The sequence below is a fragment of the Nycticebus coucang genome, chromosome 20 (assembly GCF_027406575.1).
Source record: "Nycticebus coucang isolate mNycCou1 chromosome 20, mNycCou1.pri, whole genome shotgun sequence".
NCBI lineage: Eukaryota > Metazoa > Chordata > Mammalia > Primates > Lorisidae > Nycticebus > Nycticebus coucang.
This window is the reverse complement of record NC_069799.1, coordinates 44,138,723-44,199,670: the sequence shown is the minus strand read 5'-3', so window position 1 is coordinate 44,199,670 and position 60,948 is coordinate 44,138,723. Positions and strand designations below refer to the sequence as shown.

Genomic DNA, 60,948 nt, shown 5'->3' with positions numbered 1-60,948 from the left:
AGCATATAATGTATTCTAATATAATATCAATTAACCATTTATTATGTAGATTTACATGTTTCCAGACGTTGTAGCCACGTTGTATATTTATCAGTGTACATCAAATATGTTAGAATATATGTCTATGAGGAATACAGGAGTGGAATTAGAATTGTGGATTAAAAAGAAAAAAAGGAAAATAAGAGAGGGCCTCTGCATGGACTGACATAAAATAAAAGGGTGTGGTGTAAATAGAAGAATAAAACCAGCTCAACTCTTTGTACTTGATTTTGAAGAGGCTGCAGCTTTGTCCTACAAAATGTGATGAAATGGACTTGTCCCACTCAGGGACGCAAATAAATTGGAACCCTCTGGTCTACACAATTTTATTTATTTATTTATTTATTTTTTAATTGAGACAAAGTTTCACTTATGGCCCTCAGTTGAGTGCTGTGACATCATAGCTCACAGCAACCTCCAACTGTTGGGCTCAAGCGATTCTCTTGCCTCAGCCTCCCCAGTAGCTGTGACTACAGACTACAGACACCCACCACAGGGCAATCCACCTGCCTCGGCCTCCCAGAGTGCTAGGATTACAGGCATGAACCACCGTGCCCAGCCTAGTCTACATGATTTTAAAACGATCACTACTGTAGACAATTTTTGTTAAAAGAAAATCCGTTTCACTCCATCTTCACTAAATAATTGTTCAATGAATCTTAAAGACCCTCGGGGTTTAGTATAAAACCTAAAAAACTAAACTTCCGGGCGGCACCTGTGGCTCAGTCGGTAAGGCACTGGCCCCATATACCGAGGGTTCAAACCCGGCCCCAGCCAAACTGCAACCAAAAAATAGCCGGGCATTGTGGCGGGCACCTGTAGTCCCAGCTATTCGGGAGGCTGAGGCAAGAGAATCGCTTAAGCCCAGGAGTTGGAGGTTGCTGTGAGCTGTGTGAGGCCACGGCACTCTACCGAGGGCCATAAAGTGGCCTACAAAAAAAAACAAACTAAACTTCCAGAAAAAAAAGCATAGCTCAACATTTGTGTGACCTTGGCATAGGCCAAAATGTCTTACATATGGTGCTACAAGACTGATGATCAAAGAAAGACCAAAAAAATGTATAAGTTGGCTCTCAACAAAATGAAAACTTTTGCTCTTCAATAGGCATCACAAAGAAAAAGGGGAAGCCATAAACAGAGAGAACGTTTCTGTGAATCATATATATGTTAAAGTCCTCGTGCAGAGAATATATAAAGAACTCTCAAAAGTATTGAACACAAATGTCAAATGTCTTAACACTGTGATTAAGTAAATGAGGTGAAGGCTGTGTTAATTAGTAGGATGTAAGCGCTCCGATTTGTACAAAAATCAACACATTGAATCCCCCAAAATTAAAGTGTTATAAAAATTTTTTAAAAAGATACTTTAACCATGTCTTCCAAAAAACAAAAACAAAAACTCACAAAACAACCCCATTTTTGAAACCAACCTAGTATTCGAATAGATATTTCACCAGAAGAGAAACGTGGATGGCAAATGAACCCGTGAAGACATGCTCAACTTCACAGTAAGAAGATGCAAATTAATTAAAGCATTAAAGATATTGAAATGCCACTAATACTTATTAGAATGGAGAGGGGACAAAATTGTGATAACATCAAGTGCTGACAAGAATATGGACATATAAGGAACTCTAGCACATTGCTGTGGAGATGCAAACTGGTACGGCCACCTTGGAACACAGTTGAACAATTTCTCTTAAACACACACTCACGGTATGACCCAGTGATCTCCCTCCTAGGTATTTACCCAAGTGAAATGACAGCTATGTTCACACAAAAACCTGTGTGCAAATGTTCCTAGCACCTTTATTTATAATTGCCCCAAACTCAAACAACTCAAAGGACTCTAGTAGTGGAGAAGACAAACTAGGGCTCATCCGTACAATGGAACTCTAATCAACAAGAAAAGGGAACAACATAAATGAAACTTAGCCGAAAGAGACCCAGGCCCAGACTCAAAAGGTAATAATTGTATTTGCATGCTATTCTGGACAAGAGAAATCTATAGGGGTGGAAAAACAGTCAGTGTTTCCAGAGGCTGGTTGTGGGGAAAAGAGGCTTGGGGAAGTTTGGGAAAGATGATGGAATATTCTGTATCTTAATTGGGTTGGCGGTTACATAACTACATATGTTAGCTATGTCAAAACTCACAGAACTGTCCACTGAAAATGTTAATTTTACTGCATTTGAATTATACCTTAGTAGAAAAAGGGTAGGAAAAACAGAGGCCATTAAGCTTGTAGGAACACCAAATCCTATGGCATTAAAGGGTACATGCCTGTCTCCAGCAGATCAGAAAGCTGCCAGCCTACACCCTGCTCGCTCTGGAATGTCTGCCCCTGCCCTGCTGAATTCTGACAATGAAGCATTCCCCAAGTATTGCTGAGCATCTGGCTTGGCTTTCCTCATCCCCTACCCTCTTTGGCCCACTCCCTAAACACACACACACACACACACACACACACACACACAGGCTGCCCTTTCCTTCTTTCTCCCTCCCCGCTTCTCTGTTGCCCAAGCTTTATCCAGACACCTGCTGGGACAGGCAAGATTTGTGGGTGACCCAAGACCCTAAATTTCCACCAAGCAGAGCTTTGTTTTACAGAGAAATAGCCCAATTAATAAAGAACATTCAGTACATACCCTGGTCCCTAAGCTGAGAGCTGTGTACAGTGTCCTTGGAACTCCTATCAGGGTTGCAAACTGGGCCAGGGGTACAGGGCCAGCAGAGCCCTGAATGTCATTCCATCCTGACTTGATTTTCCATCCCAGGTAAACTGTGTAGTTGATGGAGATATAGCCTTTTCATTCTGCTTTTGCACTGCTATGGTTGGAATGTGTCCCCCAGAGTTCATTGGGCATCTTAATGCCCAAAGCAATGGTATAAAGAGGTGAAGCTTTCCTCATCCCCTACCCTCGTCCCATTATTGTGGGATGAGTAATTTATTTAGGGAGTGGATTCTTGACAAGAAGAATGAGCTGCTGTCTCTGTCTCATGTACTCATTTCTGTCTTCTGCCTTTCTGCCATGGGATGACCCTCACCAGAGGCTGATGCCATGCTTTTGGACTTCCCAGCCTCCAGAACCATGACCCAAATAAACTTCTTTTCTTTATAAATTTCCTCGTCTGTAGTGTTGTGTTATAGCAGCATAAAAGGGCCCAAGACACCCACTTTATTCCCTGAGGTATCCAGCACAGTGGTGTTTTCTCTTTGCTCACTGTACAGAATTTCTTAGAAAGTCTGATGAAAACTCTTCCACATGAAGCTGAAAATCCTCATAAGAGTAAAGAAAGGACTCCAAGGACTTAATTTTTATTGGTGGGGGGGAAGCTTCTCATTTCACAGTTGCAGGACTACCTTTTACTAGTGGAGTGATGAAGGTTTTTTGCAAATCTAAAATCATCCAACAGGTATTTGGTGGAGCACTGATTCCCCTATGTATAGAAGAATCTCTGCCACCCCACCCCAGCCTGAGCCCCTATTCTCTATGGACCTGGCCTCAGCTTCAACATCCTTTCTGGTACCAAAGTTCATCATGAAGCTGTAAACACTGAGGCCACCAATAATGACCAGGGTCCAGCCTGTTAACCTGTTAACATGAGCTGAATGTTTTTAGTGGTACACTATTTAACAGGTCTCTTTATCTGAATAAGCCCAGGGAAGTGTCTCAGCCTCCTATGAGGGCATTAAGTTTTTTAGACCACAGAATGTAGCTCTAAAACCACAGCAACTTCTCCTGCCAGGAATAGTACTGGTTTGAATTCCTTGGCTCTGGGCTGGCTGTCCTGCCTGCCCCTCCACAGCCAGTATCCTAGGCCCTAAATGTCCCCATCCCTTGGCCTAAAATGTTCCCTCCACCATCACTCCCTCCTTGCAGCCCGGTCCAAGCTTCCTCTTCCCTCAATGCTTCTCTCCCTGCAGGTGGGGCTCACTCAGCTGCCCTGTCCCATGTCCTCCCAGGGAACTCAACACAATACATGAAGCTGGTCCTGATTACTGCACCCTCCCCTGCACTGCCACCTCCAAACAGTACAGGAAGCAGTGCCACAAACCAGCATCTTTCATCTGTGTCCTCAGATAGAAGTGCATCCTCATCAAACAGGTCTTTGAAAATAGGTCAGACTCCCCCCTGCCTACAACGAGCCTGCCGGAAAGCAGGGGGATGGCTGAGATGACGTGTCAGCATTGAACTGAATCCAGTCAGACCACGAGGAGCAGGTGGTCCCTGGTGAACTAGCTTGGAGGAACAAGCAACCTCCCTTTAATCTTGGATTTGTCTTCATCTTCTGAGATTCTCCTTTAGTAGAATCGTCCTGGGCAGGCATTTCATCTCGTGTTTGTGAAACATTCAAGGGTGATGTCCAGATCATGTGGGCCCTCTGCAGGCTGTGTCTGCGTGGAAGGTCCTGTCCACACCCAAATGTCTGGGCCATCAGATGCACAGAAATGAGCCACAGGGGATTTCTAAATGAAGTCACTCAGTGAGTCATCAGCCACAGCTTAGGGGCGTGACAGGAGCTTCACTTTTGCTGTAAGATGTTTCAGCTCACTGTGGATGACCTACAACAAAGGAGAATTTTAGAATGTCTATGTTTGGGCCAACCCTGCCCTGGATGCCCATTTTGGGGCATTTAAACAAAGGCCTTAAGACTTTCCAGACAGGTGAGGTCAGGAGAACCAGCAGCTGCTGACGATACCTGCATTCAAGCCATGGAAGCTTGACCATGCCCCCCACAATCCTGTCTACCCAGATGGCCAAGGCTGGACCAAAGGTTTGGCCGTGAAACTTAACTGACTCTGGAGGCCAGGGTTAGTCCCAAGAGTGGAGGGATTAAGAGACCCTGGTGTTTGAAATCTCAAGGAGCTCATAGACTGAAGTCAACTTGACCTTCACCAAGACCTTAATCTCTCCAGGCCTCTGGGTTCTTCCTTGTCTGTGGTCACAAGGGAGTAGATGACAATCTTTAAGATAAAATGAGAAAACTTATATGAAAGCAACTCTGTAGCATGACAGGGATATAAGCCACTTTCTGAGTCCCCATCCAGTCCCAAACTGGATGTTTCTGAGAAATTCAGATGTAGTGGGGACAGCAGCTTGGTGACTTGGCAAAAGGAGTGTGAGCCAAGCTAGGGCTGGAACAGCACCTGGTGGGGGGGTTGGGGAGGGTGGGAGGGAGGAAGGAATTGGATGGGAACAAGTCATCTTCCTAATGACACAAGCACACAGCCATCATAAGGGGTGATGTGGTCACTCAACATGAGTTGAGCACCATAGAGAAATGTAAATACATCACACCAAGAGCACGTGAGGTCCTTGCTGTCTGAGATGCCTCCTTGGGAAGTTGGGTTCCTTCACTCCTAAAATGTGAATCCACAATGTGTCTTTCATGCACAGCAAAATGCTGCAAGCCTAGAAACAAACACATCGTGCTGGGCGGTAGGCACAGGGGACTGCAAGGTAGCAAGGGCTTCATGAAAGCAGTTCTGGGCTCATAGTGCAGAAACACCTTGGACACTCAGCTTTGTTCATCTCTCACCAGCAAGAGGATTGCAAAGAGGACTTCCCCAAATTCCCAGCGCTGAGGGGGAGGGGAGAAGGGTAAAGAAGCCACAGAGGTGGTCCAGTGGTTGGGGAGGGCTGAGCTCTGGCTGAGGTGGTGAGGCCTTCGGTCCCTCCAGCCAAGATGTCCCTCCAGCCAAGATGTCCTTTCAGGGAGCCTGCTGCTGGCTATGAGAGCTGAGGGAGGGCATACAATAGCTATACCCTCAGGAAAGACAAATGTCCACCAGTTTTTCAGGTGGGGGAGAAAGAGACTTCTGGGGATGGAGACCAAGGTCAAATCAGGAAAGGAACAGTTAGGATGCGAGTGTCTGGCTGTATCCTACACTCCAAGGCTGCCAGGGTGGCAGGACCCAGAAAGTCCTTATCCCACTGGGGGGAAGCTCTCCCTCTCGTTTTCGTTTTCACAGATCTTTTCCTTTGTAACTCGTGCAAAGAGTTGCTGGAGTTTGCCTAGATTTTGACCACCCATGGCAAATGTCCTAAGCTTGGTTTGCATCTCACATCCCTATCTTGAAAGCAATTGTATGGTCAGTTTTATTTTTATTTTTGTTTTTTATTCACTGATGTTTTTTTCCCCCAGCCATGTCCCTGGAGGCTGTCTACTATCCCAGAGCCACTCAAGGATAGTGACTAAAAGGGAAACTTGGTTGCCTGGGGTTTTTCTTCATTTCTGTCAGTCATTTCCCCTCTGGAGCAAACCTAGAAAAATGAATGTCTGGAGCCGGGACCGCTGAGGACCCCAGAGGGCTCCTGCTCATCTGATCTCTCAGTCTCCCTCACTCAATTCTTAGATTTATCCAGAAATAAGCTCTTTCCCGTCTGTCTGTGGACTGATTATATAAATGTAACATTTCGTCTACATCAGCTCCTGGGGGCCTTGGCATTAGCTTGACTTTAATACTGAAGGAACAGAACTCGATCCATTTAGGAGACCAGGAACATCTCAAAAATGTCCTTTCTTCCCGTCCCAGCTGCGCCATGATGACATTTACACAAAATGGGATGAGATAATAACATTTTTTGAGAACCCCGATTCTCTGGCTCTGTGCTACAGAATGAAATTAGCTCAATTTAATTACGGATAACAAATGGCCGTGGTCATCTCCTTGATGGACGAAAGTCCCAAGAGTCCTCATGGGGCGCCCCCTCCTGATTTCCTCCGCTCCCCCCAGTTCCCCAGGGACCATTCTGTGGGGGCCACCCCCAAAAGGGAATGAGCTCTGATCCAGGCTTCCCCTTCTGTTTGTTTATGTTGATAACTGTTGCTAGGGACAATGGATTTAAATGGCTGAAGTGAATCAGAGAAGACAGAAATAAAGCGCCCCAGAGAGCATCTAGGGCTCAGGGCTCTCAGCCCACTGCTCCAGAGCGTGTGAGACCTTTCCAGGGCACTGCCTCCCTGCCCCCTGTCACCTGCTGTAATCTGCAGCTGCCTCATCCAGTGTGACCCGACCCTGAGAGGCCCTGGGGAAGACATGGGGGTCCCTTCTGCCTTAGCTGTGGCCACTCTTGCCACAAAAAGGCAGTGGTCTCCTGGTTCAGTCATTCCGAGCCTGTGCCCTGTCTGTGAGCCCAGGGTCTCTCCGAATTTGCCAGATATTGATCTAGCATATTCTCTGAGGCAGGCCCAGCATAAGTACTCGGGGCTCAGAAATAAGGAAGAGCGGCCAGTCACCATCCTCAGAGAGCTCACAGTCTGATTACCTCAACGGGAGTGTCCAGCTGGGGGCCAGTGGGTGGCATGCTGATTTTATGAGGACTATTTTTGCTTATCTGTGGTAGCAGATATCATGAAAGTATGCACGGACTTTTTTTTCCTTTTCTTTCTTTTTTTTTTTTTTTTATTTTGCTAATCAGTTTTCGTTAGTGTTCATGTATTTACAGTGTGGGCCAAGACAAAAAAAAAAGGTTGGACATCCCTGGATTCTAAAAGAACATACGTGGTAGCTGCTGCTCTTGCCCTCGAACAACCCAGGGCTGTCCTCAAGAGTTTTGGGTCCCTCCTTTTCCAACTGCAGAAATATCCTTGGATGCAAGAGGCTTCTGAGCCGCCGAGTAAACGTCCAACAGCTTTGGGCTCTGTGTTCCCCCTGAAGGACATGAAGTCAGCACTTCCCCCCATGGGAGCAGAACAGCTAAATACAAGCTCCTGAGTAAGGAAGGGGAGGTCAATGGGAATGAGGCGTCCCCCACACAGGAGAAGCCACCTGCTAATAAACAGGGGCTGTGGGGAGAGAGGGGCTCGCTCCCTACCCTGGCTCTGCAGTGTGGGCCAGGTTCCCCTCCAAACCCAGGCCCAGAGAAGCTGAGAATACTCCTGGTAAGCCCAGTGAGAGCGGACAGTCCTAGTGGGGAAGGCAGTTTCTTGAATTAGAACTATTCAGAGTTAATAACTTTGATTTGTCTGTGGACCATTGACAGCAGTTATTTCGCTGGAAGACACAAGATGTGCAGGATCCACAGAGTGAGAAGAAATTTCCCTCCTCTCTGTACATGTCGGTCATTTCCTCTGGTTTACTGTAAAATTGCTTGGTGGACGTCAGCTTGCTGTTCTGTGCCCCAGATGCAACTGCATGGGTGTCTGGGTGGGGGTGAGGTGGGAGTGAGGTGGGGGCAGGGGCCGCATCCTTTCAGGAGCAGCAACCTAGAGAATGCAGATTTCAGGGCTCCAGGAAGTGAATTTTGCCAGAGTTCTGCGTGACTCCCTGGGGCAGAACTGAGTTCCTAGGCACCCGCTCCTCCCCCACCCCCAAGTGAAATACCCCAACATGAAAGCGGGGTGCCCTGCAAAGAATTAGCCTGCCTTCCCCAGTGTTCTTCCCTTTCCCTCCTCGGCTGATGTGAAGGAGCAACAGGGGACCTCTGGCCGTGGAAGGAGGGCAGAAAATTCCAGCTCCTTCCTTGCCTTGAGCAGCCGGGAGCTGGGTCCTGTTTGTCACCAGAACTTGCTGTCCTGCTGGGTATCCCCAGGACGCTGGGGAGACCAAGAGCTTGGCTGTGACCCCCACCTACACACATGGCAAGCTATGTGGACACCCTGCCACCTTCCCCAGGCTGCAAGCTGGAAGAAGTGACATAGGTCATCTCAAGCCCCAAAGCCCAAAGATGCCAGCATGAGACTACCAGCGAAGGGAACAGGAACCGGGTCCTGGTCCCTAGATTCTGTTCCAAATTTCCCCAGCAAATCTGGCCAAGGTCTGCAGCTCTGTAAGTCTTGGTTTCCTGGTCCAGACAACACGGACTAGGAATGTAGGTAAGAAGCAAAAGCTGGGCTAGTCGGGGCTGGTGGTTCTGCTCCATCTGCCCCTGGGCCCCCAGCTGGCCCTTCACTGGGGGTGAGTTGAGGTCACATCCATTCTGCTCAGCCCAATTCATCTTCATTCCAGCCTTCCCCAGGGCAGGCCTGGCCCCAGCCACAGGCTCTGTGATTTCATCTGCTTCTTAGGCAGCCAAGGGGGAGATGCTGTCATGGTTTCCTTCTCGGAGAGCTGAGGATACAGCACTTTCTCGGCTGCTAAACCAGGAAATGTGTTCCTGGAAATCTTGACGTTTTCTCGGCGTCCTCCTGCACCTTCCTCGTCTTCCTTTTAACAGCCAGGTATGACTGCCAAGGCTCAGCCATTCCCATTTGCCACTGATCACCATCTTTTCAGAAAGTTACTTCCCAGAATCTACTGAAATTCAAATTGTGCGTGTGCTTTGATTTAGTATACCTGAGAGTATATGTACTAGACGGTTCATTACAACATTGGTTACTGTTATGAAAAAGGAAACAATTTATATATTCAATTGGGGAGCAGTAGACAAAAATATACAATACACCCATACTATAAAATCCACACTGCACTGTGAGGTATTATGCAATTACTGGAAAAGCAGGTTAGAGCCACATATATTTAACTATAAACAGGTTCGTCGTATATTGAAAAGAAGCAGAAAATACTACGTATGGAAAGATTTTATTTCTGTCAAGAAAAATTAAAAGTGGATGGGGAGGCAGAAGTTTGTGTATCTCTGAATGATTCTCAAAAAGAAGGCATGAAAGAAGCTGGGTGCGGTGGCTCACACATGTAATCCTAGCACTCTGGGAGGCTGAGGCAGGTGGATTGCCTGAGCTGAGGAGTTGGAGACCAGCTTACGCAAGCGCAAGACCCCATCTCTACAACTAGCTGGGTGTACTGGCAGGTGCCTGTTGTCCCAGCTACCAGGGAGGCAAAAAGATCACGTGAACCCAGGAGTTTGAAGTTACTGTGAGCTATGATGCCACGGCACTCTACCAGGGCAACAGAGTAAGACTCTTGTCACACACACAAAAAAGAAAGGCATGAAAGGAAACATAGCCAACCGTTAATATTAGCTTGCCCAGGGGCATAGCCTTGTATGGCTTGACACGTCAAGCAAGCATTTTGAAATTAAAAGATCAACATAGTAGAAAAGTTCAATGAAAAAAAAAAGTGGCAGAGGCTGATTGCTGCCCCCCTCGAGGCTCATTCACACCTTCCTGCACAACAGGTCTCTCAGTATGTGAGTTGGGGGCTGCCCTTCTCTGCCTTCTCTGCCACCTGGTGATTCTGCTGGCCAATGGGATGTGACAAAAAAGAGTGTGCAAGGTCTGGAAAAAGATCTGTTCAGGGAAGGGGTGAGGCCTTTCCTTCCCACCTTCTCCCTCCTGCTAGGTCAGAAATGAGCCCCCAGGACAGCTGAGCAGGTGGCCTGGAGAGTCTGGTCTGGCTTTGACCACAGAGCTACTGAAGTCTCTTCATAGTATAGATCAGTGATTTTCAACCCGGGTGCCATGGCACACTGGTGTGCCATGAGAGGATCTTAGGTGTGCCACGAAGATTTTTAAGGACCATTAATTAAATTATTTAACAAAGAAGTTCAAAGCACAGTAAGTATATTCTTTTTTACTCTTTGTGTGTGTGTGTGTGGAGGGGGAATCAACATAACTTAAGTGCACCATGGAAGTTTAACTACGGGTTCAAGTGTGCTATGGGATTAAGAAAAAGGTTGAAAAACACTGTTCTAGACTTTTATAGAAGGAAAGAAACAATCTTGTTTAAGCCTCTGCTGTTTGAGATCTTCATTACACACAAGCCAGATCAATCCTACCTAATATAAGAAACAGAAAAATTCAGCTCCTTCCTGGTCACGAGAGATTCTGCTCTGACACCACACCCAGGGACAGAGGGGACCACATCCTGGAACTTGAAATAGTGGAGGGCAACAGGCTGTGTCCTACAAGGTGAGAGAGAACCTGAAACTATGACTACTCAGAGGTCCACTAAGGGCCACACGCTAGGAGATGATTGAACGGCCCAGGGCACAGGATTCTGGGCTAGCACATGGTCTTGAGCTATGCTGCCTTCAGTCCTAGCTGGCCACCCTTCCTGGAAGACTGGGCTGGTGACCTTGGGCATGCATGGGGCCAAAGATAGCCCCATAGGAGAAGCATTTCCAGGCGTGTTCATAGAGAGGGTTTAGATTGGGCCCAGAGGCCTGCTCATGGCCTCTAGCTCTTTCTGCTCCTAACCTCTGGAAGGAAAGGCCACGTCTGCTGTGAGTTTTAGCTCCTTGCTATTGATCCTCGAGGCTGCAGTTTCACCCTGTTATCTACAAGGTATGGACCCTCTTTCAGCAAAAGGTACTGACTTAGATGCTGGAGGGGAAAGTTGTTCCCTTCTCAACAACAAATTCTCAACAACAAAATTGTTCCCTTCTCTGCCTCTGCAGTTTCTGGAGTAACAGTAGAGGAAGAAAAAGGCAGCATTATCATCGGTCAGACAGCAAAGGCCCAGAATTGCTCTCCCACACCTTACCTCGTATCTCCAATTGCCAACATTCTCTGACACTGGTTTGGTGTCAAACTTGCCAATTCCCTGGAATAAATCTCATTGAACCAGTACCCATAAGACTCCTCTCAGAGTCCTATGTCCACCCGCCATGAAATGTGGGGCTATTCTTTGGGGGGTGGGGTTCAAAGGAAAAAAGATGAATGTTCAATTCCACCAAGTCAGGTAGCCCAATGGAGCTGTGAGGACTGGGGACCTCCCTTCCTCCTCCTGACCTGGTGAGCAATAAGAAGATGTAGCTAGTCACAGACACACTCTTAGCTCTTCCCTTCCCACTAGCAGTTTCATGGAGGGTGGTTGAACAGCAAAATGGAGGTCAAGGTGGCCAACCTTTCCAGCATACAACAAAAATTCCATTATTTGCATGCAACTCATTTGACTCTGGGGACTATTTAAACAGGGGCTGTGCTACAAGTTGCGCGATCTCTGTCTCTCAAAACACAAACCAACAACAAAGATTGTGATCATTTTAGTCTATTTTTTAAAAAATAACTAAAAAATCTTCAAACTCTCATTTGAATATTAGCAATTAATATGCTAGTCACAAAGCATGCTTGGCTGATCATAAACACGAGTCTGACAAGCATCATTAACCACTGGTTCATCTTTAAACTTATTGTGATACAGTTTTTATATCAGATTTTATCAGATTTGAGATTGTCCTCTTTCCTCTCCTGTCTTCCCCTCTCCTAGCTAGTTCAGGTGACTGGGATTAAGAATGTCCATTTATAGCATCATCTCTAGAGACTCCATCAGAAAACCAGGGCCTGAGTGGGTTTTAGAAAGTAAGGGAGGATGAAATATGGAACTTCATCATGTCCCATTCTCCATGCTGCTGCCATGCTGAGTTCGTCCCGTCAATACAGTTTGCCTTTCCGTGTGTTCATACACTTAAACTTTAGATAGGTCAGTTCATGGTGAGAAAGCAAACACCTTGTAGACATAGCCTGTTGCAACCCAACTGCTCAGGGCTCCAGGTTCCAAGGCGAAGGCTGGAGAGTGCAGTCAGACTCCTTTATAGATGTTCTGCTTCTCAGCTACTGTTTATTAGCTAAACCCAGTCTGTGTTAGTTTTCTACATTTCATAAGACATCACCACAAACTTAATGGCTTAAAGCAGCATGTACTTATCATCCCACAGTGTCTGTGGGTCAGAAGTCTGAGGCCTCTGTTCAGATTATAATCAAGGTGTTAGCTGAGCTGCGTTGTCATCTGGAGGCTCAACTGGGGAAGAGTCTGCTTCCAACTCACTCAGATTACTGTCAGAATTCAGTTCCTTGTGAATTCTGGTGGAAATGTGATGGCCCCAGCTATCAGTGAGCTATTGGCTGGAGGCCTCCTTTGTGTTCCTGAGGTGCCCAAAGTTCCTTGACATGTGGACCTCTCCAGCATGGCTGTATTTTTCACTAAACTTTTAAGGAGAGTCTCTACCACCAGTCTGAGAAGAGAGAGTGACATCCCTTTACCTTTGTCATATTCCATCAGATAGGAGCAAGTCACAGGTCCCACTCAGACTCAGGGGGTTATAGGTGCCACAAAGTGCTGAACACTCAGACTGCCTCAAACTTCTGGCCTTAAGCAATCCTCCTGCTTTAGCCTCCAAAATTATTAGGTTTACAAGCATTGGCCACTGTGCCCAGCCTTCTGCATTTTTTTATCCTGTTCCTCAGACTCAATACTTTCAATTGTCTTATCTTTAAATTTGCTGATTCTTTCTTTTTCCTGCTCCAATCAGCTATTACACTTCCTCAGGTAATTTCTTTTTAATCTTAGTCATTGTATTTTTAAGGTCCAAAACTTTTTTCTTTTTCATAATTTCTATCTCTTTTTTTAGATTCTCATTTTGTTCACATATCATTTTTCTGATTTCATTTAGTTTCTTGTCCATGTTTTCTTTTAGCTTTTCGACCATATATAAGACAGTTGTTTTAACATCTTCATCTAGTGCTTCTAATGCTGGCTTCTTCCAGCAGAGCTTCTTTCAATTATGCTGTTCCTTTGAATGAATCATGTTTTCCAGTTTCTTTGTTTTGTTGTTGAAAATCAGGCATTTGATATTATAATATGGTAACTCTGGAATCTGAATTTTCTTCTTTCCTTACGGTTTTCTGTTTTGTTTTGTTTTGTTTTCCTCTTTCTTTGTGGCTACTGTTGAGGCTGTAGTAATACTTTTGCTTTGAAATTTGTTTCAAATAACTTTTGTGTAGACTATGGCTTTTTATTTGTAATCACTGACGTTTCTTTTTTATTTAGAGTGCACCACAAAGTCATAAATCTTTGTTTTAGCAAAGATTTCCAAAAATGCTGGGAGCTGAAATGAACAAACAAAAAGCATTCCCCAAAATAAACCGAAATGATATCAAAGCTGCCTCTTCCAGTCTCTGCAGATTGGCTCTGTGCTACAAGCGCTCCCTCATCACTTAGCTAGGCCTGCTTCGAGCCTAGTGATCTGGCCAGTATAACAGCTTGATGTCTTCCAGGATGCTTCTAAGCATACATCTCGCCTGGTCACAGGCATGCGTGTCTAAGTTCTCCTGCACACATGGCTATTTTTCAATATCATAATTTCCCAAAGAGTCTAACCCCAGTTCCTTCTCCAAGCCTTAGGTTGTCTACTGTGTGTCGCCACCAAGAATCTCTCACCCGGGACATCTCGGAGTTTGCAATTGCCTTGTGGCTTTTACAAGCAGCGCCTGCTGGTTTCCCACATGTATTGTGAGTTATGCAGAACAGAGATGAATGCATTACATCAGCTCTTCAACTGTCCCCCAGACGGATTAGAACAGATGTCCACAATAACGTATAAATAAGATCCGCTTTGCTCCCTCCGGTTCATGGGAGTAATTGGGACCTGAGATGCTGCCTGCTCCACACCGAAACCACCATGCAATGGTAGATAGAAACTGCAAAACGTTTCTTCCACTTTGAAGATAGCTTTTGCTTGATTACGCATTTGTTGTTGGGTGCTGTAAACCTCTGACTGTTTTCCAGGGCTCTTACAAAGTTGGTTCGGACAGCTTCTGGGGCTTCATTTTGGCTTTTTCTTTTCTTTTCTTTTCTTTTTTTTTGAGACAGAGTCTCACTATGTCACCCTCAGTAGAGTGCAATGGCATCGCAGCTGACAGCAACCTCCAACTCCTGGGCTTAAGGGATTCTCTTGCCTCAGTCTCCCAAGTAGCTGGGACTACAGGTGTCTGCCACAAGGCCTGGCTAGTTTTTGTTACAGTTGTCCTTGTTGTTTAGCTGGCCCGGGCCAGGTTCGAACCTGCTAGCCTCAGTGCATGTGGCTGGCACCATAACCACTGTGCTACAGGCGCAGAGCTTTCATTTTGGCTTCTTTTCTTTTTTATTATTTTTAATGATGTATCTTTGGGCAAAGGAAAACTTAGAACTGCCTTGTCTGCCATTTTGATGATGTCACTCTTGGCTACAAGACAATGGACGCAGGTGCTGAGAACCTGAATCAGACGGGAGACAATAATATGTGGAGTTTCTAGGAGTCAAGAGGCTAGAAGCAAAAAGGGCTTCTCAGGGGCAAGTTGTAAGTAGGCAGATCCTTAAAGACGAAGGGGAGGTAAAGGTGTTGCAGGGAGAGGAAAAATACGTGTCAAGACATAAAATCAAGAGAGAGTTTACCATCTTCAAATAACTAAATGAAGCCCATTTGTTCCAGCTACATGTGAGGCTCTGAGTCGTGAGACGGACTCCAGGATCCTGAGCAGAACCAAAGTCAGCTGGATCTTTTAAGCCATGTTTCACTCTGTTGTCCAGGCTAAAGCACCGTTGTATTAGCTTAGCTCACAGGAACCATAGCTTAGCTCAAGTGATTCTCCTGCCTCAGCCTCTTGAGTAGCTGGGATCCTCCTGCCTCAGCCTCTCGAGTAGCTGGGACTCCCTGTTGCCTGCCACAATGCCCAGCTAATTTTTCTATTTCTAGTAGAGATGGGGTCTTGCTCTTGCTCAGGCTAGTCTCCAACTCCTGAGCTCAAGGGATCCTCCTACCTGGGCCTCCCAGAGTGCTGGGATTACAGACGTGAGCTACCGTGCCTTGCCTATAAAGCAGTTTTAAATGATCATAAGAGCAATGGAGAGCCACTGAGGGGTGAATAAAGAAATGCCATGAAAAGATGAGGATTTTAGACAGATTGCTTTGGCTGCCTCATGGATAATAAGCCAGAGGGTAGTTAGTTAGGAGCTGTTGCAATAATACAGGCAATAGAGGGTGGTGATGTCACTTTGGATGGTTACCATGAGAACAGAAAAAGAGTGAATGGAATAATTTGGAGATGGAATACATATTTTGGAGATTAGATTGGACTGAGGGTTGAAAAAACAGAAGGGGACAAAAATGATCCCTCGGTTTCTATCTTAAGCAACTGGTGGATTGAAGTGCTATTTACTGAAATAATCTTAGGAGTAGTTGGTACCCTGCCCAGACCACTTTACAGGCCAGTACAGCCATCTGCCAAGTACCAGGGCACTGCCCTCCGCCAAGCAGAAGCTAGGAGCTGCCTCACGTAGGAGGTTATAGCCTCCCACCCCCACTCCAGAGAGCCACAGCCAATGCCCAGCTGGCAGGAGGGTGCAGAAGCCTGGCTCCTTGGCCTCAAGGCTGGTTCTGTGATGCTCCAGAGCTCCCTGAGGAATCAAGCCACATCTGGACCCCAGCTGAGATCACTCCCTGCTTAGCTCCTTCCCCCAGCCTGTGCAGCTGCCTTTACTCCCTTCCCTGAGTGCCCTCCTTCAGTAATTCCTGTCTTAGACTCTGCTTTTAGGGAACCCACCCTAAGGCAGGTGGTACCAAGAAAACTCTAAATGAGACTCTGGAGTTATCACTCACCAGCTAGCTGGCAACGTGGGCCCCATTGTTCATAGCAGAGTGGAGACCCTGGCCTGATACAGCAGTTCAATTGCTGAGAACCTCACCTACCATGAGCTAAAAGGTGATACAGGTTAAAGGCAATGCACTGGTTTGTGCCATGTCTCTTGCGTTTGACAGGCATGGGGCAAAACGTCACTGTAAGAACTGCAGGATTGATGAAGGCTGCTGAACATCACCGGTGCGCTGTGCTGAACAGAGGGAATGATAAGCTGTGTCTGGGCAACAAGTTACCGACTCAAAGCAAAGTGTAACAGACAGAGGCTTCCTTGGCAGTGTGAAACAACATCTCCTATAGCCAGAATGTGGTAGACCAAGGTGAGAACCAAATTTAAGACCTTACTAAAAATCAAATATCTCGTATTTGGGGCTTGAGACAGATCGAGTGGGACAATGTGGGACTTAGACCAGGAATGGGGTTTACTCAGTAGATGGGCTTGAGAACCTTCAAGTCCCACAGTCCCCCTGAAGTTGTTGGGTTTCCAGAGTGACTCATGCCACCTTGTTCGAGGAGACAGCCTTCCCTTACTGGACACTGTGCAAAGCCTCAAATGACTCAAATGCCCTACAGAACAATATTTGCTCTCTTAGGATCTTCTCCCTTCCTTTCTTCTTTCTTCCTGGTCGCCAGACCAATAACTAGAAGTAAGCTGAAGATGAGCCATGTGGAAAGGGCTTGCTTGTTAAAGGAGAAGTCTGTATCAAAGCAGCTTCAGGATGGGGCTGGAGTGATACTGCGGAGAAATTCTACACTGGTCAATTCAGCCTGTATATGATAGTCACTGCATGTGCCTAACCAGGGGGAAAAAACGCCAAAGCCATTATGCTCCAGCGGCCCACAACTTAACTGGGGACACCAGCTTTCAACTACAAAGATACCCAGAGAACACACAGGCTAAAGGCAATAAGCCTCTGCTCCCAGATTTCTCCTTCTGCCCTGACTTCTGCCAACTTCTAGATCGGGGGGCCTAGGCTGGAGAGACAGAGCTGGGCCGAGTGTGCAGCCCGCACAGAGGCCGTGCAAGCTGCTTGCTGATTTCCAGACGGCAGTGGAGAAGGGGAGAGGTGCACCACGGAACTCTAAATGGCATCGGTGTTCAGGGCAGTGATTTTCAACTGGTGTGCCGTGAGAGGATCTTAGGTGTGGTCCAGAAATTTTTAAAGATCGTTCATTAAATTATTTTCTAAAGAAGTGGTTTCTTCTCAACCATGTAGAGTGTTACAAGATAAAATCTGCCATCTTCAAGTCCCACAGTCCCCCTGAAGTTGTTGGGTTTCCAGAGTTTTAACTCTTTTTTTTTTTTTTTTTTTGATCAACGTAATCTAAGTGTGCCACGAAAGTTTCACCATAGGTTCCAGTGTGCCATGAAATAAAAAAGGTTGAAAAACACCGGTTTAGAGGGGTAGGCAGGAAAAAAAAACGTGGACCCTGAATGGACACTAAGCAAGAATGGCCAGAGGGGAGGCAGAAAGCCAAGAGTGTGGGAAGGGAAGAGTTTTTCCGAGGGGTTATAATTACGTCCCCCCATGGAGCCAGGTGAGTTCCTGCACTCTTCACCCACCACTTCCTCTTTTCTTAACAACCCATCCCACTGCCTTCTTACCTTGGCAGCTCACTTCTTTCCTATCCCCTCCAGCCACAGATCCAGCCCTGTTTCCACTTTGCTGCCTCATTTTCTAAAATACACAGGCAGCAAGTGTCGTCCACGGGAGGGAACTAAGCCTCCAACTCTGCCTTCCTCCTCTCACCTGCCGCTGCTCAGGAGAGCATAGGAGGATTCCTTTGTAGGGCCAACCTCAGGCTCAGGTGCCTCCTGCCCAAATGCATCCAGCTGCCACCATGCCCAAAACACCAGCATTACCATCAGTCCCTTTGCTTAAGCATTATTCTCCCCTTTGGTTTTTGTCTTAATATGTTACTGTGCCTCCAAGGGTGACAGATTTTATCTGTAACAACTCTACATGGTTGAGAAGACCAGCAAAGAGTTAGCTGGTCTTCTCAGCAAAGCAGTAGGGCCAGCTACCTCTTTGGTGGTCTCCTCAAGTTGGCACCAAGAGATGGTTTAGGGCTGCATTCAATCCACAGCTCCCAGGCCATGGACTGGTATGGTATCAATCCATTGCCTGTTAGGAACCAGGTCACTCAGCAGACAAGAGAAGGAAGCTTCATCTGTATTTACAGCCGCTCCCAATCACTTGCATCACCGCCTGAGCTCCGCCTCCTGTCAGATCAGCTGGAGTATTAGATTTTCATAGGAGCAGGAAACTGCACTTGAGGGATCTAAGTTGCACACTCTTTATTAGCATCTAATGCCTGATGATCTGAGGGGGAGGTGCAATGCACTTGAATCTAAAAATTGTCTTTCATGAAACTGGTCCCTAGTGCCAAAAAGTTTGGAAACAACTGGTTTAAGGAACAGGGAGGAAAGGTGGAGGGATTAAGGGTGATTTTAACCCATTATGTAATTTTTTTCTTGGATGAAGCTCACCCCTTCATTTAGGTTTGGGGAAAGGGATAAAGAACTCATTTGTAGCTGAAGCTGTCGGTGCTCCAGTCATATTGCCTTGGCCTCCCTCAACATTAATCTGCAGACATTTTCCAAATAATGGTTGCAGAAGTCAGAAGATCACCAGAGTTAATGTCCCACAGTCACTAAGGGAGGCTGCTTCTGAGGTGTGTTCTAGTAAGTCTCTCAGGGACCCCCGGCAAGAATGTCCCCAACAGTAACCCATTCATTAATGTATATTTTATTGCTCACCTGGGAGCTCTTTCTGGATCATACCTGAAAAATACTCCTCACAAATACTCCTCACACCCAAATTCTTCAGAGTTTATTTGGGGGGTAATGCAAACAAAGTCACCATATACCCTGTTTCCCCAAAAATAAGACAGTGTCTTATACTAATTTTTGCTCCCAAAGATGCGCTAGGTCTTATTTTTAGGGGATGTCTTATTTTTCCATGAAGAAGAATATGGTACACATTTATTGTTAAATGAAAATAAAGGAAATTTATTACCTGTATAGGGTAGGGTAGTACTGTAGTTGTCAACACAAACCAGACAAACTGTGAATCCTACCTTCCGTCATCATGAGGGCAGCCTTGAGCATCAGGCAGTGTCACCAGAGACAGACCAGCACTCACCACCTTCCCCACATCCCCACCGCTCTGATCCTCCTGTTCTTCTTCTACACGCATCTGCGAAAGTCTCCTCCTCTTTCCCGCCCCGTGCTCACGGCTCACTCCGACCTCCGCTCTGCCTCCACACAGCAGTGACGTCAGGACTCTGCGTAACAGTCACTGGTTGCTAGACGCCAGTCGGGCGGCCCTCGCAACCAGTTTACCATAAATTAATTTTCATTCCGAGACAGAGCCTAGGGGGGCTTTATTTTTTGGGGGATGCCTTATATTTCACCCAGAAGGAAACCTGTAAGTAGGTCTCATTTTCGGAGGATGTTTTATTTTCGGGGAAACACGGTATCATGGATCTTTCCCTTTCATTTCCAACACCAATGGAGAAGAAAATAAAGCCACTGGCTCCCAAAAAATCCACAGACCCAAAGTATAGAAATGTATATTAAAATTTTAAATGTGGGCCAGGTGCAGTGGCTCATACCTATAATCCTAGCACTCTGGGAGGCCAAGGTGATTGCTTGAGCTCAGGAGTTCAAAACCAGCCTAAGCAAGAACGCAAGATCCTGTCTCTACCAAAAATGGAAAAATTAGCCTGGCATCGTGGTGGGTGCCTATAGTTCCAGCTACTTAGGAAGCTAAAGCAGGAGGATTACTTGATCCCAGGAGTTCCAGGCTGCTGTGAGCTATGATGATGCAATGGTATTCTACCAGGGTGACAGAGTGAGACTCTGTCTCAAAAAAAAAAAAAAAAAAAAATTAAATGTGCATACAATTGGACCCAGAAATTCTGCTTCTAGGAAACTTAAGAACCTTAATAGACTGAGATAACTAACAAACTGAGTGTGCAAAAATGTCTAAGAATGTGTATCATGATATATAGAAGAAAAAAACTTAGGAAGCAACTTAAATTTCCGGCAATAGCAAATCATTTCATGAATTATGTTATATTATATCCTATGTTGCCATTAGAAATAACGATGTAGATTTTTCTACATCCTTCCATATCTGTGGAAAATTAAGAGAAAATGCAGGTGATGAAATGTCACATGCAGTATAATCCACTGTTGTAAATACACCTACATACATTCAGATGTGTTTGTGTACACAGAATCTGGAAGGATGACCTAAATTAACAACGGTTGTCTTGGGGGTGTGGATTGTTTTTTTTTCTTCTTCTTCTTCTTTATGCCTTTCTGAACTGGAAAAAATAAAGTTCATGATTTAAAAATCTTCTAAAACTTGAAAGAAAAATGTAAAAAGAAATCTCTGGCCAATCTCAGTTCAAACACATAGAACTGAATTCCACAGCTCAAATTCCCGTTCTCCCAACAGAACTATTGGTTTCACCACCTAAGGGAGGCTGAACAGAACCAAAGGAAGGAACTGTCCCAGTTAGCCCAGGCCAACACTTGGCAGGGGCTGTTCTAAGCAAGTCAGCAAACACATCTGCCACCTGGCAGGCCTGGGAGAGCATGTCGTGTCACGTGTCCAGCATGTGTGGCCCCATCTGACGCAGGGGAGCCACGCACAGCCCGGACCCCCGCTTGGGGTCGCGGGTCAAGCTCTGCGGCGCGCCGGACCCCTGCAGACCACCTCGCCTCACCCCTCCTCCCAGAGCCTCAGCCAGCACTCAGAAGGTCCCTTTGCAATTTGTCCCGCATTCAGGAGTTCCTTATTCCCACGGGAAGAACTCGTTGCCATGGAGATGTGAGCCTTCCCAACCCCGAGGCCTGCCGGGGAAGCCAAATCCTTCCCTGCGCGGCCCTGCCTGGCCTCCCTGGCTGGGTGGTGGGCGCCGTGGGCCACTTAGCCCTATGAGAGAGGGGGTCTTAGGCTCCGGATTTTGGAGGCCTGAAGCGGGGACATTAATGAAGAACACGGAGTTAAGAGGGAAAGGAAAGGAGAGAAATGGTAAGATTTCATGCAAACTCCCTGGTCGCTAATTCTCTTCCTTCCATCCATCAGAACGCCCCTCCAGCCCCAACCCCTACCCCTGGGTCAAATGCTGTCTCTGGTTCGGAAGTATTTGGTGACGCTTTTACTCTCTCAACGACTTCCCAGAAACCCATGGAGTCTATTTAAGTTTCTGGAATGAAGCTTTAACCTCCCTGCTCCTTCCGCCTAGGTCTGAAAACACGCGAGGAGCGAGGGGTGGGAACCCGGAGCCGCAGGGCCGCGGCAGACCCTGCAGTGTAAGTGACCGAGCCCTGCCTGCCCCGCTGGACTCAGGGTGCACCCTGCGGAGACGCGTGTTGGGGTGGCCGGGGACGTGTGGGAAGCGACACCCAGCCCACTTCAGGGGCCAGCTGCCACTCCCAAGAAGAGGTCTCAGAGAGGGTGGTCGGGGGCGGCGGCCACCTGCGATCGCGGGCTGGCTGGGCTGGGGTTTCGAAGGCCCCTCCCCTTCCCGGGTCCTCCCCTCGGCTCAGAAGGCCACGCCCCGTCGCCCCAGGGCCACGCCCACTTCTGAAACCCCGCCCCGCTCCCCGAGTGCTAGGCCGCCTGCGCCAAACCGAGACTCCCAGACCTCAGCACTAACCCGCATCTCCTGTTACTCGCCCCAGGGTGGCTGCCCAGGGAAAAGCTCCAAGCATATCACTGACTGGCCTGGAAACCCTTTCATCTTTGCTCCATCAGCAGCAGTACTTTGATTAATTGAGTCTCCAGGCTTTAGAGCCTCCAACTATTACTAAGCTGCAAATCCCTGGGTGCCTGCTGGCTCCGATCTGGGCCACGTGTACACCCAGGTGCGCCCCTTTCCTCGGCTGTTGCCTCCCCAACCCTCAAGCCTTTGGGACTCGGAGTTGCAATGAACCTTAGATTTTTCCAAAGGCGTGGTTTTTCCCTCCAGCGTCTCAGTGCACCCACCCACTCCAACACCTGGCATTTTCCTCAGCTGCACTCTCCCCACTCAAGCCTCCAGCACGGAAGCATGGGCGCGCGCGCGCGCACACACACACACACACACACACACACACACACACACACACGCCTCTTTCCTTCCCCTCCACCCTCAGTGGAGGGAGAAGTTAGCCCACCCAACAGGCAGCAATGCAGACAGTGCGCGCTCAGCGGCCCCTCCACCCACGACAGCGGAGCACTCCACAGCCAGCCCAGGCGGAAGTAGTGCTTTGACAACCCCAGGCATCATATTTCATAAGTGAGCCAAATGTAGAAAGGATTAGCTGTTTCACCCAATAAGCCCACATCTGTAGCTACATTCTGACTGGGATAAAATTACCCTGGTTATTAATCCTTCTGCTTTAGGGTATAAGCTGATCGCCAGCTGGGGTCAGGGAAAAATTTCAGCTCCTTCTCCTCCCTCCCCGGCCCCTACTCCTGGGGTACACTGCTGCACACTTAGGTCTGCAAACCAGGGCATCTCTGAGATGTAACAGCTCCAGGCCGTTCTGAAGGGGATGTCCCTTCTCTCTTGCACTGAGAATCTACTTCGGGCATCCTCAGCCTTCACGGTAGCGGGTTCCAAGAGCAGGAGGCTGTGGCCCTTGCCTTTTTCATGCCCAGAAAAGCTGAAGCGTCTGGTCAGAAACTGCATGTGGTTTGGGGGACTTCCTGCCCTGGGTGGATCAGATGGCCTCAGGGAACCAGTCTGGGTTCCAGCAGTGTTTCCACACCTGCTGCCAACGAAGAACGAGCTATTTCCTTCCACCTCAGTTGTACATGGCCTCTCTGAAAGTTACCAGTGGACGGCTTTGTTCCTGGTCTCTGATCCTTTCTCTTTTGATCCCAAATCTGCAGGCACTAGAGATTTCATGGAGTCTCCATTTCCTTTGGTGGGTCCAAGAGAAGAGGAGCAGATGGACTGCCAGGGTCAGCCTGTTGGATCTGGGGTCACAACACACAAAATGACATCCTAAGAAGCCATTTTCCCTCACTCACTGCAGACCTGGTGTTGTGTGGCACATCCCATGATTCAGCATCCGAATTAGGATGTCTCAATGACAAAGAGAGTTGTCACCATTGATAATTTCATGGAATTTCTGCTCTCTTCCCTGTGCTCACTTGTCCCATTCTGTGGATGGCTCTATCCCTGATGCGGCCCTTCTCCCTACCTTAGTTTCACTGTCCCCTGGACCCAAAGGACCTGTATTTCCACTCTCTAACCTTCGATCAGCCCTCCCCAGGTCTTCTCATTCTTCTTCTGTCCATGATGTTGGGTGGCACCAGAGATCATCATCAATTATGTTCATTAAGTGAATAAATCTGGGTTGACCCCATGACACAATTATGCTTTCTACCCTGAAATATTCCTCAGCATTGCTCAGTCCTTCCATTGGCTTTCTCATCCCAGGTGGTAGAGTTTCAAACTGTTAGGTGCTTACCCCCTTACTCCAATCCTGTCATTAACCATTGCCCCTTATGTCATCCAATTCCTGTCCTCATTTATTCAAGATAGGATGAAAAAAGATGTCTGTTGCAGTTGCAACCCAATTCCTATTACTCCCCAAACCTTCTCCCAATGTATCCCAAACCTGTAAGACCCTATAACACCCATCTCATTTCACTGAGGACAACTGTGGGTCCTGTCCAGCAAGAAGCAGTCCCGGAAGACTGACCTGACACCCTATTGCCCCTTTTAACAAGAGTTGGGAATGTTAGTTGCCTAAACCCTTCTCCTCCCTCCCCTCCCAGAACGGAAGGCCTACCTGGCCCTGCCCCAAGAGTTCTACTGGATAGACCCTAGCTCACCAAAGCCTTCCAGCAACCTGTGGAATCTTCCTGCCCCTACACACTCTATAAAAACAAGCCCCAAACCACTCTCAGTGCAGCTGCCGTCTTTACCCAGGCAGGTCTCAGTCCCCTTTCATTAAACTCGGCCTGAACCTGTCCTGGTCTCATCTCTAGGTACACCGCTGAATCCCTTTCACAAACCTTCTATAGCCCAAATCCCCATGTACTCCCTAACTCATGGTGGAGACTTTACCAAGAGCTACAACAACAACAAAAACAACCAAACAAGCAACAAAACAACTTTAGACTTGCAACAACCTCTCAGACATTCTAAAAACTTCTCCTCTGACCTATGCCAATCTACGGACACCTGTTATTTTATCAACCAGATCCTCTTTGCAATGGAAACTATGTGGCTTTCACCCAATCTTTATGATCCCCATAGTGTTGACATGTGCTTACATAGGACGTCCTGTCCACAGCTGGGCCAGAATTTATTGACCCACACTCCTCAATACGCAAGAAAAGTATTAATGTATGTTACTACAGTAACCATGTTGCTATCTATATGTCTCCCATAACATCATGCACATAAACTTCAAATAGGCACGATCAAATTTCTTTGGAAAAAAAAATAGAAAATTGAAAGTAATAGATGTTCATTTAAAATTTACAAATAAATAGATAAATTCTCGAGATGAACCAGTGAGAACCTTTCTCTAGAATTTTGTGTTTGAGGCCAAGGGGGTCAGTCCAGACTCTTCTCATGGCTGTGGCTGTTGAGAAGTGACGTTTGGAAGTCCAAGACAGCCTTGTTTCCCCGCCAGACTGGAGAAGCAGAAGACCTGCAGGGGCTGAGAGAATAATGAGTCAGGTGTGGAAGAAATCTAAGAGCAACCCAGAAAGAATCCTGGTTTGGGGTGGTCCTGGGATCCAGTCATAAAAAAGCTCTTGACCTACTTCTCAGAGGGAGAATTTCTTCCTTTTGCCTCTGGCTAGTTTTTACTTCTGCACCCTGGATTCAGTCCCACCTGGCTACCTTTGTCCTATCACTTGCACCATTTCCCTTAACTTTTTGGTCCTTTCAGAGACTTGGGTGTTCATCTTCCTGCTCAAAAATGAAATCAACAAAGGCCATCACTTAACTCTGTCCCTCCTCAACTTCTGCCCCTTTCCTTCTACTCATTAGCTCTATTTTCTCTCCTCCTGCTTAATTTCCAGTCCACTGCTGCAATCTTACCCCATCGCTTCTTCCCATTTTCCGAACACCACTCTCTGGATGGATAGCACATTGCACAATACGTCACCTCCCTGTGCTCATGGTCTGCACTTGGCCTCAGTAACCACCTCCTTTTACTCGAAACTGTGACTTCCCTACATGGTTTTCTTCCTGGTGCTTGACCTAATGCAGAAAAGCTTGACCTGCCAAAGCTAAGCCAGCAACAGTCAGAATCTAAAGCTCTAGATCTTTCTAACTTGTCTCTCACCCCATAAAAATGCAACTGGCCTGTGCCTGCTCTTCTTCTGCACTACTAAGAAAGGGCTGACTGATCTAATGAGATCATTGGAGCTAACAAGTTCATGGGTGAATTATTCTGATATTTTGATAACAGCTCTCAAAGACTTAGCTTAGTGTCTCTGAAACTTGGATTATAGTAGAAGTGGGTGGTGAGGAGCAGGGATGGGGCAGAAGGGAGGGGTTGGGGATATACTGTTGAGAGTCTAAGAGTTTTTGAGATATTTAAGTTTTATATTTTCTCTATAATGTTAATCAGTTCTTGATCATGCATTTCAATTTACTGTTCCATTGGCACCCAAGTAATCACCAACTTTTAGCTCAGTATTTCGTAAGTGGGGTGTAATCTCCAAGAATCAGAGACATTTTTCTTCTAATGTGAATCTCTTTGTTCCTGAAATTGGGAAGTGCTGACTTGAGGAATAAGCTCTGTTAAAATGGGAATGTTGTCTATGAGCCTGGCAGTACCAAGCGGGGAGATATAGAAACATCAGACCCAACTTCTGCCCTCATAATCTCACAGGCTTATTGGGAAAACAAAATAGGAACACTTAAGAAATGAAATACAGCCACGAAGTCACATAGTGATACATTATGAAGTGATGCGGATGCCACTTTTACAGGAGATAAGAGAGGTTTCCCTGGAGGAGTGATCAGTGAGGGCTTCCTTAGTTGGGAAAGAATCCCAGTATTGATGTTGGTCTTGGAATTGAGCAGAGCCTTAAATGAAAGTTAGGAATTTTAAAGCCAGAGAAAAAAGAGAGAAATTTTCTAGGCATGAAGGCAGTTCAAGGGTCCATGAAGCCCTCAGCTTGGGGTGGAGATCAGATCAAACTCAATGAGCAGTTCTTGGTAGACACAGTGGCTAACGCTTCTTTACCCACCTCTCAAACTGAACACATACATAGGTCATCCACTAGCAGGGATTCCAAAAGAGTTTTTTAAGCAGCAAGAAGATGTTATGGCTCAGCACCCATTGCTTAGTGGGTAGGACACCAGCCACAGACCCCAGGGATGGAGGGTTCGAACCCAGCCCAGGCCTTCTGATCAACAATGACAACAATAACAACAAAAATAGCAGGGCATTGTGGTGGGAACCTGTGGTCCCAGCTGCCTGGGAGGCTGTGGCAGGAGAGTCGCTTGAGCCCAAAAGTTTGAGGTTGCTATGAGCTGTGATAGCACAGGACTCTACTGAGGCCAACATAGTGAAACTCTATCTGAAGGGAAAAAGAAGAGGAAGAGGAAGAGGGAGAGGGAGGGGGAGGGGAGGGGGAGGAGGAGGAGGAGGAGAAGAAGAAGAAGAAGAAGAAAGTTGTTATGGGAAAGATCAGAAGAGAGTTAGACTTCCTTATACTAATGTTATGACTTTTAATACTTTCAATATTTTTAATTTACTTCTGTGGAAGAGAGAGTAATGACACACCATAAGCATATTAGAGTTTATAACCTCTGAAGGCCGAATACAGGTCTTTAGCAGAAGATCAAGTGGGGTCATAATTTGGGAAGACTTGAATTCCAAGTGAAGCCGGCAGACTTGGCATCACCTTTCTGTGCAGAGGGCTTTAAGGGCAATGACTACCTCAAGTTCTTGGGTCTCTAGAACAAACACCTCGTCTAACATTGAGTTTCAGACCTTTTATTGCATAGTGCACGTTTGTAAAACTACACACTGAGGGTTTTGTTGTTCTTGTCGCAGTGATTATGCCTTTTGGATTCATTACCATTGTTGACTGGCATTGGTTAGAAGAGATAATGTCGCTTTGAATGCAAAGCCTCCTTCGACGAATAACACCTAAAACAACTGGTGACATTAATTGCTTTTATTATCTTAACAGTCTTGAGACAATCTTGATGCTGTTTATATAATTTTTTCATTCCTCCGTGTTACCAGGACACTACTTGGTCGTTAGACATTGTTGCATTCTGCCTGGGATAGTGAAGATCTGATAATGTGTCCTGAGTCACAGGTAGCTGGGAAATGAGTGAATACGTGTGTAATCAAGGAGGATTCACACTAAGAAAAGATATCCTGAGATTGGCTTTTGGAGGGAGGTTGCAATAAACGACACAATTATAAAAGGGACTTTACCTACATATGCAAACAGTGCAGCCTAATTCTTTATACCCTCAATGAACCTGAAACAATAAATAAAAAATAATAGTAATTTTTTGTAATTTAAAGAAAAAAGAAAGAAACGACTTCTAAGCTCTGTTTCAACTCTCAGAACTCTCCTAGCATTGGGGAAGAGCAAGAAGAGTTCTCTTCAGAGAGCAACTTTCTCCCCTGCTTCTAGCACTTTCTTAACAAGATTCCACCACCCTTCTCGGTAGGATATTTCAGTGTCTCCAAGCCTCAGGGAAAAAGTTCTTTCTTGTATCTTACTCAGCTCCTACACACTGCATTTTAAGCCATTTTATCTGTCTCATTCTTCAATGAGAACCATTTTTCTCAGCGTTGTGGTAAGGCAAGAGATGCTCCTCCACTTAAAATGGGTTGCATCTTAATAATCTCATCCTATTTTACAAGAGAGTGCTGAATAGATAGTGTAATTTATTGAATACAACAGCAGTATTGGCTTCTTACCCTCATGGTGGCTTGGCTGCCCGGGAGCTGCAGTTCACTGACTACCCAGCAACACGAGAGTCTCCTACTTAATATTGCTAGCCTAGGAAAAGATCACATTCAAATTTTGAAGCATGGTTTCTAATTGCTTCCACGCCATTGTAAAGTCAAAATTTCCTAAGTCAGGACTATGTTGCTAAAGCCAGTCTGGGATTAAAATCCACAGAAGGACTGAGCGAGGAGGAGGGAGACGCACTTACAGAAAAGCCCTCCAAGGTGAGGGCACCTGCAGGAGGCTGAGGGCCCCAGGGATTCACTGAGGAAGAGTAATTACAGTGAACCCCAGCAGAGCACCAGGCCAGCATCACTGCCCAAAGCATGGCTCTGAATTGCAGGTGGAAAGCTTCAATTATCTGGGCATTGTGATGAATGGCCACGGCACCTGCTCTGGAGGAGCTAAACTAGCCAGAGATTAATCACTTATGGCATCACTGAATGGGGAGTGCTTACAGCCTCGGGTAGCCAGAGGGACAACAGGGTCACAAAAGCAGAGAGGGAAACCTGGAATAATCAGGCCACCATTACAAAGAAATTAACAAGGCCGGGTCAGCATGGTGGCTCACACCTGTAGTCCTAGCACTCTGGGAGGCTGAGGCAGGTGGATTGTTCAGGGGTTCAAGACCAGCCTGAGGAAGAGAGACCCTATCTCTACTCAAAATAGAAAAACTAACCAGGTGTCATGATTGGTGCCTGTGGTCCCAGCTACTCGGGAGGCTAAGGCAGGAGGATCACTGGAGCCCAGGATTTGAGATTGCTGTGAGCTGTGATACCATGGCCTCTACTGAGGCGCCAGAGTGAGACGGAGTACAAAAAAGTAAAAGAAAGAAAGAAGTGGGCAAATAGAACACCAAGACCCATTTTTTTCTTTTTTTAGGCTGAGGTGCATAAAGTTATCAACAACTAAGGTAGCTCAAGTAGGAATGGATGGTGGAATTCAGTCCCAGGTCGTCTCCAGACGAGGGTATGGACAGGGCCTGGGAGGGCCCTCAAGGTAATGCCAAACCAGAGCACGAGGGTCTCAGAGGCAAAAGGAGGGAAATAGACAAAACGGGGCAGGGAAAGGAAGTGAAAACAACCTCCCAAAGGCTTCCAGAAGAAGATAAAGCAGTGTGCAATTCCCAGCCTTTCCTACAGTTTTAACCACTGCTATCATAAGTGGCAACTCTGTTCTTCCCCGGCCACAAATTACTATGGGATGTGTGTGTCCGTATGCACGTGTGCTTAAGTAAACAGAATTATTTTTTCTTTGGCAATGTTTGTGTATGTGCAGCATTTAATACATGGTACATAAAAATGGTCATTGAATTAATAATAATAATAACTAACACTTGTATTGCACTTTGCCTGTGTCAGGCAATATGCTAAATGCCTTACGTGAAAAATGTCATCCACATAGTCGTCCTGTGAGGTCTTTAAAATTCCTCTTTCATGTATTAAAAAGACTGAGACTCATATAAGTGAAGTAACTTGCTCAGCTGATAAGTAAAGAAAAGAAGGGAGAGAAAGAGTGAAAGAGCAAGAAAAAGTGAAGGAAGGAAAGAAGGGAGGGAGAGAGGGAGGAAGGAAGTGAGGGAGGAAGGGAGGGAAGAAGGAAAAAAAGAAGGAAAAAAAGGAAGGAAGTACCTTAAAAAAGAAATATGATAAGTCTCAGGGAATTTCTTTTGAAACTAAATATCTAAACAAAAAAATATGCCTAGCACATGGATCCACTTTAATTCCTCTTTACCACCAGGTGTGGGGTCCTATAAAGTTCTGTGAAAACTAGCACGGCCTCGTTTGGGACTGAAAGAAAATAAACGCCAGGGCAGGGTTTTAAATGAACATAGAAAATACAACACAAGCAATCCTGGTTGTTTGGGCTGCTGACTCCTGCAGCCTTTAGCTACAGGATGGAAACAATGGGCCAGAGAGATGCTCATTTTCCACGTTGCTGATTGTTGAGAAACGATTCTGTGAACCTCAAACAAGCAGATTTTGTTCTGAATAATAACAATTAAAACCACTGAGGAACACAAGGGAGATGTGACTAGGAAAATAAAGGTTGGATAACCCCACAGGAATGCGTAACAAATGATCTGCCTCAGGTGCAAAGAGGCAGGACACAATTTTGACTCTGAGCTACCTAGCAGCATAAGCAAGAAGGGAAATCCTTGTTCAGAGGAAACACAGCTTTTTCAGATGTTGAAACCTTGGATGTTTTTTTCTTAGCCCACACCCTCAGCAGCATCCTGCAATGTTACAATCAGAAAATTTCATGTTTATGTCTTTGGAGTCCATGGTAGAGATTTTAGACCCACGGCAGCAGCAGTAGCAGCATCCTCTGAAGGCAAAAAACACAAAGACCCTACTGATACCCTGGTAGAAAGAAAGGGCCTTTACCTCTGCTGCCATATTGCCACGTTTGTTGTAATCAAACCTCATATTCAGAGGAATGGCAGTGGGTTTCAAAATGTCACCCACGTGGTGCCACTGCTGAGAACTTCAGTGGCGATTGGGCTGGGGCACTATGGCCTGGAGTCAGCGCAGCACACCCCAGAGTAGGAGGGAGCCAGTTACTGAATGAACCAGAGAATGACTCAGGGAGGAAATGGGCAGAAGTGGTCAAAACACCCCTAATGTGTTGGGCGATGTAAATTAAGAGAAAGCAGCTCCCCAGGGGCTGTAGCAAAGCAGAGCAACAAGAGAAAAGGACCTGATAGCTCCGCTCCCCTGCCACCTTGAGTCCCTCAGTGGCTGTTTAGATGGTTAAATGATGGCCCATTTTTCACAGCTGCTGGGCAGGGTCCCACCAATGTCAGAGATGGGATTTTGGACTTGATTCAGTTACCATGGGTTGAACAATTTAAGTATTTAAGATACTGGGTGAGCCACATGTTCCAGCTCTATTCCTCACCACTGACAACACCCAGGTGGGCATTTTTGATTATTCACATTTTTAGTTTAGGAAACTGAGGCTCAAAGAAGGACAGAACACACCCTCGTTGAGTGTCCTGTCAACACCATTCCCGCTGCCGCCATCGGTGTGGACTCATCAACTCTCTTCATTTCCCAGATTGGTGGACACGGATTTTGTCCCCCACTAGAGCAGGTCTTGCAAATCAAAAGAAAAAAGACTTGGCAGGGCATAAACTGACCTTTCAAAACAAAACAGGCAAACGAAAACAAAACTAGTTCTCTAGATCATGAACTTGTCCTTAAATTACTGCACTAAAGTAAGTGGCTTTCTCCTTCCTCCTCCCCTTTTCCTTCCATCCTCCCTCCCTCCCTTCCTCCCACTTCCCCTCCCTGTCTTCATTCCTCCCTTCCTTCCTCTTTCCCTCCCTGTCTTCCTTCCTTCTTTCCTTCCTTCCTTTCCTTCCAGCCCAAGTATTATGAAATATTTAGAGTGTTGTCTTCCTAGGCCATGAGGAGTTTGAAAATGAAAATAACACGGTCCCTACACTCAAGAGCTTGCATTGTTGCAGGATGATGAGGCCAATGGAGAGAAAGAGCACACAAACACCATATTTAAGAGGAAAAAGGCTTTCATTCAGCTGGTGGAGCTAAGGGCATAGATGAATTCAAAATGGCCACACTCCCCCACTCCCCAATACTGGCTTGGTCTTTCCCTTTTAACCTCTTTTCCCTTTCTCACTGATCACTTTGAATCAAGTGAGAGAAGCTGTTCCGGCCCCCACAGGATTTCACAGAAGTGGAAATTTCCAGGTCCCAGGAAGTTAAGTCTACAAATTCCTAAGAGCTGAGTCACCATGGAGAGGACCCTGCAGTTATAACCTTGGGGTCTTCTTGAGAAGACCTCACTCTTCCTGAGTATCCTCTCTCAACATCATGAGGAGATAGACAAGCTGGTGGGTGATTTCCATATACTATCATGGGGTGCAAGTGTGGGAAGCTGTGGAGTGACAGAGAAATAGATGCTGAGGCTAATACGTGGCAAGGGGCCTGGGGAGGGAGGTGCTACCGAAGTAACCAGAGGCCAGGGAGGAGGACCCAGGGGTTGTGCTGCTTCTGAATAGGTGGGGAATTTGTCTAGAGAAAAATGTCCGATGGAACTGAGGTGGGGGTGTTTTGGGGGGATGCTACTGGCATCTAGTGGAAAGAGGCCAGAGATGGTGCTGAACCTCCTACTATTGCGGGAAGACGAGTCCAGTGGAGAGAAAGAGCCATGTTTATAAGACCAAGGGCTTTATTTCAGCCAGCAGCTTATGACATAGAAGAATTCAAAATGGCCACACTCCCCAACTGGCTTGGTCTTTCCCTTTTAACCTCCAGTCAAAAAGTTCCAACCCACAGGTACCTTTCTCACTGATCAGTTTGAATCAAGCAGGAGATGCTGTTCCAGCCCCCACAGAACTACAGGATTTCACAGAAGTAGAAATTTCCAGGTTCCAGGAAGTCAAGTCTATAAATTCCCAAGAGCTGAATCACCATGGAGAGGACCCCATAGGTGTATCCTTGTGGTCTCCTTGAAAAGACCTGTCCTCCTGGACCTCACCCTTCTTGGGTATCCTCTCTCACTATGATGCACAGGACAGTTCCCCATGGCAGTGAACTGTCCAGCCTAGGTTGTCCTCAGTTGACCATTCCTACCCTGGAGTCATGAGGAGCTATGAAAATTTCTGTTACTGGATGAAGAGATTCCAGCTGCTATCACTATCGGTCAATATGCAGAGATGGGGATAGGTCCACCAAACATTTTGTCAGAAGGCCAATGATTCTGGAGAACAGTGAGAGTAACCTGAGACCGTTCTGTTCTTCCATTTTCAAAACTGCGATTTTATACACAAAAGTTCAAAACAAAAACCACATTAACCCTTACTTTAAATAATAATCAGCATAACTCAGTGACCTATTTTCAATTCAAAAGTTAATCTCCTAAATCAATCCACCTAAACTAATCAAGATAGGCAACTTTAGGGTGGAAGCTAAATTTACAAAACAGCAAGAGTGGAAGATAGGAGGTGAAGGTCAGGTAGGATCTAAACTGATCAGACCACCTGTGACCAGACCAGCTGAGTCACCTCGGCCATAGCCTAACTAACTCCATCTTATTCTTATTCTCTCAGTTCTAGGCAGGGCAATTAAATGATTGGAAATGTTTTTTTAGATCCCTTGTCAATATTGGAGAAACTTGGAAACTGCCATTTCCAGTTTTCAACATTCAGGTGGAATGTTTCTGAGAGCTGGCTGCCTGGGTGGTGAGAATCTCACTGGAGGGAGCTGGTGTCACAGCTAGCCCTGAACCAGGTGTCAAGAGTCTGGCCCCACCTCAGCTCCTCTAGCCATGACAACTCCAGAAGCCTCCCTTCTTCACGTATAAAATAGGGCACAAGAATACACTGGCCTTATTCCTATGTTTCTGTGATGAACAAATACAACTATTTATAAAGAGCTTTGTGAAGTGGAAAAATATAAAAGATATTAATATGCTATAAAGAGCATCTTTTTAACAATTATACAATTATTACGTGTACACATATATGCTAATTGTAGTGAAGCAGGAAACAGAGGGAAGAAAAAGCGGAAAATAAAACTCACACGGTATTTCACCATCCAGAAATAATGCCGGTAACATTTGGGTATATATTTTTAGCTTTCCAGGCATATGTGTATGTGTGTGTGTAATTTTTCATTAATAAGTGGAATCACGTTTTTCCCACAACCGCATACATATTACAAATAGCATCTCCTATCAATTAGATGTTTCCACACTATTATTTTGACAAATAGTGTCTTTTATTGTTAGATTGTTGTGTTGTTTCAAATTTTGCACATTTGCCAACATCACGGAGAGTTACATCTCCTTACTGGTTTTAATTCAATTAAAGATGTGGGGCTGGAAAATGCCTTGTGGCAGGGCACACAGCACAGCCAGCACCTGGACCCTGGCACTGTGCCCTTGCTGCTGCTTGTGGGAACTGATAGGAATGAAGAGAATTTTCCCTTCTTTTCCCTTCCTCTCTGAAAATTCAAGTTTGCCGTGAGCTGACAATAGACAGATTAACAGGAAAAAAAGGCATGCAAATTTTGTAATGTGCATAAGCATGGGTCCATACTAAATATGACTCAAGGAAGGATTGGATAGTTGAGGCTTAAATGCTCTTTTCATAGCAAAAAGGGAAGTGGGACATGTGGGCAATTTTGAGGGGATAGCAAATGATTTTCAAGAGACCTAAATGAGCGCAGAGAGTGAACAAAGACCTGGGTAAAGTTCCTCTGAGTTCTGTGGCAGGAGGCTGAAGGTGAGATGCAAAGGGTCACCTGAACAAAGCTTGTCTTATTATTCAGATAAAGTCTCCTAGGTAATCTCTCGGCGCCACCCTCAGAAGGAAAGATGAAAAGTCTATCTGTGTGTGGTGATGACTTTTAGTTTTAGTTTGTTTTTTTTTTTTAAATGGTGATCAACCTTTCCTGATGTGATTTCTAAGGAGAGCATCTTAAGACACTTGCATTTCTTTAGAAAGAAAGAAGTTTTTTTTCAGTCAGATAAGGGAACTTTCAGAGAGAGTCCTTCCCTATGTGTGGGGATAAGAAGACACAAGAGATAATCATCAGAGAAATGCAAATCAAAACTACTCTGAGATATCACCTAACCCCAGTAAGAGCAGCCCACATAACAAAAATCCCAAAACCAGAGATGTTGGCGTGGATGTGGAGGAAAGGGCACACTTCTACACTGCTGGTGGGAATGCACACTAATACGTTCCTTCTGGAGGGATGTTTGGAGAATACTTAAAGACCTAAAAATAGACCTGCCATTCGATCCAATAATTCCTTTACTAGGTTTATACCCCAAAGACCAAAAGTCACAATATAACAAAGACATCTGTACCAGAATGTTTATTGCAGCCCAATTAATAATCGCTAAGTCATGGAAGAAGCCCAAGTGCCCATCAACCCACGAATGGACTAGCAAATTGTGGTACATGTATACCATGGAATATTATGCAGCCTTAAAGAAAGATGGAGACTTTACCTCTTTCATGTTTACATGGATGGAGCTGGAACATATTCTTCTTAGCAGAGTATCTCAGGAATGGAAGAGAAAGTATCCTATGTACTCATCCCTACTATGAAGCTAAATTATAGCTTTCCCATGAAGGCTATAACCCAACTATAGCACAAGACTATGAGGAAAGGGCCAAGGAAGGGGAAGGGAGGGGGTAGGTTAGGGCGGAGGGAGGGCAATGGGGGGGCCACACCTACGGTGCATCTTATAATAGGTGCAGGTGAAACTTACTACAGGCAGAATACAAATGTCTACATACAGTAACTAAGAAAATGCCATGAAGGCTACGTTGAACAGTTTGATGAGAATATTTCAGATTGTATATGAAACCAGCACATTGTACCCCTTAATTGCACTAATGTACGCAGCTATGATTTAACAATAAAATAAATAAATAAAATAAAAAAAAGAAGACACAAGAGAGGGTTAGAAAGTCCTCAGCTATGAGACTGCAGTCTAAGGCCTTTTGATCTCTTTAGTTGAAACTGCTCAGTACGCTGAATCACGACACCTTGGGGTATCACTTTCTGAACCCCAGGAGAACATCTGTGTGGGATCCTGGAGGATCGGGCAAAGGAGGAGCCATGAATACACTGCCCAAGGGCCAAAGAATTGTTTGCACTTGTGCTTTCTTGCAGTAACTTTGCTTCCCGATCAAGAATTGGGGGACATGGGCAGGTGGCCCGTGTAGATAGGCAACTGGTGCATTTCAAAAGTGCCACAAATGCCTCCTAAAATCCATCTCAGCACACCAGCTCAGCCTATTGGGAACAGTGGAGCTGTTACTTGCTTTACTCCAACAGTTAACCCAGAGACTTAGAAACTATAACAGGGCTGGGCGTGGTGGCTCAGGCCTGACATCCTAACACTCTGGGAGGCGAGGCAGGTGGATTGCTTGAGCTCAGGAGTTTGAGACCAACCTGAGCAGGAGCAAGACCCCGTCTCTACTAAAGATAGAAAACTAGCCGGTTGTTGTGGCAGCCTCCTATAGTGCCAGCTACTTGGGAGGGTGAGGCAAGAGTTTGGAGCCTGACCCCAAGAGTTTGAGGTTGCTGTAAGCTATGGTGCCACAGCACTCTACCCAGGGTGACAGAGTGAGACTCTCTGTCAGAAAGAAAGAGAGAGATAGGGAGGGTGAGGGGTGTCCCAAGGTGATACCACAGGTCATAGGAGGGAGGGAAAGAAAAGAAAAGAAAAGAAAAGAAAAGAAAGAAAGAAAGAAAGAAGGGAGGGAGGGAGGAAGGGAAGGGGCGGGGCATAGGAGGGAGGGAGGGAAGAAGGGGGCTCCACCTATACTCTCTGGCCCCCTTTCTCCTGTGGCTGATAGAACCAGGCCTAAAGATGGGCTCCTTCGGCTGTGGTGCCAGACTCATAAGGAAATATGATGCTTGTGGTTCATCTGTCCCACCAGCAAATTCAAAATGTGATAAAAGCTACATTGCAATACTATTTGGACCAGCAGAGAAAAAAAAAAAAAACCCAGAAATCACTTAAATGTCCAAAACAAACTGTGGGACTATTATCACTGGAACTTTAATTTCCTGAAAGACGAATCTCTCCTTTTAAATGATAACTGTTAAGACCGCAGGACCACATCTAAAATTCTTACTGCATAATGTAAAGTGAGACAAGCAGGGCACCAGAGCATACAGAGAATAAAACTACCACTATGTTTAAAATTAGTATTTGCATATGAGAAAGAATAAATAGTTGCAGCCTCTAGCCCTCTTGTGTAGGATCAGGGTGGGAGGGCAGGGGATTTTTTTTTCTCCTCTGTTTTCTAAATGTTCTGCAATGTGGCTGTGATCACTGCAATGTGGCATGTGACTACAGTCTGCGTGCATGTGCGCACGTCTGTGTGCGTGTGTAAGGAGGTGTTAAGTTCTGGGTCCTCTCTCTGCACGCAGCTGGAGGTAGAGCAGAATGCCAGGACAGAAGGCGGCAGCTGGGACTGGCAAAGGTGATCACTCGGTTGAGGAGGTGATCAAGGAGTCACAAGGAGGGACTCTGTGTCCCCCTAACGTGCCCAAGACTGAAATTTTCTCCCTATCGAGGTAGCTCTGAGGCTGACCCAGAGCTTAATCCCCAACTGGACACCATCACCCCCAGCAGGACAAGCCACTCCGCTTTCACAGACAGAGCTGGGACCATACCAGCAAGTCCTGATTCCCTGGGCTCTGTCCACCAGAAGCTCCTATGGCCCCCACCACGTGGTCCCAGACCAGGCAGCAAGAAGAAGGAATGTTCTGAAGGCAACGGTCTGCGTGCTGGCTGACTCCTTGGCTCACAAAGCAGCCCAGGCCGCCCAGGCAACCCTACCATCTCCTGGGCACGCCTTCTCTGCAGGCCACCCTGGGGTGGGCAGGGTGGCTGGGGAAACCTTCCTGGAAGGGAGAGAGAGGGGAATCCCCACCTCCAGGGCCCACCTCAGGAAGATCGTCCCCTCGCAGGCCTCAGAGGGTCAGCAGCTTCCTTCCTGTGCCTTCTGCTCTGGGCACCCGGGGCCTGCACCCACTCCATAGTGAGTGCTTCCCTCCTCAGAGCAAGGCCACCCAGCAGGAAAGGGCTACGAGAAGACACTAAAAATCAGGCTGGGGAAAAGGCAGGGGGCCAGCCAGGCATGCAGGGTGAGGAGGGGACAGACGCAGAAAGTAAATGACCTTGAATCTGTGGAAGAAAGATTATTCCTGGCCCAAGTGTTGGTGTTGAAACTCCAACTCCAGGTGTTTGACGGAAGGTGGTAGGGAAAAGGGACATGTCCCCCACCCCCATCTGCCCCGCATGTAGCCTGGGATGGCACAACCATGGGAGGGCGAGTGGGGGCTGAGGTATGTCCTGAAGTGACACCATAGGCCAGGCTGTGTGTCATACTTACCACAAACTAGAACTGTGTTCCCTTTGCAGCTGTTTGAACAATTTCCTGGTACTGGGGACGGATGATCCAGGTCCAGCTGTGCTAACAGGGTGATGTGATCATTGTGGGCTCACTGGGCTCTTCAAGGATGCTGCTCATATCAGAAGACAACTATGAAACTTCCAGCAAGGGGGGGGGAGGGGCAGAGAGCATGCCCTAGGGTCTTAGAGCTGCCTGAGGCAGAAAGGCCTCAATGCTTTGTTCTTGGCCTATTGACTTGGCAGTGTGGACAGGGCTGATTTCCTGCCAGACCATCCCTGAGGGGGTGCAGGAAAGTTCCCTGACCCCAGAACCTTCCCCTTCGGAGGGGAAGGAGGGGAGAGTAGGCTCATCCAAATGGCTCCAAGCACCTGCCACCCCTCCAAAATCATGCAAATGCAGCCAAAGTCACTGCCGAGGGGGAAATGGTTTTCATTTCTACCTCAGGCTCTCACAGCTGAGCTGGCTTTGCCCACCGTGGTGAGGGATTGGCCCAGGACAGCTGGGGGGTGCCTGGGAGGCGCTGAATAGAGGTGCATTTGGGGACCCAGAGATAGGAGGAGGCGCCAGCAGGGGCCCCCAGAGGTGGGCGCTCCCAGCTGTTGCCTCAGAAAAGCTTGGCTAAAGAAGGATTATGCACCTGTTTAATCTGTAGAGAAAGGCTGCTAGTGGTGGCTGTTTTGCTCTAACACACCCCATTAAGCATTCCTGGAATCCAAATGCAAAAGAAACAAAATAAACCACTCTGAAGTTCCAGGCTGGGCGTGATCTGACAGGGATAGGTCCAGGTACTGCTGGACCATCTGGACCGTCTGAATCTCAGCGGGGGTGCAGGCTGCCTCTTGCCCGCTAATTGGGTGTGTCCAGACCTTAGTTTATCCTGGCATCTGTAGGAAGCCAGGGGAGGGAAGGGTGGCCTCTGTGGGTGCAGTCTGGGCAAGCTGACTTCTGAGAGCTCAGGCCACCGGGGTGTCCAGAGAAGAAATGCTGACATGGGATTCACAGGAGCCTGCTAAATGCTGCAGATGTATGAACTCATTTAATCCTCGCCGCAGACCTACAAAGTGGGCATTATTATTGCCCCCATGTTACAGATGAGAAAACCAAGGTGCACAGGAAGGAAACCTCAGGAGTCTGAACTTAACCTGGATGTTCCACTGTCTCTTTAATCAAGATTTTATTTTATTTTATTTTATTTTATTTTATTTTATTTCATGACAGATCTCACTCTGTTGCTCTGGGTAGAGTGCCACGGTGTCCCAGCTCACAGCAACCTCAAACTCTTGGGCTCAAGTGATCCTCTTGCCTCAGCCTCCCAAGTAGCTGGGACTACAGGCATCTGCCACTACTCCAAGCTAGTTTTTCTATTTTTAGTAGAAATGAGGTCTTGCTCTTACTTGGGCTGGTCTGGAATTCCTGAGCTCAAGCAATCCACCGGCCTCAGCCTCCCAGAGTGCTAGGATTACAGGCATGAGCCACTGCACCAGTGGTCTTTAATCAGGTTTTTTAACCACTTATTTGGCCCAAGAGTTGTTTAGCAGGCCCCACCCCCTCCCTACCTCCCACCCACTGGAAGATTCCCTGAAGGCTGTGACTGGCTTCCTCCCTGGGTCAGAGGGCCCCTCTTGGCCCACCGGCCTGGACCCTAACAAATCACTCAGAGCCTATTCTCAGTGGTGCTCCCACCTCAGGAAGCAAAGGAGTCAGAAACTCTGATGGCCATTAAGAAGCTGACACAGCAAAGGGGACCCTGGGCCTTGCTGCTACCAGCCCCAGGATTTATCAAGATCATGAATAACTGAGATCTTCCCTTAAGGGGACTGTGAAGATGGCACACCCTCACCCCCACTCCCAGCATCAGGTGCTGATTGCAGACCTGACGGTGAGGACCGGGGCTGGGTCGTAGAGTCTCTGCTCCCTCCATCCTTCCTGGGAGTCAGACACTGCCCCTACGTTTCCCGGAGGCTGTCTTCCTTTCCCTGAGGTCAGAGCTGGTCTTCTTCAGAATCCTGGGAAAAGGCCTCTTTCACCTAAACTCACCCTTACCACCTGCTTAAAGTGTCCACATTACTGAACTCTCTGGACTACAGTCTCTTTTTCTCTGAGTGACTCATCCAGACTCCTCACTGTGACCAGGAATATCTTTCCAAAACACAAATCAGATTAGGTCTGCTTCAAATGATTTTGAGTCTGATGAAGCCAGCTGCCCACAGGACACAGCTCCAATATCTCATGATGTCATACAAGGGTTGTCACAGTCCAGCTTGATTCCCTGCCCTGAATTTTATCTGTCCAAAGCAGACTGACCATCATTTTTTCCAAGGGTCATTATGCTGCCTTTCCTGCACAGCAACCCCTCAGCCTGGTGTACAACTCCTACTCATCCCTCAAAGCCCCACTCAGACTCCTCATTCTGGGCTACACTCAGCCCACCCACCTCTCTCTGGGGCAAACAAACAAAAACAAGCAGCCCCTTTGCAGTTATGTAGGTAATGACCTCTTACCATAGCCTCTTGTGTCACATTCATTCATTGAAATGTCTGTCTCTCCACTATAAAGAACGACTTAAAAGAAAGTGGCTTTATCTTTTTATTTCTAACATCCAGTACCAAAAATTCTGTTGAAATGTAAATATTTGGATGAGAGAAACCCATTGAACCAAAAATCCCTGTTAACCAACAATATAAAAGCATTTTTTCCCTTTATTTATTTATTTATTTTTTTGACAGGGACTAGCCCTAGCAAAGAACACATTCAGAGAGTTCAACTACCAGATGTGGGAGTCTTGATGTGACAGGGAGGAGTCTGTGCTCTGGGCCAGCCTTGCCACGGAAGCTGGGGCTGCTGAGAGGCTGCCAGAACCTGGCAAGCTCAAGGGTGAAAACCAACCTTCATCAGACTCGAGGCTTTCCTTAGTCCAGCCCTGCCCAAAGGAGCCCGTTCTGCCTCCTAACTCATCCAACCTCAGCCCTACCTCTCCCACTGAGGCTTGGTCCTGGCCCTTGGTGTCCCCCTCATCCCTGGAACCTCTTCCCTGTCCCTTACAGGTCAGCACAGGTCATCCACACAGGTCTGTCCTCCCGGGGGCAGCATCATCCCTCCCTTGTGGCCTCCTCCTCAGACCCTTGGGGTCTAGAGGTCATTGCGGTTGCTACCTAGAGGATGGTGGTGCCATGGGAATAACTGCCCTTGGAGCCAAATCAATCCAAGCTTTAAATTCTGTCTCAGTTTCCTCATCTGTCAAGTGGAGGTTAAAGAAGTGTGGGAGTCAGGTTTGTAGTGTAGTCTAAGCCAGGCATTCTGGAGGGCTTGTTGAACAGAGTCCAAGTTCCTCAAACCCCTCGTGGTCTACACAGGACACATGACCCGGCAGGTTCAAGACCAGAATGCTGGGGTCCTGTTGATCAGAGTCCAGGATCCTGTGCCCCCCTCCTTCAGGTGCCCCAAGCGGCCTGATTGTTAAATAACCAATGGGCACTGGTGAGAGGTATACACTAAGCCAGCAGTGTCTCAAGTGTAACCAGCAAGTGCAGCACTGGCCATTCTCCCATAGGTCTCTTTATTCAATCATAAATCATGTTGACAGCATGATGCATAAACTTAATTCAAGTTTTTCAAAGCCAGGTGCCCCAAATAATAATTAGCAGTCAAAAGAAGGGAAACAAAGGAAAGGGGAATTATGCCGGCACACCACGTGATTACAACATATACTTTATGAATGGGGGATAACCTTGCCTAACCCATGTCAATGATTTCTATCATTGGGCAGGACTCTGGAGATAGTAATCTCTGGTTGCCAGGCATTCTGTTCTCAGCCACCAGGTTCCCATCAGGCTGCTTGCAGCACCTGAAAAGGGGTGTATTTGTCTGCAAGATCCTGGACTCTGGTCAACAGGACCCTAGAATCCTAGCCCTGAGCCTGCCAGGTGCTGGACATCCTGTGGAGACCCACCAGGCTATTGCTAGCCTTGAGGAGTTAGAGGAACTTGGACTCTGTTCAACAAGCCCTCCAGAATGCCTGGCCTAAACTACACTGCAAACCTAATTCCCACAGAGAACCATCCCTGAGTTGCAAGAAATAGAGATAATAATGTGTACAGAATCTCATGAGCAGTACATGGCAGATCCGAGGTCCGATGGCTTCCTGGCTTTTCCCTTCCTGTTAGTGAACAGCAGTTAACTATGACGCTAAGTTCACAAGCCTGGTCAAAGAGGTGGGTCCAGGTCATGTGTGAGCCACAGCATGGACGCACAGGACAGCGTATAGCCCCGAACAGGGCAGGGCCTGATTCCATTTTGGTAGGAAAAAAGTTATACATAGAAATGAATATGCCTGGAAAATATCTAGAAGGATAAATACCAATGTATTAACAGCCCGAGAGTTATGAGTGGTTTTCTTTCTTTTTGTTATGTATTGTATTTATCTACTTTTTTCCCCATGTGGTTGAGTAACAATAAGAAAAAAAATTTAAACCACATGCGGTAGAAATCTGCACGCAATATGGGCCTTCGATTCAAAGCACCATCTGGGATTTGCGTGTCAAAGAATCATGGTTTACAACTGCAGACGGCTGTAGCCGCCATGTGGAAGGAATTAGGGTCGCTAAGCATGTCCCCACCTTAGGAAAGTCTCTACAAGGACAGAAGGCAAATGCTGCTCCCCAGAGTAGAGGCTTCCCTATATCATAGCCACTGCATAATAGAGGGATTTTGTAAAATTGATGACATTATTACTTAAAAAAAATTTTCCATTAGACAAGTAGTATTTGAGATTTTTATTTTTTGGAAATCAAGTTACTTTTCTAATTCATTTAGCTCTGTCTAAAAGAACAGCCTAGGAAAACTTGTAAAACAAACGTCACTCTGTGGTTCAAACTCTCACTTCATTGTATCTTTTTCTGTCTTATAAATTTGTGCATTCATTGCTTTTCCTGATGCAAGAAATGAGTCTACTCACTAGTGAAAATGGATTCTATCAGGGCAAATGCCATTGCATTTATTTCAGGATAAATTCTGACGCCGTAGTTGCCTGCTTTGGCATTAACATGCTGGAATGCACCACAGCAAAGGAGGTGATGACATTTCTGTGTCTATGAAAAGCATATGAAGCAATTTTATGGGGTGGTTTCTCATCAAGCCTGCCCAGAGGCAAGGCAACAATCTAATTTAACTCTTGACAGCCTTTTCAGTTCTGCAAGTCTATCAAATTCATTGTAGAGAAACATTCATTTTTTTTGTTCCTTATCCCTCTGTGAAGAAGAGATTGAGGAAACATTTGGCCCACATTATTTTAACATAAAGATCAGTCAAGTTCAGGTGGCAAAGATTCAAAGTAACAGTGGTGAGTCATAACAAAAATAATCTCTTCAGGAGGCAAAGTGATCTTCAGACTAAGAGTGTCTAAAGTCTATCCACAAATAAAAATTACACGGTATAGTTTTATAGACTGGTTAATTCACTAGCTTAGTTATATCATCAATAACCTATGTTCTTGAAGTCTTTCTGCTACCACTACCATTCTGTTCTCCTCATGGTTACAGGATGGCTGCGATCATGTAGCAACATCACATCCTCAATCAAAAATACCCCAAAGCCTATTTCTAAACCAATCATAGATAAGAAGAATTTATTTATTGTAAAATGAATCATGAATCCCTGCCCAGGGCTGGGGGCAGATCTTCCTCCTCCAAAACAGTGGTCCTGATACTTGAACAAAATTAGGGTTAGGTAGTAAGGAAGAGGAAAGGATTGGATGGTGGGAAGTCAGCTATGGAGAGCTGTCACCAAGATGGATATGAGATTTATAATTGATAACACTTGATGCTAGAAAACAATGGAGAAATTCATTTACGATACTCAAAAAGAGTAATTCAAACCTGCAAAGCTATACCCAGCCAAACTATCAATCACGTAGGAGAGAAAAATAAGTCGGTTTCAGGTAGGAAAAAAATCAGAAAGTTCATCATCCATAAGCTTTTTGAAGAGTAAAAAGATGTATTTCATCAAAGCAAAATTGAAACACAAGAAAGAGAAATATCTGTGATTCAGCAAAAGTGAAATCAACCTAAGAATGCAACAAAAATAAATTTTAGCTGGAAACTGCAGCAGTTCTAGAAAACACCTAAGTCAAAATCAAAATGAGAACCGTCAAAGGACTCCACTAAGTATATCCTCAAAAAACAAATGAGTTCCATGATGTACTTCTGTGATGAGGAACTGAAAAACTTTGATCTGATGAAAGCATATGTTTCCTCTGTCAACAACAATAAATGACACAGCTAGAAATTCCAGGGAACATAGCAGCTGTAAAATGTCATGGTACAAATATGAAGCAGAATTAAAAGTTGCATGACATTGGCAATTATTTTAATTATAAAAAGAATACATTTGGCCATGAGGTTTACAATGTTTTCCTTCTGGTGGCCCAGTGTAGGAGCTATAGATTATTTGTACTTTTTTGGGGGGAGGGGAGGAGCTTATCGGAGGTGATATTCATATCATTGTAATTTTGCAGTTACTGTTTTTACTCTAAAGCTTTATAATCAGTCTGTAGACAAAGCGAGGAAGATTAACAGAACAAAATGTTGAGGTTACAAATTTTAAAGATGTAAAAGTAATAAGTTGAAAAAGTTAAAGAAAAAAGTTTGAGAAAATAAAGGTGTGCTAATTGCTCATAGATTTAAGGACAGTAGCTAATAAAATATGATATGAATAAAGATTTAACAATGTCCAAACTAATAGCAATGAATATTCAAATACTCTAATTATGAATCTCTAAGTGCCATTTTATGCTAAAAGTAACTAAAACATGGAGGAATGGTTAATCTGGGCCTGTGGCAACCACAAAAGTGTCCCATGAACTGGCGAGATCTACTCATACCAGAAAACAAGGAAGTATCAAAGACTCTTGGAGTCAAGAAAAAAGGACTCAGAAATGAATTTGAAGACGCTATAATTGGCCAAACACAGGACAATTCAAATATCAGTAAGAACCGAAATGCAATGGTTTAAAACACATCAAACACAAGTTCATCATGAAACTAAAAGAAAAACTCAGTGGTAACCATGACAGGATGCTAGGAAATCAATTTGTTATTTTAAAAACTGGAAACAAGTTTTAAAGTAATTAAAAGAGTCAGACAATTATATCTGCTTTCCTTGTATCTTAGGATAACTGAATAATCAAAGGAGAAATTTCTTTCCATAGAAGCATTCCAAATATTTAGAGAATAAGGACTGAGAGACTATTATTACCCTTAATGAATGAAAGGATCTAGGCAACAGACATCAAGCGCTGCTGGAATCATTCGGAGAGATGATCAGGCATGATTTACCTCTTGGTGGAAGTCAACAGCACTATATATAAAGTGTTCTTGCCAGAAAATAAAATCACAATCTTGGCATGTCTTTGGATCTAATCACCAATTTGGGGAAAATTTAAGGGATAGAAGAACATGTTAAATGACACCACTGAGTTGCAGTCATAAAAATTCAGACAGTGAGGGCAAGGCACGGTGGCTCACGCCTGTAATCTCAGCACTTGGGAGGCCGAGAGGGGTGGATTGCCTGAGCTCACAAGTTCAAGACCAGCCTGAGCAAGAGCCAGACCCTGTCTCTAAAAACTGGCCAGGCCTTGTGGCGGGTGCTTGTAGTCCCAGCTATTTAAGAGGCTGAGGTAAGAGAATAGCTTAAGCCCAAGAGATGGAGGTTGCTGTGAGCTATGACGGTCACAGCACTCTACTGAGGGCAACAAAGTTAGACTCTGTCTCAAAAAAAATTCGGACAGTGAAAACTCTATAAGTTAAACAACTCAGTTATTTTTTTTTTTCAACAACTTACATTGCAATGGGAAGGGGAAAAATAAGGTGAGGAACCTGTATATTAAAAGAAACTAAGGAGGCATGTCCATCAATTATACTATAAGGATTTTATTTAGATCCTGATTTGAACAAACTGGAACAAAGGAGAGTAAAATGTCAACAGTAACTGACTATTAAGAAATTGTTGTCGGGGGGGAGGGAGACAAGATGGCGGACTGAAGCCAGCTTTCAACAAAGGCTCCCGTCCAGAAGGAGAGTTAAGGGACAGGAATTTAGTAAGTATCCTGGTGGACTTGAGCCTCACCAAGAGAGAAGGCTGAAGAACGCACATCAACACCGCTGAGGCAAGTTGTGATCACAAGGACGCAAACAAAAGGTACAAAATCCACCACCAAGCGGACGGGAGTCCCCCTCCCCCATGAGACCGGCTCTGGAGCCCCACAATTTAACAAGCGGGCAGAAATTAAAGGCCCTCCCACTACACTCCACGGGAAAGACCTTCTAAAAACTGGACCTACCTCCCCTACTGGGGTGCCGTGGCGTTCTCCTGCCGGACATAGGGCTGAATAAAACTTTGGGAATCCTTTGCCGGCAACCCTGAATCCCCGGCGCTCCCCTCCCGCCCACTGAGGTCTGGAGGCCTGTCCCCCAGGACTTCGGATCCTTGGGTGATTTCTCAAGGGGAGTGGACAGTCCCCGAGTTGCGACTGGTAGCATTGACTCTGAGGCCCGCGAGTGAGGAGAGGGCACCGGGCTGAGGGGGAGTCACGCCTTGCGGCACCTCCCTGCGGTGCAGTGCACCAACTCTCCCCGGGCATACGGGGCCCAAGACTGAATAAGACTCTGGCCTCCCCGCTGAGAGCTGAGAACCCCTACTCTCACTCGGGGTCTGAGGGCCTATCCCCCAGGAGTTCGGCTCCTTGGGTGATTTCTCGAGGGGAGTGCACAGTGCCTGAGCTGCGTCAGGTCAGCGCTGACTCTGGGATACGTGAGCAAGGAGAGGGCACTCCGCTGAGGGGAAATCAAGCCTTGGCGGCACTTCCCTGCAGTGCAGTGCAGGAGCCCTCCCCGGGCACAAGACTGAATAAGACTCTGGCCTCCCCGCTGAGAGCTGAGAGCCCCTACTCTCACTCGGGGTCTGAGGGCCTATCCCCCAGGAGTTCGGCTCCTTGGGTGATTTCTCGAGGGGAGTGCACAGTGCCTGAGCTGCGTCAGGTCAGCGCTGACTCTGGGATACGTGAGCGAGGAGAGGGCACTCTGCTGAGGGGAAATCAAGCCTTGGCGGCACTTCCCTGCGGTGCAGTGCAGGAGCCCTCCCCGGACCGTAGTATTGCGTGAAACTGAATGAAACTCTAGCTTCCCCCCGCCCCACTCCCAATCCGGGTCTGGGGGCCCATCCCCCAAGAGTTCTGATTCTTGGGGGATCTCTTAAGGGGTGTGGACCCAGCACAAACTGCAGCCGCTCAGTGCTGACTCTGGGGCGCGGGACAGAGGAGAAAAGGGTCGCCTGAGTGCCCACACCAGAGCAGCAGTTCCCTGGAGGTAGATCAACAGCCGTTTTTTCTTTAACGGCAGAACGCTCACTTCTGGATATTCTGAGGCCACACCCCCTGTCTCCCTGGGCAACCAGAGGAGGCCACCGGTGTCACGGCTCACAAACCCAGAAGCCTCCAGGGCGGGGCCGACCCAGAGAGGTGTTCAGACGCAATTCTCCAGCAGCAAAGACGTTTGAACTCAAAACAGCCCGTCTCCTGTAGGCGATGACAGGAACAGAGACAGAACCTCACAAAGTTGTCTGTTCTGTTCTGTTCTGTTAGCAGCATCCATCAGGGACGGGGCTAAGCCTGAGTGAACACCTCCTTCCCATCACCTGCATCAAACACTCAAAGATGTCAGGCCCCATCTCCTCCTGCTAGATAGCGGCAGTCTGCGGGGGCCTGGCAGACTTCCTCGCGATTCAGGCAGGTGCAAACCCCTGGAGTGTCTGTTCACTGCAGGCAACTGGGTTAGCCATCTGCAGAGATACCAGTGACTGGGTCCGACGGAGGGGCAAAGTGGGGAAGGAGACGTCAACCTTCCCAGACTGCTCTGTTTGCGGGGTGGCTCCTCCTGATTCCACGCTGCACTGGGGTGAGCTGTCTCAGAGGAGTCACCAGGCCCCTGTGATCCAGTTCCCAGAGACCTCTTGAACCCTTCCACCTGAGACAAGTGCCGATTGAGACAGTTGATTCGGACCTTTTGAACTGGGCTAATAGACTGAGGACTTTTCAGGTGGTGCCCTGGGTGTGCGATTGTAGGAAGGTTTGATTCTCCTTTTCCAACTGGGGCCAGAGGTGGGCAGGCGGGGTGACTTAATTGCTGATTTTTTCACACAGCTGAGACTTCAAGCCAGAGTAGAAGTTGCAATAGGATCGAACAGAAACCAGCTGAAAACAAGACAGAACCACTTTGCTCCACCACACCAGACAGGGCCCCAGTTTCTCAGGCCACAACACTGTACGGGCCCTCGATAAAACCCCAGGGGAAAAACCAAAGGGAGTAAACCATGGGGCGGAATCAGCGGAAAAACTCTGGTAACATGAATAACCAGAATAGATCAACCCCCCCAAGAAAAGATACGGCAGATGTGATTGAAGATCCCATTCATAAACAACTGGCTGAGATGTCAGAAGTCGAATTCAGAATTTGGTTTGTAGACAAGATTAATAAAATGGAATTAGGAATTCGAGGAGAAATTCAAAAGTTGTCTCAAGAATTTAACGAATTTAAAGACAAAACCACCAAAGACTTAGACACACTGAAACAAGAACTTACAGCCCTCAAAGATATGAAAAATACAGTAGAATCCCTCAGTAACAGAATGGAGCAAGCAGAAGAAAGGATTTCTGACATTGAAGATAAAGTCTTCGAACGCTCCCAATCTCTCAAAGAGGAAGAGAAATGGAGAGCAAAAACGGATCACTCACTCAGAGAGCTCTCAGATAATTCGAAAAAACATAACATAAGGGTTATAGGAATTTCGGAGGCTGATGATGTGGCAGCCAAGGGCACAGAGGCCCTTCTACATGAAATTATGAAAGAAAATTTTCCAGACATGCCTAGAGAATCTGAAATTCAGATAGCAGACAGCTTCAGAACCCCAGCACGATTCAACCCCAAAAAGCCATCTCCCAGACATATCATAATTAGCTTCACTAAAGTTAACATGAAAGAGAAGATTCTCAAAGCAGCCCGGCGAAAGAAAACTATAACGTACAAAGGTAAGAATATTAGAATAACTGCAGATCTCTCTGCTGAAACTTTTCAAGCAAGAAGAGGCTGGTCATCAACTTTTAATCTCCTAAAGCAAAAAAACTTTCAACCCAGGATCTTGTATCCAGCTAAACTGAGTTTCATCTATGATGGAGAAATTAAATACTTCAATGACATTCATATGTTGAAAAAATTTGCCATAAGTAAACCAGCTCTTCAGGATGTTCTCAGACCTATCCTCCACAATGACCAACCCAATCCTATACCACAAAAGTAAACTCACTCAGAAACTTCGGATCAAACTCCAACTTCCACACTGGCGAAAGGATTAAAAATGTCCACTGGACCTTTGAAAAACTCGATACCCAAAATTCCACCAGACTTATCCTTACTCTCCATCAATGTGAATGGCTTAAACTGTCCTCTAAAGAGGCATAGGTTAGCTGACTGGATACAAAAACTTAAGCCAGATATTTGTTGCATACAAGAGTCACATCTCAACTTAAAAGACAAATACAGACTCAGGGTGAAAGGATGGTCATCCATATTTCAGGCAAATGGTAATCAGAAAAAAGCAGGTGTTGCAATTTTATTTGCAGATACAGTAGGCTTTAAACCATCAAAAGTAAGGAAGGACAAGAATGGTCACTTCATATTTGTTAAGGGTAATACTCAATATGACGAGATCTCAATTATTAATATCTATGCACCCAACCAGAATGCACCTCAATTTATAAGAGAAACTCTAACAGACATGAGTAACTTGATTTCCTCCAGCTCCATAATCGTTGGAGATTTCAACACTCCCTTGGCAGTGTTGGATCGATCCTCCAGAAAGAAGCTGAGCAAAGAAATCTTAGATTTAAACCTAACCATCCAGTATTTAGATTTAGCAGACATCTACAGAACATTTCATCCCAACAAAACTGAATACACATACTTCTCATCAGCCCACGGAACTTACTCCAAAATTGATCACATTTTAGGTCACAAGTCTAACCTCAGTAAATTTAAAGGAATAGAAATTATTCCATGCATCTTCTCGGACCATCATGGAATAAAACTTGAATTGAGTAACAACAGGAATCTGCATACCCATACAAAAACATGGAAGTTAAATAACCTTATGCTGAATGATAGCTGGGTCAGAGATGAGATTAAGAAAGAAATCACCAATTTTTTGGAACAAAATGACAATGAAGACACAAGCTATCAGAACCTCTGGGACACTGCAAAGGCAGTTCTAAGAGGGAAATTTATAGCACTGCAAGCCTTCCTCAAGAGAACGGAAAGAGAGGAAGTTAACAACTTAATGGGACATCTCACGCAACTGGAAAAGGAAGAACATTCCAACCCCAAACCCAGTAGAAGAAAAGAAATAACCAAAATTAGAGCAGAATTAAATGAAATTGAAAACAAAAGAATAATACAACAGATCAATAAATCAAAAAGCTGGTTTTTTGAAAAGGTCAATAAAATAGATAAACCTCTGGCCAACCTAATCAGGAAAAAAAGAGTAAAATCTCTAATATCATCAATCAGAAACAACAAAGACAAAATAACCACAGACTCATCAGAAATCCAAAAAATCCTTAATGAATATTACAAGAAACTTTATTCTCAGAAATATGAAAATCTGAAGGAAATAGACCGGTACTTGGAAGCACGCCACCTTCCAAGACTTAACCAGAATCAAGTGGAAATGTTGAACAGACCCATAACAAGTTCAGAAATAGCATCAACTATACAAAACCTCCCTAAAAAGAAAAGCCCGGGACCAGATGGTTTCACGTCAGAATTCTACCAAACCTTTAAAGAGGAATTAGTACCTATATTACTCAACCTGTTCCAAAATGTAGAAAAAGAAGGAAGACTACCCAACACGTTCTATGAAGCAAATATCACCCTGATCCCCAAACCAGGAAAAGACCCAACAAGAAAAGAAAATTATAGACCAATATCACTAATGAATATAGATGCAAAAATATTCAACAAGATCCTAACAAACAGAATCCAGCAACACATCAAACAAATTATACATCATGACCAAGTTGGTTTTATCCCAGGGTCTCAAGGCTGGTTCAATATACGTAAATCTATAAATGTAATTCAGCACATAAACAAATTAAAAAACAAAGACCATATGATTCTCTCAATTGATGCAGAAAAAGCTTTTGATAATATCCAGCATCCCTTCAGGATCAGAACACTCAAGAAAATTGGTCTAGAAGGGACTTTTCTTAAACTGATAGAGGCCATCTACAGCAAACCCACAGCCAATATCATATTGAATGGAGTTAAATTGGAATCATTTCCACTCAGATCAGGAACCAGACAAGGCTGCCCATTGTCTCCATTGCTTTTCAACATTGTAATGGAAGTTTTAGCCACCGCAATTAGGGAAGAAAAGGCGATCAAGGGTATCCATATAGGGTCAGAAGAGATCAAACTCTCGCTCTTCGCAGATGATATGATTGTGTATCTGGAAAACACTAGGGACTCTACTACAAAACTCCTAGAAGTGATCAAGGAATACAGCAGCGTCTCAGGTTACAAAATCAACATTCATAAATCGGTAGCCTTTATATACACCAACAACAGTCAAATTGAAAAAGCAGTTAAGGACTCTATCCCATTCACAGTAGTGCCAAAGAAGATGAAATATTTGGGAATTTACCTAACAAAAGACGTGAAAGATCTCTATAAAGAGAACTATGAAACTCTAAGAAAAGAAATAGCTGAAAATGTTAACAAATGGAAAAACATACCATGCTCATGGCTAGGAAGAATCAACATTATCAAAATGTCCATACTACCCAAAGCAATATATACTTTCAACGCACTCCCTATTAAAGCTCCACTGTCATATTTTAAAGATCTTGAAAAAACATTACTTCGTTTTATATGGAATCAGAAAAAACCTCGAATAGCCAAGACATTACTCAGAAATAAAAACAAAACAGGAGGAATCACACTACCAGACCTCAGACTTTACTACAAATCGATAGTGATCAAAACAGCATGGTATTGGCACAAAAACAGAGAAGTAGATATCTGGAATAGAATAGAGAACCAAGAGATGAATCCAGCTACTTACCGCTATTTGATTTTTGACAAGCCAATTAAAAACATTCAGTGGGGAAAAGATTCCCTATTTAACAAATGGTGCTGGGTGAACTGGCTGGCAACCTGCAGAAGACTGAAATTAGACCCACACCTTTCACCATTAACTAAGATAGACTCTCATTGGATTAAAGATTTAAACTTAAGACATGAAACTATAAAAATACTAGAGGAGAATGCAGGGAAAACCCTTGAAGAAATTGGTCTGGGTGAGTATTTCATGAGGAGAACCCCCCGGGCAATTGAAGCAGCTTCAAAAATACACTACTGGGACTTGATCAAACTAAAAAGCTTCTGCACAGCTAAGAACACAGTAAGCAGAGCAAGCAGACAGCCCTCAGAATGGGAGAAAATATTTGCAGGGTATAACTCTGACAAAGGTTTAATAACCAGAATCCACAGAGAACTCAAATGCATCAGCAAGAAAAAAACAAGGGATCCCATCGCAGGCTGGGCAAGGGATTTGAAGAGAAACTTCTCTGAAGAAGACAGGCGCACGGCCTTCAGACATATGAAAAAATGCTCATCATCTTTAATCATCAGAGAAATGCAAATCAAAACTACTTTGAGATATCATCTAACTCCAATGAGACTAGCCTATATCACAAAATCTCAAGACCAGAGATGTTGGCGTGGATGCGGAGAAAAGGGAACACTTCTGCACTGCTGGTGGGAATGCAAATTAATACATTCCTTTTGGAGGGATATATGGAGAACACTCAGAGATCTAAAAATAGATCTGCCATTCAATCCTGTAATTCCTCTGCTGGGCATATACCCAGAAGACCAAAAATCACAACATAACAAAGATATTTGTACCAGAATGTTTATTGCAGCCCAATTCATAATTGCTAAGTCATGGAAAAAGCCGAAGTGCCCATCGATCCACGAATGGATTAATAAATTGTGGTATATGTATACCATGGAATACTATGCAGCCTTAAAGAAAGATGGAGACTTTACCTCTTTCATGTTTACATGGATGGAGCTGGAACATATTCTTCTTAGTAAAGTATCCCAAGAATGGAAGAAAAAATATCCAATGTACACAGCCCTACTATGAAACTAATTTGGGACTCTCACATGAAAGCTATAACCCAACTACAACTTAACAATAGGGGGAAGTGGGAAAGGGGGGGATGGGTAGAGGGAGGGGAATCGGTGGGATCACACCTGTGGTGCATATTACAGGGGTATTTGCGAAACTTGGTAAATGTAGAATATAAATGTTTTGGCACAGTAACTGAGATAACGCCGGAAAGGCTATGTTAACCACTGGGATAAAAATGTGTCAAATGGTTTATGAAGTGAGTGTATGATGCCCCATAATCATATCATTGTATACACTTATGATTTAATAAAAAAATTAAAAAAAAAAAAAAAAAAAAAAGAAATTGTTGTCATTTTTTTAGGTGTGGTAATGTCATTGGGTTTATGTTTTTTCTGAGGGTTCTTATTTTTAAGAAAAACATACTGAAATATACAAATAAGATAATACAATGTCTAAGATTTGTTTCAAAATAATTGATGGAGGGGAGTAAGTGGAGAAATGGATGGACCAAGACTGACTATTGTTCAAAATAGAAGCTGTGTTCTGAGCATACAGGGGACTAGTGTACTCCTTTCTCTACTGTGGTATATGCTTGAATTTTTTTTATATTAAAAGGTTTTAGGAGATAAAGATACAAGTGTGTTATTTAAAGGTAAAGGTTAACCAATAGAAAGCCTGAAATTATAAGCCAGGTGCAATGGTTCATGCCTGTAATCCTAGCACTGTGAAAGGCTGAGGCAGGTGGATTGCTTGAGCTCAGGAGTTTGAGACCAGCCTGAACTAGAGTAAGACTGTCTCTACTACAAATAGAAAGAAAAAAAAGGAAAGAAAGAAAATATCCAGGCGTTGTGGCACGCACCTGTAGTCCCAGCTACTTGGGAGGCTGAGGCAAAAGGATGGTTTGAGCCTAAGAGTTTGAAGTTGCTGTGAGCTATGATGATGCCATAGCACTCTAACATGCCAATGATTTCTTTAAGTTTGGAAGCAGCTGATTTTTCACGTTCCGACTGGGTTGCTTTGGCTGGTTTGATTTGGTATTTTCGTTTTTTATCGGTACTAAAACCAGCAGTTTTTAACAGATCAGCAAACCCTTTTTTATCAACCTCCAAACTTTCAAATTTTGGTTTACTTTGGCTTGAATCAAATGAACAGAATGGCATAGTTATCTTGTCAAATAATGTTGCCTTTTCATTAGATTTTTGCACTGTCAGGGTGACAGAGTGAGACTCTGTCTAAAAAAAAAAAAGGCCTGCAGCTAATTAAGCCAACCATGCTTCTTTCCTCGTGGGGGCTTGGTGTGTAATGGCTGCCAACAGCAGCCTTTGTGGCAGTGTACGCAGCCTGTTGCTTCTATAGGTTGCTCTAAGGGACCTTGGAGACTTTCCTTTCCAATACAGGTTTATGTGTTAGACCTTGTGCTGTCCTCACTCTAGGCTCCAGACATGTACGCATGGTGCCTTTGTAAAGCCCCAGGGCATTGTGGCCAGGGTTCACATTGTCCAAATCATCAGGTCCATCTAAACTGAATTACACAACAAGAAGATGTGATTGAGACCTTACACAGGGCCAAGTTCAAGCTCCCTGGCCGCCAGAAGATTCACATCTCCAAGATGTGAGGCTTTACCAAGTTTAATGCAGATGAATTTGAAGACACGATGGCTGAGAAGTAGGTCATCCCAGATGGCTGTGGGGTCAAACACATCCCCAGTCATGGCCCCCTGGACAGGTGGCAGGCTGTACACTCATGAGGACTTCCACTGTCCTGCACCCTCATTTGTGCCTACCAATAAATCCTATTTCCTGTCCAAAAAAAGAAAGAAAACCTAAAAGCATATACCAAGAGACAGAGGCAGAGGGTTGGTGGGAGTTACTAGAACTGCACTTGATCCCTTATCCTGGGAGAGGTCCCAGACCCCACCATGGAAGAATCAATGCAGAGATATATACAGATAATTTATAATTATGGAGATAACCATGAGAAAGACTTTAAAGTATTTATTCCAGGGAGGGGTAGGGAGAGAAAGGAATGGAAGCTTTTCCTTCTCATTTTATATTATTTATATAGTGTGATGATTTTTTCTTTTTCTTTCTTTCTTTTTTTTTTTTTTTGAGACAGAGTCTCACTTTGTCACCCTCGGTAGAGCTATGGCATCACAGCTCACAGCAACCTCCAACTCTTGGGCTCAAGCTATTCTCTTGCTCAGCCTCCCAAGTAGCTGGGGGGCACCTGCCACAACACCTGGCTTATAGTGTGATGATTTTAACTTGCACATATATTGCTTTTTATTATGGCAAAATACATATAACTTAAAATTTGCCATTTTAAACCATTTTCAAGTGTACAATTCGGTGGCATTAAGAACATTCACTATGTTACGGAACCATCTCCATTAATCATTTTCTGGGTGTTTTCGTCATCCCAAACCAAACTGAAACCAATTAAACAGTAACTCTTCACTTCCCCACGTCCTCAGGTCCTGGTACCCACTATTCTTCTCTCTGTCTCTCTGAATGTGTCAGCTCTGAATAGCTCCTATAAGTGAAAGTACACAGTATCTGTCTTTTTGGATTATTTCACTTAGCATCATGTTTTCATGTTATGTCATGTATCAGAACTTCTTCAGTGATTGCGATAAAATATGCGTTGACACAAAATTTGCCATTTTAGTTCATTTTCAGGTGTGCAGTTCAGTGGCATCAAGTATGATGACATTGTTGTGCAACCATCATCACCACCCATCTCCAGAGCTTTTCCATCTTCCCAAATAGAAACTCCACGTCCATTAAACAGTAGCTCCCTTTTCCTGCCTACTTCTAGTTCTGGGCAACCACCGTTCTGTGTTTCTCTATAGATAAACTTGACTACTCTAGATATCTGTGAAATCACACAGTGTCTGTTCTTTTGCCTCCAACTTTCACTTAGCATAATGTTTTCAAGGTTTGTTCATGTCGTAACATGTATCAGAATTACATTCCTTTTTAAGGCTGAATAATATTCCATTGCATGCATATATCATTTTTGTCCATTCCTCTGTTGATAGACTTGTGGAATGTTTCCACTTTGTTGTTATTATAGATAATGTTGCTATGAACATTTGTGTGCAAGTTCCCATTTGTATCTCTGCTTTCCTTTCTTTTGGGTATATACCCAGGAGTGGAATTACTGAATCATATGGTAATGCTATGTTTAACTTTTTGAGGAACTGCTGAACTTTAAACAGTAGCCACACCATTCTCTTCTAGTGTTTTTATAGTTTCATGTCTTAAGTTTAAATCTTTAATCCACTGAGAGTCTATCTTAGTTAATGGTGAACGGTGTGGGTCCAGTTTCAGTCTTCTACAGGTTGCCAGCCAGTTCACCCAGCACCATTTGTTAAATAGGGAATCTTTTCCCCACTGAATGTTTTTAATTGGCTTGTCAAAGATCAAATAACAGTAAGTAGCTGGATTCATCTCTTGGTTCTCTATTGTGTTCGAGATATCTACTTCTCTGTTTTTGTGCCAGTACCATGCTGTTTTGATCACCATCGATTTATAGTACAGTCTGAGGTCTGGTAGCGTAATTCCTCCTGCTTTGTTTTTATTTCTCAGTAATGTCTTGGCTATTTGAGGTTTTTTCTGGTTCCATATAAAACGAAGTATTATTTTTTCAAGATCTTTAAAGTATGACAGTGGAGCTTTAATAGGGATTGCATTAAAATTGTATATTGCTTTGGGTAGTATGGACATTTTAACAATGTTGATTCTTCCCAGCCATGAGCATGGTATGTTTTTCCATTTGTTAACATTTTCAGCTATTTCTTTTCTTAGAGTTTCATAATTCTCTTTATAGAGGTCTTTCAAGTCCTTTGTTAGATAAACTCCCAAATATTTTACCTTCTTTGGCACTACTGTGAATGGAATAGAGTCCTTAACTGTTTTTTTCAGCTTGACTATTGTTGGTATATATAAAGGCTACGATTTATGAATGTTGATTTTGTAACCAGAGACGCTGCTGTATTCCTTGATCACTTCTAAGAGTTTTGTAGTAGAATCCCTGGTGTTTTCCAGATATACAATCATATCATCTGCGAAGAGCAAAAGTTTGATCTCTTCTGACCCTATATAGATACCCTTGATTGCCTTTTCTTCCCTAATTGCGGTGGCTAAAACTTCCATTACAATGTTAAAGAGCAGTGGAGACAATGGGCAGCCTTGTCTGATTCCTGATCTGAGTGAAAATGATTTCAATTTAACTCCATTCAATACAATATTGGCTGTGGGTTTGCTGTAGATGGCCTCTATCATTTTAAGAAATGTCCCTTCTATACCAATTTTCTTAAGTGTTCTGATCATGAAGGGATGCTGTATATTATCAAAAGCTTTTTCTGCATCAATTGAGAGAATCATATGGTCTTGGTTTTTTAATTTATTTATGTGCTGAGTTACACTTATAGATTTACATATATTGAACCAGCCTTGAGACCCTGGGATAAAACTGACTTGGTCATGATGTATAATTTGTTTGATATGTTGCTGGATTCTGTTTGTTAGGATCTTGTTGAATATTTTTGCATCTATATTCATTAGTGATATTGGTCTATAATTTTCTTTTCTTGTTGGGTCTTTTCCTGGTTTGGGGATCAAGATGATGTTTGCTTCATAGGACATGTTACATAGTGTTCCTTCTTTTTCTACCTTTTGGAACAGGTTGAGTAATATAGGTACTAATTTTCTTTAAAGGTTTGGTAGAATTCTGACGTGAAACCATTTGGTCTCGGGCTTTTCTTTCTAGGGAGGTTTTGTATGGTTGATGCTATTTCAGAACTTGATATGGGTCTGTTCAACATTTCCACTTGATTCTGGCTAAGTCTTGGAAGGTGACGTGCTTCCAAGTTTTGGTCAATTTCCTTCAGATTTTCATATTTCTGAGAATAAAGTTTCTTGTAATATTCATTAAGGATTTTTTGAATTTCTGAGGAGTCTGTTGTTATTTCATCTTTGTCGTTTCTAATAGATGAGATTAGAGATTTTACTCTTTTTTTTCCTGGTTAGGTTAGCCAAAGGTTTATCTATTTTATTGACCTTTTCAAAAAAACAGCTTTTTGATTTATTGATCTTTTGTATAATTCTTTTCTTTTCAATTTCATTTAATTCTGTTCTAATTTTGGTTATTTCTTTTCTTCTACTGGGTTTGGGGTTGGAATGTTCTTCCTTTTCCAGTTGCTTGAGATGTCCCATTACGTTAACTTCCTCTCTTTCCGTTCTCTTGAGTAAGGCTTACAGGGCTAGAAAATTTCCCTCTTAGGACTGCCTTTGTGGTATCCCAGAGATCCTGATAATTCGTGTCTTCATTGTCGTTTTGTTCCAAAAATTTGGCAATTTCTTTCTTAATCTCATCTCCGATCCAGCTATCATTCAGCATAAGGTTATTTAACTTTCATGTTTTCGTATGAGTATGCAGATTCCTGTTGTTACTGAGTTCAACTTTTATTCCATGGTGGTCTGAGAAGATGCAAGGAATAATTTCTATTCCTTTAAATTTACTGATGTTAGACTTGTGACCTAAGATATGATCGATTTTGGAGTATGTTCCATGGGCTGATGAAAAGTATGTGTATTCAGTTTTGTTGGGATGAAATGTTCTGTAGATGTCTGCTAAATCCAAATGTTGGATGGTTAGGTTTAAATCTAAAATTTCTTTGCTCAGCTTCTTATTGGAGGATCGATCCAACACTGCCAAAGGAGTGTTGAAATCTCCAACTATTATAAAGCTGGAGGAAATCAGGTTGCTTGAGCAGCTCCATAATAGTTGGAGATTTCTCTTATAAATTGAGGTGCATTCTGGTTGGGTGCATAGATATTAATAATTGAAATTATTGAGTATTACCCTTAACAAATATGAAGTGACTATTCTTATTCTTCCTTACTTTTGTTGGTTTAAAGCCTATTGTATCTGCAAATAGAATTGCAACACCTGCTGTTTTCTGATTTCCATTTGCCTGAAATATGGACAACCATCCTTTCACCCTGAGTCTATATTTGTCTTTTAAGGTAAGATGTGACTCTTGTATGCAGCAAATATCTGGCCTGAGATTTTGTATCCAGTCAGCTGACCTGTGCCTCCTTAGAGGACAGTTTAAGCCATTCACATTAATGGAGAATATTGATAAATCTGGTAAAATTTTAGGTATCGAGTTTTTCGAAAGTCCAGTGGACACTTTTAATCCTTTCGCCAGTGTGGAAGTTGGAGTTTGATCAAAAGTTTCTGAGTGAGTTTACTTTTGTGTTGGAGGGTTGGGTCATTATGGAAGATAGGTCTGAGAATATCCCGAAGAGCTGGTTTGGTTATGGCAAATTTCTACAACATATGAATGTCATTAAAGTATTTAATTTCTCCATTATAAATGAAACTCAGTTTAGCTGGATACAGGATCTGGGGTTGAAAATTATTTTGCTTTAGGAGATTAAAAGTTGATGACCATCCTCTTCTGGCTTGAAAAGTTTCAGCAGAGAGATCTGCAGTCATTCTAATATTCTTGCCTTTGTAGGTAATGGATTTCTTACGTCTGGCTGCTTTCAGAATTTTCTCCTTCATATTAACTTTAGTGAAGTTAATTATGATATGCCTGGGGGATGTCTTATTCGGATTGAGTCGTGCTGGGGTTCTGAAACTGTCTGCTATGTGAACTTCTGAATCTCTTGGCATGTCTGGAAAATTCTCTTTCATAATTTCATGGAGAAGGGCCTCTGTGCCTTGCGAGGCCACTTCATCACTTTCAGGGATTCCAACGAGGCAGATATTAGCCTTCTTCCAATTATCCCAGAGCTCTCTGAGAGAATGATCCGTTTTTGCTCTCCATTTCTCTTCCTCTTTGAGAGTTTGGGAGCGTTCAAAGGCTTTGTCTTCAATGTCAGAAATCCTTTCTTCTGCTTACTCCACTCTGTTACTGAGGTATTCTACTGTATTTTTCAGATATTTGAGGGCTGCAAATTCTTACTTCAGTGCGTCAAAATCTTTGGTGGTTTTGTCTTTAAAAGCGTTAAATTCTTGAGACAACTTTTGAATTTCTCCTCGAATTTCTAATTCCGACTTTTGAATTGCTCCTCCAATTTCTAATTCCAAATTTTCCTCCATTTTATTAATCTTGTTTGTAATCCAAATTCTGAATTCGATTTCTGACATCTCGGCCAGCTGTTTATAAATGGGATCTTCACTTACATCTGCCATATCTTTCCTTGGGGGGTTGATCTATTCTGGTTATTCACGTTACCAGAGTTTTTCCTCTGATTCCACCCCATGATTGTTTTACACCGTTTGATTTTTCCCCTGGAGCTTTGTTGAGGACCCGTACAGTGTTATGGCCTGAGAAACTGGGGACCTGTTTGGTGTGGTGGCGCTAAGTGGTTCTGTCTTGTTTTCAGCTGGTCTCTGTTCGACCCTAGTGAAATAGTTACTCTGGGTTGAAGTCTCAGCTGTGGAGAAATACCAGCAATTAAGTCACCCTGCCCCCCAC

The 60,948-nt window shown here is 44.7% G+C and overlaps 1 protein-coding gene and 1 non-coding gene across 2 annotated transcripts; both read left to right on the top strand.

The window, feature by feature from the left end:
* Positions 1–18,434: 18,434 nt before the first annotated feature.
* LOC128572621 (uncharacterized) lies at positions 18,435–22,293 on the top strand. Its single transcript, XM_053572590.1, has 4 exons — positions 18,435–18,577; positions 20,990–21,384; positions 21,599–21,665; positions 22,038–22,293. The coding sequence occupies exons 1-4, from the start codon at positions 18,435–18,437 to the stop codon at positions 22,126–22,128; spliced, it is 696 nt and encodes a 231-aa protein (XP_053428565.1). The 3' UTR covers positions 22,129–22,293.
* Positions 22,294–54,701: 32,408 nt separating this feature from the next.
* LOC128573210 (small nucleolar RNA SNORA70) lies at positions 54,702–54,836 on the top strand. Its single transcript, XR_008376368.1, has one exon. It is a non-coding gene; the product is annotated as a small nucleolar RNA SNORA70 (small nucleolar RNA).
* The last annotated feature ends 6,112 nt before the right edge of the window (positions 54,837–60,948 follow it).

What these genes read in the sequence shown, in the direction of transcription:
- LOC128572621 (XM_053572590.1), top strand. Translation starts at nt 18,435, where the DNA reads ATGGACTGGTATGGTATCAATCCATTGCCTGTTAGGAACCAGGTCACT. An exon ending in CTCCTGTCAGATCAGCTGGA is followed by an intron (nt 18,578 to 20,989) that starts GTATTAGATTTT and finishes CATCTGACGCAG; the next exon opens with GGGAGCCACGCACAGCCCGG. An exon ending in GAAAGGAAAGGAGAGAAATG is followed by an intron (nt 21,385 to 21,598) that starts GTAAGATTTCAT and finishes CCTTCCGCCTAG; the next exon opens with GTCTGAAAACACGCGAGGAG.